Genomic DNA, 72,089 nt, shown 5'->3' with positions numbered 1-72,089 from the left:
ATGTTGTGCCAGGAGCCGCTCAGGAAAAACCGTACGCCGGATCGAAAAAGTCGAAACATGGAAAATGCTCGGAATATTGCAATTAGGTTAGGAAGGAGTTCTCGGAAGAGTTTCGAGTTCTAAAAACGTAAAAACAGATGACGTCGGTTGGTTCTCGTTTTTATAAATTAGATTTTGAATACCCAAAAAAAGATTTTATAAATTTCATATGATTCTTATAAATTCATAAATCAACATAAAAATAATTAGGAAGATATGACAATTACCTATATTTTATTTTGGACATATAAAAATTAAAATACTCAATTAATATTATTTTTAAATATCCAAACACATATAACGCTTAACAGTTAATTCACAGAATATATACTGATCACAAATAATAATTATTTTATTAGCAAAAATAATTACACGATATATCCCGGATATTATAGCTAGCTTGACCTGAATCTTCGAATAAAGTTATCGAAAGAACGGCGCGCACCACCTCGCGGTTCGCCGTATCATCATAGTAATGCTTCAACCTTTGACCATTTAGCTTGAACGCTTGGTCCGGATGTTTATCAAAAATCTCTACAGCTCCATGTGGAAACACAGTTTTGATAATGAACGGACCTGACCACCTTGACTTAAGCTTTCCTGGAAAAAGCCGGAGACGAGCGTTGAGCAATAGAACTTGTTGACCAGGCACAAATGACTTGCGCACCAACCTCCTATCATGCCATCTCTTAACCTTCTCCTTATATAACTTGTTATTCTCATAGGCCTGTAGTCGAAACTCATCGAGTTCATTAAGTTGAAGCATTCGTTTCTCTCCAGCAGCTGCCATGTCCAGATTCAGCTTCTTCAAAGCCCAATACACTCTATACTCTAGCTCCGTAGGCAAATGACACACCTTCCCATACACTAACTAGAACGATGACATTCCTAGAGGAGTCTTGTATGCTGTTCTATAGGCCCACACAGCTTCATCTAGCTTCAACGACCAATCCTTCCTTGATGGACCCACAACTTTCTCCAAGATTCGCTTGGTCTCTCGATTCGACACTTCAGCTTGCCCATTAGTTTGAGGATGGTAAGCTGTGGCAACACAATGATTCACATGATATCTTTCCATCAATGCAGTGAACTTATGATTGTAGAAATGGGATCCCTCATCACTGATTATAACCCTTGAAGTACCGAAACATGTGAATATCTGCTTACAAAGAAATCATCATTGGTTGGCAAGGCTTTAACCTCAACCCATTTAGACACATAATCCACTGCCAAAAAAATATACTGATTGTTGCATGATGAGGCAAATGGCCCCATGAAGTCGATTCCCCAAACATCAAAAATCTCAACTTCAAGAAGAATATTGAGAGGCATCTCATCTCTCTTGGACATATTTCCAACTCTTTGGCAGTGATCACATCTTGACACGAACTGATGAGCATCCTTAAATAAAGTAGGCCAGAAAAATCCTGCTTGGAGAATATGGGCAGCTGTCTTCTCTCCACTATAATGACCACCATACACAGTAGAATGACAATCTCGCAGAATACCCTTCGTCTCACTATACGGAATGCATCATCTGATAATTTGATCTGCTCCCTCTCTGAACAGGAACGGTTCATCCCATCGATACCACTTCACCTCATGTAGAAACTTCTTCCTTTGAGCATATGAGAGTTTTGGGGGAAAACATTACTCACAAGATAGTTCACAATCTCTGTAAACCATGGTTCTTCTTCCAGTCGTGAGAGATGATCTGCTACTTGGTTTTTATACCTTTTATATCCTTGATTTCTAGCTCGAATTCTTGAAGCAATAAAATCCATCGAATCAAATGAGGTTTTGAATCTTTCTTCAAGTTCAGATATCGAATAACAGCATGATCAGTGAGCACTATCACTTTTATCCCAAATAAGTAAGATCGAAATTTCTTGAAACCATAGACAATCGCCAAGAGCTCCTTTTCAGAAGTAGTGTAATTCAGCTGAGCATTATTAATGGTTTTACTAGCATAGTAAACCACATGGAATATGTTCTGCTTTCTCTGGCCAAGAACTGCTCCAACTGCATAGTCACTAGCATCACACATAATCTCGAATGGCTTATTCCAATCAAGTGCAGTAATAACATGTGTTGTAGTCAAACTCTTATTCAAGCTCTCAAAAGCAGTTAGACACTCATCATCAAACTTGAAAGGGACATCTTTCTCTAGCAGATTGCACACCGGCTTTGAAATTTTAGAGAAGTCCTTGATGAATCCCCGATAGAAACCCGCATGACCAAGAAAACTGCGGACTCCTTTAACTGAGATTGGTGGAGGGAGATTTTCAATAACCCCCACCTTGGTCTTATCTACTTCAAGACCCTTGCTAGATACATTGTCTCAAGAATGATACCCTCTTGCACCATGAAGTGACATTTTTCCCAGTTGAGCACCAGATTGGTCTCAACACATCTTTTCAACACCATGGAAAGATTATGCAAGCACTCGTCATACGAAGTCCCGAACACAGAGAAGTCATCCATGAACACCTCTATATTAGTGAAAATCATATCAGAGAAGATGGCCATCATGCATATCTGAAAAGTAGCAGGTGCACCACAAAGTCCGAATGAAACTCGACGGAAAGCGAAAGTGCCAAAAGGACCAGTAAAGGCGGTCTTCTCTTGATCTTTTGGGGCAATGCAAATCTGATTAAAACCCGAATACCCATCTAGAAGAAAATAATACTCATGACCAGCCAACCTATCAAGCATTTGATCAATGAATGGAAGAGGGAAGTCATCCTTCCTGGTGGCTTTATTCTGCTTTCGATAGTCTATACATACTCTCTACCCTGTGACTGTCCGAGTAGGAATGAGCTCGTTCTCCTCATTAGCGACAACTATAATGCCTCCTTTCTTAGGCACGCACTGCACCGGGCTCATCCATGAACTGTCAGAAATAGGACAGATGATCCCTGCATCCAGCCATTTAAGAATTTCCTTCTTCACAACTTCTTTCATGGTAGGATTGAGTCTTCGCTGTAGTTCAACTATTGGCTTACTTCCTTCCTCAAGTAGAATTTTATGCATGTAATAAGAAGGGTTGATTCCCTTGATATCTGCTATAGTCCATCCAATTGCTAATTTGAATTCTCTCAGAATTCTCAAGAGCTTTTCTTCGTCATTACCTGAAAGGTTAGATGCAATAATAACAGGCAAAGTAGATGCATCACCTAAAAAAGTATACCTCAAGTGATCAGGCAGTGGTTTTAGCTTAAGTATGGGAGCTTCCTCAATAGATGGCTTAAGATGCTCCTAAGAATTTTTCAGCTCTAATAAACCAAGAGACTCGAATGGCAAATCCAATATTCTTCTCCATGGAAAAGCATCCAAATATTGTAGTTGTTCTGCTTCTTCTTCATCTTTACTATCAGATTCCCCTATTAAGGCTCTCTCTAAGGCGTCAGTCCTTAGCATTTGATCAAGCTCCGCAGTCCCTACAGAGTCGACCAACTCTACTTTAAAGCATTCCTCTTCATCAGTAGGGAATTTCACTGCGTTGAAGATATTGAAAGTCACATCCTGACCCTGAACTCTCATTGTAAGCTCACCCTTCTGTAGATCGATCAGAGTTCAGCCTGTAGCTAAGAATGTTCTTCCCAAGATAATGGGAATCTTCTTATCTTCCTCGAAGTCCAGAATGACAAAATTAGCAGGGAAGATGAGTTTATCCACCTTAACCAAGACATCCTCCACTACACCTCGCGGATAAGTGATGGAACGGTCTGCCAACTGTAAAGACATGTTTACCGGTTTTGGATCAGGCAAACCAAGTTTCTTGAAGATAGACAAGGGCATGAGATTGATACTAGCTCTTAAGTCACTCAAACACTTGTCGAAAGACATATTTCCAATGGTACAAGGTATCGTGAAGCTTCCTAGATCTTTAAGTTTGGGAGGGAGTTTTTGTTGCAGCAAATCACTGCACTGTTCCGTTAGAGCAACGGTTTCTAACTCCTCAAGTTTTAGCTTTCGAGATAGAATACCCTTCATGAACTTAGCATAGCTCGGCATCTGTTCTAGAGCTTCCGCAAAAGGTATGTTAATCTGCAACTTCTTGAAAACCTCCAAAAACTTCACAAATTGCTTATAGAACTTCTGCTTCTGAAGTCTTTTAGGATATGAAGCTGGAGGATACACTTGCTGTCCCCTATTTTTCTGCTCAGGAGAAGTGTTTTCAACTTCTTTCTTCTTTGTTTCAGCTTCTCCATCCTTTTTCTCAGCAAAATCATCAAAAATCTCATTGTCTGAATTTTGAGAGGGCGCGGGCGCGCTGCTTATGGCCGCGGGCGCGCCTGCATTCTGGAATTCTTTTTTCAGAATTTTCTTTTTCTTGATTTTGAGGGCTCGCGACCTTTGTAGATCTCAGGGTGATTGCCTTAAGCTATTCCTTGACTTCTCTTGTAATATCCCATATTTTCAGATATTATTATTATTATTTGGAATTGTTTATGTGATTTTATGTGAATTTTAGTGAATTATATGATAATTGGAATTAATGTTTGGCTGTTTATATGTGATATTATTTGAGTATTTAAAATTTTATATGTCCAGAATAAAATATAGATATTTGTGATATTTTTCTGGTAATTTTTGGATTGTTACATAATTTATAATGATTTATAGATTTAATAATTATTTTCTGAATAATTACCAAAATTATTTTATAAAGCCGGGAATCGTTCAACCTCAACCGTTTTTACGTTTTTATAACCCGAAACTCTTCCGAAAACTCCTTCCTAACCTAATCTGGTAATTCCGGATATTTTCCGTGTTTTGACTTTTTCGATCCGGATTACGGTTTGACCCGTGCGCGGCCCGGCGCAAGATTTTCGGTACGATAACCATTTCGATAAATCAACAAAACCCGTATTCTCGAGAGACAGGATATTTTTACATTATTTTCGTATATGGTATTTTATGAAAAGCTCGGTTTTGATAATTATCCAAATCTGATATTAAATTGTATCATTTTTATAGATACTTAGCGGCTAAGTAATCTATTTTTGGATCGTTTTTGGCTAAACAACTAATTAATCGATCCAAAACGATCCAGAACGAACCAATAATCCATAAATATATATAGCCCTTTTCTTAGTTCATTTTATTCGTTTAATCATAAGCAGTCAGTAAAATCTAAAAAATACAGAGAAAACCCTAAAAACGTCACGTTCTTGATAATCAAACGCACAAATGAAGGCGTTATCGAACTCCGATTCGGGCGTGCAACATATCAAAACGAAGCTCTCGAAATCTTCTTTCTAAATCAATCACCAGTTTTTACCCAGAAATCAAGGTATTTTTCTTATTTAATTATTTTAATTCGAATTATTTAGGGAATAAAATATGAATTTTTGCAGATGTGATTATTTGAGTGTTTTGATGATTCCATGTTGTAGAGCATGTTTTTCTGGTCAATTTCATATATTATACTTCAAAAATAGAGTTCAATATCATGTAGTAATTAAAGTTTGATTTTCTGGAAATTCTGTAAAAAGCTGTTCTTGGTGTTTCTTGAAGAGTTCTGAGAATCAAACCCAAATTTGAAGGTGATATTGAACACCAAATCACAAGTATTTGTAACCGTTCTGAAACCCTTGATGAGAGCTATCTGTTCGTACCTATATCATCAACAGTGGTTGATTATTTCATAATTTCGATTTTTCAATTTTATAAGTTAAATTCTGTTTTTGAGTTTAAGGGATTGTTTGATGTTTGTGATCATTGATTGTTGTTCTTGAGGTCACGAGGATTATTTTGGTAGTTTAATCGTTAATTTTGGTTTGGAAACCCCTGAGTTCGTGTTTCGCCGGGGCGGAGGTCGGGTCTCCGGAAAACATGGCGACTCCGGCCGAATCGAATTATTTTCTGGTAGATTACTAGTGTTATGAGTCGTTGTTGTTGACTGTTGTGAGTAGGAAAAAAATCGGGTGGATTCAGGCCGGGAAAATGATCGAACGGAGCCGTTTTTGGGCTCGCCGGAATCCGGTAGAGGCCACCGGCATCTGGGTTCCCCCAGTTTCCGGTCGGCTTCGACCCGGATCCGGGGACGGTTCTTCGTGACCCGATTACTTCTGAAATTCGACCCGGTTTAAAACCCGGGTTCGATCCAAAAACCCCCTTTCCTGTTTGCAAAAATATGTTTCTGGATTTTCTTTTTACAAATAATTCAAAAATCCTATTTTTAATTTCTAAAAATTCATTTTTATTTTAAAAATCATTATTTTAATTCTGAAATTTATTTTTATTTCAAAAATAAATCCAAATTATTCAATTACTTAATTTTAGTTGATAATTAATTATTTAATTAGTCAATTAATTTAAATATTAATTGATTAATTAATTTAATTAGTTTTTAATTAATTTTAATTGATTATTCAATTAGATTTAATTATTTATTTTTGACTTAAAAATTCCGAAAAATAGTTTCGAGTTTTAAAATATTATTTTAAATTATTTTACATGCTCGATAATTCTTTTAAAAATATATTCGGGTGTTGGAGCCCTATTATTTAATTATAAAGTGATTCGGAGACCCGTTTTAATTCTGAAAAATGTTCAAAATTAAATCAACCGTTCGTCCGTTTAATACGACACGAACGCCTCTAGACTCAGAAAAATATTCCGCTTTTAATAAAAATACTTTCGAGACCCAAATCCTTTTGTTTCAAAAGGTCGCTTGTTTTACAAGTTATTCTGAGTCAATTATTGATCAATAAATCATATTTTTGACCCGATTTTAGTTTTAAACTTACCAAGTCGAACCTTTTGACTAACCGAGGCGTGTGTTATATGAATTATGTGATACGTGAGTTATGTGTTTATGTGTTATGTGAATTATGTGCATATGTAGATCAAGAGTCCTGTGTTTGTCTGTTATATTTATGTGTGGGCTATCGTATGTGTTAGGTCACACTTTCACTGTAGAGGGGGTGAATACCGTGTTTATTACAATCAAATCAAACTTCAAGAACTTATGTAACAGAAAACAAACTTTATTGAAATAATAAACTCTGTTACAATCTGGAACTGTTATCTCTCAGTGATGAACAAAATATCACGAGAGCTGCTAGGGTTACAGTAAATAATATTCTCGATAATGATAACACTTATAGTGTAAACCCTATGTCTGTGTTTATATATTACACAGTTACAAGATAATCGCTAATTGATATGGAATATAATTCTGCTTCCTAATATATATCAATCAGATATCTTTCCTTCCAAGTATTCCATTCTTTACGGAATTCCTTCTTCATGCATATCTCTTCTTATGTTTATCTTGATCTTCTTAACTTTAATCAGCTACTGTCCTTATCTGATCGTCCTTCAGCACTTAAGTTCTGATATCTATCTCCTGATGCTTATCTCCTGATAACATAAGTACTGATATCCCTTAAGTTCTGACGTCCAGTATAAGTACTGATCAGTTAAGTACTGATTTGTTCTGTTCAAATAAGATCTGAAATTTAAACATAAAACATATTAGCCATGACATTATCAAATATATCTAACAATCTCCCCCAACTTGTAAATTATCAAAATATACAAGTTTAACAGATATTTGATGATGTCAAAAACATTAAGTACAAATGCATGAGAAATAGACAAGATAACTACAACTTACAGTCCTTAAAGCTTTTACCAATTCAACTTCTGATAACAACTTTAGTCTGTATACACATCAGAATTTAAGTAGTTGTAGATCTTTGACTTGGCTTCATCATTTTCTGATCTCTCTGATGTCAGGAGTTGTTCTGAGATAATTCTTCAACAAACATTTCTCAGCATATCTGAGTTCATCAATCATTCTCCGTTTGACATCTTTAAGCTCTGCAGTATCTTCACCAGTTTGAAATATTGCAGCTCTGAGATCATTAATCTTTGCTCTTCTCAACTCCCGATCTAGTCTTATGACATAAGCTTTGTTAGACTCTAGATTGAATTCAAGCCCCTTAATACCAAGATATGTTCTGATCTGTGCAGTATTAGGCTTCATATCAACAATATCACCATTGTGATTTCTGTACTTTGGAACATATATGCTGTCAGACTTAACAGAATAAAGTCTTTTCTGTCTCTGAATCTGTTCTTTCAAATAATTTGCAGCAGTCCCTGTCAATCTGTCATCCACTTGAAGTAAGAATAATACATGCTCCAATTCTTCAAAATACTTCAATGGAATGGCATTTTGTCTTATATGATAAACCCTACCATCTGTCATGAAATACAACAAGATGTGTTCCTTCAAGTAGGTATGGTAAACCATTTGTACAGATTCCAATTGATTTAATCTTTCAGGAGTTGCTCCAATTCCTGGTTCACACAAGGAAGTTGGATCATTGGTAGTGTTGTGTACTCTTCTTTCATCAGCACTTCCCAATCCAGTTTTATCTCTTGCTTCCTTTCCAGTAACTACTCTAGCTTCAAAACGACTTGCAGTAGTCTTCAAAGGTTGAGTTTGTTTTGCTTTAGTGAATCCTGGTAGGAGTGTATTTGATCTTCCTTCTGATATCAAGTTAACTTGAGCTGTGTCAGAGGTTACTTGCTTCTTTTGAATATCAGAACTTTTAATTTCTTGACTCTGAACAACTTGAGCTGTGTCAGAGGTTGTTTTAAGAACTTTTCTTGAAGTCAGAGCAAGATTATCTCTGTCATCAGTAATTTCTTCATCTTCAGGAGGTACATAGACTTTAACAGGTTCACCAACCTTTTCTTTACCCTTGGATCTTGGGTCTATCTTTGGTTGTGATTTAGCAAATGTTGCTTCAGTTTGTGCCTTTTCTTTAATCACAATACCTTTCAGTTTTGGAAGTGACTTTTTACCAGAAGCTTCGGATTTAGATGTGACTTTCTCTGATTTAAGTCTAGCTTCTTCTTCCTTTAAACTTTCCAAGTCCATTCCTGGATTTTCTTGAAGAAATAACTGTCTTGACATTTCTTCATCAAGATCTAGAAGTTCATCAGAATTTATTCTTTTACCAGTATCAGAACTTAATCTCTTCCCAGTATCAGAACTTATCCTGTGACTTGTAATTTCAGCATTTCTTGATGAGAATCTTTTACTTTGACTATGACCTCCACCCATTCCAGAGTTTCCTTGGTCATCTTTTTCATCATCCTTTCCTTGCAGTGTCTTGTCATCCTTGCATTTGGACTTAATCACTTTCTCCCCCTTTTTGGCATCAGCAGGAAGTAGAAGAGAGATAAGCAATTCCACTGAAGATTGGATTTCTGTCAGTTGTGATTGCTGAGAAGCTTGATTTTGCAGAATTTTATCAATCTGTGCTTGTTGGCGATCTTGAGTCTTCTCAATATAAGCAATCCTGTCCATAGATGGTTGAAAGAACTTTTTCTTATCAAGTTTCCAAACTTGTTCTTGTTTGGTAAAGTTCTCCTGAATCTTGTGTATTTCGGCATGAGTAATTGAATGAAGACCTTGTAGATTTTTAGTACTCAATGCAGTGACACGAAGCTGAGCTTTGAAATCATCAGAATTTAACATTTCATCAGCTTTAGTAAAGTGCTCAGTAAGATGTAACGCAGATGGAATACATGAGACTGAGTTCCATTCCTTAGTCCACTCCTGTCCTGCAGGAGTTTCACTCCAAGGCACTGGTGGTTCCTCTGTAACATACTTCTTTACTAGTTCAGACTTTGAAAGAGGAATTTGTCCTGAAGAACCTGCTGCATCAGTATTTGCAGTTGGAGCAGCATCACCAGTATCCCCAGCATGTGCAGCATCAGAACTTATAGAATCAGTATCATCTGATATAATAGCAGTGTGAGTAGCAATGGAGGCGTCAGCATCCTCTAATTTCTAATCTGATGCTAAGTTCTGATCAACAGCCAAATCCTGATGCTCACCTAAAGTCTGATCATCAGTGTCTAGATGCAGAGAAGGTGACTTAGATAATTCCGGAGTTTTAATAGCATCAGTAACAGTTGTTGGCAAAAGATTTGTTGTTGTTGGAGCTTCTAAGAAAATTACTCCAGGCACAACTAAGTGTTGATCAGCATTATCAGCACTTGTGCCTTGATGACCAAGAGACACAGATGGGAAATTAGCCTTGTCAGATACAGTTTCCTGAGATTGAGTGGATGGAGAAGAAGTAACTGGAGCAAATTCTTTTTCTTGTGAGATCAGAGATTCCTGATCCCCTTCCTTAGCTACTTCCTCTTCATCATCTGAAACTGGCCTTTTTGCCCTCTGTTTCTGGTATGTCCTTGGTAATTTAGAGTCCTTGGAAGTGTCAGGAATTGTCATTTTTCTAAGCCTCTTGAAAAGCTTAGATCCTCCAAGTTCAGAATCCTTCTGAGAAATCTTTTTCTCAGCTGCAGTTACCACAGGTTCTGAAGAAAGAATCGGTTCCTCAGAATCTGAGTCATCTCTCAAGGTGATCCTCCTCTTCTTCTGAGGTGTGTGAGAAACAGTCTTTGTTCTCTTTGGCTTGGAAGATATAGGTTTCACATAGGACTTGAGATATGTTCTGAGAGATGGTTGAGAGGTTTGAGGTGGCTGAGTAGAGATGGTAGGTGCTGATGAACCAGGTTCTGATGTTTGAACATCAGGATAAAGTGCAGTGTACTTAACAGGATCATAGGTGATTAAGGCTTGTTTGACAGATAAAGGTATTAAGAGGGGTCTTAACACAGCCTTTTTATTATCAGAAGATAATAAATCAGTAAAAGCTCTCTTAGCTATTCTGAAAGATGGAATGAGATCACCAAAATTTTGGGGGGAATTATAACAAAAATTATAAATAAGCTGACAAAATCTTGCAAAATATACAGTATTGCGATCTTCTGTCATCCTATCCCCAATAGAACCCAAAACTGCACGTGCATAATCAAAATCAGTGTGATTTAGAAGTGCATACCCGATTTGTTGGCTGAATATGGGAATTGCATCAAAATTTGTACATTTGTTGGCGAAAGCTTTGGTAATGCAATCAAAGAAGAAACTCCATTCCCTCCGTATGAAGGATCTCTTCAACTGTCCAAGCTTGGTCAATGTCCCTTCATATCCCAGACTAACCATCATATTTTGAAGAACTGAGTCATCAACAGTAGAATAAACACAGTCCTCAGGAAGCTGTAATGCCTGTCTAACCGTAGACAGAGTCACAACATACTCATTTTCCCTTGATGAAAATATTAAACTTGGGGACCCGTGAGCACCACCATTGTCATATACTCCACTCCTCCAAAACTCCAGTACTTGAACCCCAGAAATTGATGTAGGCTCAGTTAGAGCAAACCCAATATCAGAACTTGTGAGAAAGTCTTGAATAAAATGAAATTCAGAGGGTGCCTCTGTAGTGTGTAGTATCGCAGAGAAGTTATTAGGAACAAACTTTGCTCCATCAAAGAAAATGTCCTTGGGTGCCATTATGTTTTGATAAGAAAACGGTAACCTGTAATGTGTTTGAGAAAATGCCTCTGAAAAGAAAATCGTCAGAAGATGAGAGAGTTTAAAAGTAAAGAGAGAGATAAAATATAATTGTAAATAAAAGATTTGACAATCTTTGCTCTCTTTTACTTATACACAAAAAGTAACCGTTGAGGACACATGGCAGACATGCATTTAAAAGTAGTGGGAAATACCTTGACACCTGTTTTACATAGATAAAGCAAAAAGTAATGGGCACGGTAAATAAGGAATAATTACCACCCACTTGCAGTTTTTCAAGGAAAAACAAACCGTTTCACTTACCTAGATTCCATTAATCAAGGTGAATCAGTTTTAATTTAAAATTGAAACTGTTCCCACTAATTCAAATATTTTACTCTGCAATATTAATATTCCGAGAAAAAAAAACTGTGTGTGAGAATGAGTAAAATCAATCAGTTAAGTAAGTACTGATAAAACAGTATCAGAACTTAAAATCAGACACAATTTATACGATCATCAGAATATTTATCAGGATTTATCAATGCATATCAAAATTTCTCAGAGACAAGATCATAAGACTTAAAACAAATTCCATTAATATATCAAAATAATACATTGATGAAATTGAAATTACATCAGAACTTTTACATTCTTGTCCTAAGCTTCTAAATCTAACATCAACAGCCTTAGTCCTAGCTAAGAAGCCTGACAAAGCTGAGGATGAAGAAGAACAGGAAGAAGACGAGATTAAGTCATCTTCCTCTTCCTATCTTCGACAAACAAGATAGCGAGTCGAATGATTCGCTCTTGCTGACGGATAGCTTCCCGCCGTTCCGCCTCCAATCGATCAAGATGAAGCTGGTAGTCCATCTCGAAGAACAGAAGTTGGTTCAGCACCGCCTGTGGGACAGAGCCCCATATCTCTTCAGGAATGGCAGTTACATGCCACTCCTGCTGCCAGTCGGCGCAGCTTAGCTCCATATGAAAATTTTGGTAATTCAAAAACATGTTGTATCGAACCATGATGCTTTTGAAAAAGAATATGAAGTTAAGATTGTGAGAAAAATTGATGAAAGGGCTAAAGTGAAGTGGCTGATTATATAGGCAAGAGAATGCCAGGAGACGCGAAGATATTTAATGCTGACATATAGAGTTAAGTCTACCTCGTCTCCCTAGACTTGAAAAAGAATAATAGTCATTGGAAAAGGAATGTGCACATGTAACAAGAGTGAACTGTTCAAGGACTAGTGCCATTATGTTTTAACCATAGACTATTAATCTTCCACTTCAACATTTCGAAATTAATCTGAGACTGTTACCAAATTTTACTCACAGATAAGTCAAGTAAAGGGTTAGACTGAAAAATCAGAACTTAGACCTATACCAGAACTTAACAGTCATCAGAACATAATGTCTTAACTCGAACAAGGAATATCTATCTTAGTAAGTTTTCATACATGTTCTGAGTTATAGTCTTCAGGACTTAATCATCAGACCATATAACTAGAACGTGTCCTCAGAATTTGTGCAAAGGGACACAGTGACTGTTTGTCTAAAAGAACATAGACCACCACAAAAATTTCATCATTCATATGGAGTGATTTGTGTGTGCATTAAGCTAAATAACTAATAAAGAGTAAAGTCTGATTTACTTCAGTACATCTTAGAAATAAGTCATAATTAAAATTTTGCTAAAGAGCTGTCATTATCCTGAAACCTACTGATAAATGAGTTCATGCATGAGTCCACCTCAACTGTTTTTGTGCTAATTTTATGCATCTTTAAAATTCTCTTTTACAGTGGCTTCTCAGTGTAAGTGAGTCACGACTGCTTATCAGAATTTATGCTATTATCAGAGTATTTCTCCAGTAATCATAGAGTGTGAACAGTCACCAAGAAAAATATTTTGCTTTTCTAATGCATATTTACTTAATACCAGCTATGCACTTGGGTCGTCCCATTCACATTTTTACTCTAGATCTCAAAGGAGTACCTGATATTATTCTTTGATTTTTTTTTTCTTTTGATAAGTGAGGTTTATCAGCACTTAGTACATTCAGCAGTTTTACTAGAATCAGAACTTAAACAGATGAGTAGCATTATTCTAATTTTGGACTTAGTAATAAGATGAATAAAGTAAACTAAACTAAGCTCAAGTATCAGAATTTGCTTGTGTCATAAGATTTCCACAGAAATAATTACTTCTTTCATGGGATCATTTGTTTATTGAAGACTAGTAGGTCAGTATCTAGCACAATTATCCTCATAGGATCGAATGATTACTTAAACAGATATATCACTTATTAGAGTTAAGAGATATGTATCAGACAACAGTCAGTACTTAAAAACATTTATCAATTAATGCACAGAATATACAAAGAGATTAATTCTGTAAATACTGATCATAAAGTCTGATAACATAGAACAAGTTTAAGCAGATTTAGAGAAAGAACCTGAAATCATTCCAAGTTCATTTACCAATTTTGTAAAGGTAGCTTCACATAGTGGTTTTGTGAAGATATCTGCTACTTGTTGATCTGTGGGAACAAAATGCAATTCCACTGTACCTTCATCCACATGTTCCCTGATGAAATGGTACCTGATGCTGATGTGCTTTGTCATAGAGTGTTGAACTGGATTACCTGTCATAGCAATAGCACTTTGATTATCACAGTAAATAGGGATTTTGAAATATGTTAACCCATAATCCAGTAACTGATTCTTCATCCAAAGAATCTGTGCACAGCAGCTTCCTGCAGCAATATACTCTGCTTCTGCAGTTGATGTGGAAATTGACTTTTGTTTCTTGCTATACCAAGAAACCAACCTGCCTCCAAGAAATTGGCAGCTACCACTTGTGCTTTTCCTGTCAATTTTGCAACCTGCAAAATCTGCATCTGAGTAACCTATTAATTTAAAATCTGATTCTCTAGGATACCATAATCCTAGATCAGCTGTTCCTTTAAGATACTTAAAGATTCTTTTTACAGCTGTTAAGTGAGGTTCTCTTGGATCTGCTTGAAATCTTGCACAAGGACAGGTAGCAAACATGATATCTGGTCTACTAGCAGTTAGATAGAGAAGTGAGCCAATCATACCTCTGTAATCAGTGATATCTACTGAATTACCAGTATCCTTATCCAGTTTTGTTGCAGTGGCCATGGGAGTGGATGCACTTGAACAGTCTTGCATTCCAAATTTCTTCAGCAAGTTTCTGGTATACTTAGATTGACAAATAAAAGTTCCTTCTTCACTCTGCTTGACTTGAAGGCCCAGAAAATAACTAAGTTCTCCCATCATACTCATCTGATATCTTGACTGCATTAGTTTGGCAAACTTTTTGCAAAGTTTGTCATTTGGAGACCCAAAAATAATATCATCAACATAAATCTGGATCAAAAGTAAGTCCTTGCCATGGTTGAGATAGAACAGTGTTTTATCAATAGTTCCTCTGTTGAATCCACTTTCCAGAAGAAACTGAGCTAAAGTCTCATACCATGCTCTAGGAGCTTGCTTAAGTCCATAAAGTGCTTTATCAAGCCTGTAGACATAATCTGGATGTTTGGAATCTACAAAGCCTGGAGGTTGTTCAACATATACTTCCTCTTCCAATTCTCCATTGAGAAAAGCACTTTTCACATCCATTTGAAAGACAGTAAACTTTTTGTGAGCAGCATAAGCCATGAATATCCTTATGGCTTCTAACCTAGCAACTGGCGCAAATGTTTCATCATAGTCAACTCCCTCCTGTTGAGAATATCCTTTTGCAACCAGCCTTGCCTTGTTCCTTACAATTATGCCATCACTGTCAGTTTTGTTTCTGAATACCCACTTTGTACCAACAACCGATCTATTCTTAGGTCTTGGCACTAAGGTCCAGACTTTGTTTCTTTCAAATTCATTCAACTCTTCCTGCATTGCTTGCACCCAATCAGCATCTTGAAGAGCTTCTTCCACTTTCTTTGGCTCAGACTGAGAGAGAAAAGAATTGTAAAGACATTCATTCGAAGTACCTGTTCTAGTTCTGACACCTGCCTCAGGATTTCCAATTATCAAATCAGGTGTATGTGATTTTGTCCACTTCCTTGCAGATGGAAGATTTTCTCTAGAACTGGATGCTCCCCCATGATTCATGCTGTCTTCGGTTTCATTTTTTGATGCTCCCCCTGAAACTATGCTCTCTGAGTTGGATCCTTCAGTATTTAGATTTTCAGTACTGTCAGTACTTGGCTTATCAGAACTTGACGAATCAGAATTTGAAGAGCCAGATGTATGTTCTGATGCTTCTTGAGATGTGATAATATCTTGAGTATGCTCCCCCTGCATTGGTGCATCTTCCTTTGACGTAGTCACCACAGTTTCAATAACATCAGAGTTTAATCCATCAGAATTTACAGTATCAGGACTTAGACTTTCAGGACTTGAGGTATCAGAATATGAATCTTCATTTTCAAATCTCAGCTGATCATGATCAATGCAATCTTCAAGTCCAGTGATCTTCTTGTCACCAAAAGAGACATTGATAGATTCCATGACCACTTTTGTTCTCAAATTATAGACTCTGAAGGCTTTTGTAGAAAGTGGATATCCAACAAAGATTCCCTCATCAGCTTTTAGATCAAACTTGGATAGCTGTTCAGGATGAGTCTTGAGAACAAAACACTTACATCCAAATACATGAAAGTATTTGAGATTTGGCTTCTTGTTCTTCACCATCTCATATGGTGTTTTTCCATGCTTGTTAATGAGTGTTGCATTTTGAGTAAAACAAGCAGTCTGCACAGCTTCAGCCCAGAAATAGGTTGGAAGCTTTGCTTCTTCAAGCATTGTTCGTGCAGCTTCAATGAGAGTTCTATTCTTCCTTTCAACAACTCCATTTTGCTGTGGAGTTCCAGGAGCAGAAAATTCCTGCTTTATTCCATGATTTTTGCATAACTCTTCCATTATCAGATTCTTGAATTCAGTGCCATTATCACTCCTCAAAATTTTCACAGAATCTTTGATCAATTTATCCAGATGTTTGACATGATCAATCAGGATAGATGCAGTTTCACTTTTTGTGTGCAAGAAATACACCCATGTGTATCTGGTGAACTCATCTACTATGACCAACGCATATTTCTTCTTTGCAATAGACATGACATTCACTGGACCAAATAGATCAACATGAAGTAGATAATAAGGCTCAAGAATTGATGATTCAGTCTTGCTCTTGAATGAAGATTTTCTTTGTTTAGCCTTCTGACATGAGTCACAAAGACCATCAGGAACAAACACTGATTTTGGCAGTCCTCTCACAAGATCTTTCTTGATCAGTTCATTTATCTTGTTGAAGTTTAAATGAGAGAGTTTCTTGTGCCAATTCCAGCTTTCTTCAGTTGAGGCTCTACTCACTAAACAGATTGCAGAACCATCAGAACTTGTTGAAAGCTTAGCTTCATAAATGTTACCACGCCTGAATCCCTTCAGAACAATTTTTTCTTTAGATTTACTAACTATTTCACAATGTTCTGCAAAGAAATCAACATGATAACCTCTGTCACAGATTTGACTTATACTCAGTAAGTTGTGTTTAAGTCCTGAGACCAGAGCTACATCTTTAATGATGACATTCCCAAGATTGATATTGCCATATCCCAAAGTTTTTCCAATGTTGCCATCTCCATAAGAAACACTTGGGCCAGCTTTCTCCACAAAGTCTGATAGCAGGGCCTTATTTCCAGTCATATGTCCTGAACATCCACTGTCCAGAACTAAAATATTTTTCCTGTTGCCCTGCAATCAAAAAGACCACTAATTATTAGTTTTAAGGACCCAGACTTGCTTGGATCCTTTGGCCTTTTTAGGTTTGTTAACATTTGCAGCGGATTTAGCATCAGATTTTATGTTAACAGTTTTCTTATCAGAACTTATACTACCAGACTTTGAATCAGAACTTACACTAGAAGGAACAACAGAAACTTTCTTTAAAGAAGGTTTTATTTGATAATAATCATAGTACAAACTATGATATTCCTTACAAGTATAAATGGAATGCCATAAACTACCACAATGAAAACAAGGATCTTGTGGTTTGTATCTAACAGACTGACTCTTAACTCCTGATTTTGTAGATAAGGAGTTAATATTCTTATTCTTCCTGCAAAAAGAAGCCAGATGGTTAGAACTTCCACAGTTATGACACGCTTTCCTAGGAGCATCAGGAACAGATTTATAGTTATTGCTTTTATTCACACCTTCCTTTCCATTCCTGTTTTTCCTAGGTGATTTTACCTTGTTTGCATTCTTAACATCTTTCAGCTTATGCTTAAGCTGCTTCTTCGTCATTAAGCCTATGTTAACTTCAGCTGTCTTTTCCTGTTTTAGTTTGTCAGAAGCTAATTCCTTTTTAACTTCTGATTTCTCATTTTCAGATTTTTCAGTTACAAACTTAACAGGTTTTAACTTCGGCTTTTGCTTATCAACAGGCTTAATTTCTACAGTTCCTTTTTCATTTTTATTTTCTCCATAACCTAAGTCCTCTTTCCAGTTTCCACTGCTTAGCAAATTTTGAGTTGTTTTGCCAGAGTTAGTCCAAGTTCTGATAATCTCTCTCTCCTTTTCTAACTCAGTTTTTAGAGATTCATTCATTTTTAGCACTTCATCCCTAACATAAAAAGCATCATCTCTATCCTTCTGAGTTTGATGGAACATGACTAACTCTTTTTCTAAGAAATCATTTCTTTTCCTAAAAGCAAGATTTTCAGAAGTTAATCTTTCACATGTTAAAGTTTGATCTCTATAACTAACAAACATGGTTTTAAGATATCTTCTCAACTCATTAATATCATCAGTATGAAAAGCATAAGTAGTCTGAGGTACCTTTGTTTCAGCAGCTTCAGAACTGCTCTCAGAACTTTGTTTATCAGCATTTGCCATCAATGCATAGTTCTCCTCACTTTCAGAGTCTGAGGTGTCTGTCCAGCTTTTCTGCTTTGTGACAAGAGCTTTGCCTTTGTCACTCTTGGTCTTCTTGCAATCAGGAGATATGTGGCCTTTTTCACCACAATTATAACATTTAACATTAGCGTAATCTCCTCTGTCAGACTTTCCTCCTCTTGCTTCAGATCTTCTGAAATTCTTCTCATCAGAACTTATGCCTTTCCTGGAAAACTTCTTTCCCTTCCTGAACTTCCTGTATGCAATCTTTGTGATTCCCTTCACCATAAGAGCACACAGCTTCATCATCTCCTCATCAGCATCAGTTTCAGGCAAGCTTTCAGAATCTGAGTCATCATCACTCTCAGAACTTGATGACTCAGTATCAGACTTTATGATAAGAGCTTTACCCTTGTCTTTCTTTGAGGAAGGTGGTTTGGGGGATTCCTCTTCAGCCTTGAGAGCAACCGTCCTTGACTTTCCTCCTTTCCTCTTGCTTCTTTGTTCCATCTCAAGTTCATGAGTCTTGAGCATTCCATAGATTTCATCAAGAGTTGTTTCATCAAGATTGTAGTTGTCTCTTATTGTTGTTGCCTTCAAATCCCAACATTCAGGAAGAGCTAACAGGAATTTAAGGTTTGTATCTTCAAGATCATACTCCTTATTAACCAATGACAAGTCATTCAAGAGTTTGACAAATCTATCATATACATCAGTCAATGACTCATTAGTCCTAGAGTCAAAGTGTTCATACTCTTGAGTGAGTATTGTCTTCCTGTTCTTCTTAACTGTTTCAGTTCCTTGACACCTTGTCTCCAGTGCATCCCATATCTCCTTAGCAGTCTTGCAGTTGATTACCCTGTTTGACATTACATTATCAATGGCACTATGCAATAAGTGTCGTACCTTGGCATCCTTAGCAATAGATGTTATATCTTCAGCAGTGTAATCACTCTTTTCCTTTGGTACGGTCTTTGCTGCTTCACCTGCAACTACAACAGCGAGCTTGGTAGGTTTGTGAGGCCCTTCCTTGATTCTATCAAGGTATTCTGGATCTGTTGCTTCCAGAAACATGGTCATCCTTACCTTCCATATGGGATATTCAGATGGTCTCAATATGGGAACTCTGATAGTCTCATATCGACTCTGAGTTGATGTCTTTGACGATTCCTCAGTTTTGGTAGGCTTAGTTGGAGTTTCTGTGTCAGACATGATTGTGTTTGGATCTTTAACTGTATGTGTGTTAACAGAAGGCTCTGATACCACTTGTTAGGTCACACTTTCACTGTAGAGGGGGTGAATACAGTGTTTATTACAATCAAATCAAACTTCAAGAACTTATGTAACAGAAAACAAACTTTATTGAAACAATAAACTCTGTTACAATCTGGAACTGTTATCTCTCAGTGATGAACAAAATATCACGAGAGCTGCTAGGGTTACAGTAAATAATATTCTCGATAATGATAACACTTATAGTGTAAACCCTATGTCTGTGTTTATATATTACACAGTTACAAGATAATCGCTAATTGATATGGAATATAATTCTGCTTCCTAATATATATCAATCAGATATCTTTCCTTCCAAGTATTCCATTCTTTACGGAATTCCTTCTTCATGCATATCTCTTCTTATGTTTATCTTGATCTTCTTAACTTTAATCAGCTACTGTCCTTATCTGATCGTCCTTCAGCACTTAAGTTCTGATATCTATCTCCTGATGCTTATCTCCTGATAACATAAGTACTGATATCCCTTAAGTTCTGACGTCCAGTATAAGTACTGATCAGTTAAGTACTGATTTGTTCTGTTCAAATAAGATCTGAAATCTAAACATAAAACATATTAGCCATGACATTATCAAATATATCTAACAGTATGGGTAAATGATAGGCTTTTGACGCGCAGTTCGTCGAGTGATTATCGTTTAGGCGATTAAAGTTATATCTTTTAATTATAGATGCGGATCGCTCGAGTTGATCGGGACTAGACATTGAAAAAAGTAAGATGGAATGGTATTGGGTATCTGGCTTTTAGCAATCGCAGGAGCAGCATATCAGTAAAATGTTGAAAAGCAAGACGGAGATTTTTTGAGATAGAATGTCAGAATAAATGCGTTTTTGCGAGTGTGACTAACTACTAAATCTCAAAGGCAAGTATCCTTATCATCACTTATTGTTCAAGTGATATTTATTTTGAATCTTATCATGCAAGTATTGCTTTCCCTATTCAGTTCATAATAGATAAATGTTTTACATATCGCTGAAATAAATGATTCTGTTTATGCAAGTACTTATCTGCTATTCTATGTTCAGAATAGTCAAGTGTTTTACTTATCCAACTATCGGATTTATAAATGTTTTGTATTTTGCGAAAGATGACGTTGTTTTGGGTTTTTTTTCTGCCCAAGTAAATGTGGCAATAAAAGTTTATAAGGGTGTCGAGTATTATGACCCCTTTCAATAAAATATTTTAAGATTGGATGGTTGCGTAAGAGGCCGTGGTGGCAGTCCAGCAGAGATTTCGGTATTATACAGGATATAATACCATTAGGCTGATATGTGCCTTGGATGCCCCATTTGTTTAGTTGGATATGCTTCGGCATACCGGTGTTGCTCCGCGGCTGATCACCGGCGGCAACACACCGTCGCTCGAGGATTCCAATCTAAATTATTATATTATTTTTGATAATCTTATAAGGAATGTTTTATCAACTATTTTGGTTTTGAATAAAGGTGGAATACAGTTTTGATTCAGTTACTGATTGATGTTAATATTTAAGTTGTTGTTAAATATCAAATGTGGTATTAATGTAGATGATTGATGTTGACTTCCATATTTTAGCGCGGGTAGGTTGTGAGCATCAAAGTTCGTATTGATATCTAATTTAATATGACATCAAAATGAATATTAATATCAAGAGTTGAGTTTTGAATAAAGTTTATGATTCAATCCATAGTCATTGCTTCTTGTTATTGTGGTTTACGATATTCCCGGAAATATTGTTTTACGAGTTTTATTTCCGTCAAGATTCAAATTATTGCTGAAGTATTTCGCTCAAAAATATCAAAATGGTTTTGAACACAATTAAGGAACCAATTCTGGGGTTCCTCAACTAAAATTTTATGATTCAACAATTATGATTTTAAATGTCCCGCTCTAATGCAGATGTCGGTTTTATATCAAAAGACCATATATATGTCATAATGATCTTGCTGAGCATTTCTTTCGCTCATACTTGCCTGTTTTCAAATTTAACCTCCAGTGAGGATTAACTTGCGTTGTTTAGCTGCGTAATTCGAGAAAGCAAAGAAGGAGCTTTTGGAAGGCGATTGGTCCAGGGTTTGCGGGCTAGTGTAAGTTTTATTGTGTAAGGTTGTTTATTATATTATAGTTGTGTATTTTATAGTTGGGCCTAGTATACTCTTTTTCGAAGTTATACAAGGGGGTTTAGCTTTGAGTTTGGAATTTGTTGAAAAGAGTTTTAAAAGAAAGTGAAAATTTATTTGTGGAATTTGGATTTCTTGTTTCTAGAACTGTAACCTTAAAAGATCTTGGATTAGTTTGGGGTCATAAATGATAAATATCTTCCGCTGGCATTTATTTATTGATTAAACAGATTAATTTGAATTGAGGTTTCATCGTGACGACCAAATCCTCTGACCCCGGATTTGGGGGCGTTACATCTCTCTTGCCTGGGTTAGCCTCTATATCACTCGGAAGAGTTCCTTGAGGTCGGTTCAATAAGGCATTAGAAATCTGCCCAATCTGATTCTTCAAAGTTTTGATAGAAACCGCTTGGCTTTTGCACATAAGCCTCAACTCCTCCAATTCAGATTTTTTATTAGAAGATTGATCGGCACCTCCATGAGATTGTTGTTGCATTCCCTGTGGCTGAAATTGTTGCCTTGGTGCATACTGTTGCTGAAAACCAGGAGGATTAAAAGGCTTATTTCCAAACTGCTGGTAAGGCTGTTGTATTGCATTCTGATTATGGCTCCAGCTGAAGTTAGGATGATTGCGGTTATTAGGATGATAAGTAGCGGGAACAGGTTGATACGGCCTCTGAAAGTTGCTCACGAAATGAGCTGATTCACTACATATAGCACATTGCTCCGTCGCATACGATCCTGCACAAAGCTCGCAAACACTCATTATGGGTTGAACTCCATAGTTGGTCAGAGAATCGACCTTCATAGTCAACGCCTTTAGCTGAGCAGCGATAGCTATAGATGTATCCACCTCCAGAATTCTTGCTACCTTGCCTTGTGGTAGCCTCTAAGTTGGATTCTGATATTCATTCACAGCCATCATCTCAATTAGCTCATAAGCTTACTCATAGCTCTTAGCCCATAAAGCTCCACATGAAGCTGCATCGAGCATAGGTCTTGACTGTGCTCCCAAACCATTATAAAAGCAATTGATCACCATCCAGTCAGGCATTCCATGATGAGGACACTTTCTAAACATCTCCTTTTAGTGCTCCCAAGCTTCACATAAAGATTCACCCGATTGCTATGCGGACTGAGTAAGAGCATTCCTGATTGCAGTTGTCTTTTCCATAGGGAAGAATTTAGGAAGAAATTTTTGAGCAAGATCCTCCCATGTCGAAATAGAACCTGGTGGTAGAGAGTGCAACCAGCTTTTAGCTTTATCCCTCAGAGAGAATGGGAAAAGTCTCAATAACACGACATCTTAAAAAACATTATTGAACTTGAAGGTGTCACAGATCTCAATGAAGTCCCTGATGTGCATGTTAGGATCTTCAGTTGGAGAACCCCCAAACTGGACTAAATTATGTACCATCTAAATCGTGTCAAGCTTGATTTCAAAGGTATTAGCTGCGATAGTTGGCCTGACAATGCTAGATTGAATGTCATTGATCTTTGGTTGAGAAAAGTCCATCAACGCTTTCATTGGAGCTGCTGGTTCTCCCATTGTAATGATCGCTTCTTCTTCAACTTTCTCAACTTCTTCAAAAAATTTCTTCTTCTACTTCTTCAACTACTTTATCTTCTTCAATTATTTCCCTACGAGATTGAGACCATGTTTGTATACACACTCTCTAGAATACCTGAAACACAATAATGTAACCTTATATGTAAAATAGTTCGAGTCAGTGAACTTTAACGACCACTGATATCAAGCACATAAACTAAAATTTAACACCGAGTCCCCGACAACGGCGCCAAAAACTTGTTCGCACTAAAACACATACGAAAATACATGCAAGCGCACGTGATCACAAGTAGTATAAGATATAAGTCAAGTTCGTTCCCACATGGATTGGTTTAGGTTAAGTTCAGATTATGCACTTATGCAACAATGTATGATTATGGTTCACAGCTAAGACAAGTAATAAGTTTGATTTGATTAACTACTTAAGAGATTATACTAGAAAACTTAAACTAAGAGACTAAAAGTGATTTACTTATATGAGAATAAAATATGGGATTCTAACTTCATTGAATACTTCATTCAAAGTTTATATCTTTATCAATAGTATACATTGGTGATGATAACTAATCAGATAACATGAAATTACTATACGCTATCTTTCGATATAAATATACCCTACTGCTAAACATCCACAATCAAGAAAGAAGTTGAGTAGACACCAATTATGCTTAGACCCTATATGTCTATAGAATTTGAAAACATAACAGTTGAAGAGCAGGTTATCAATTATGATTACATTGGGTGTGTAAGATGGTTAAAATTACAATACGAATTATGCATGGCAATTCACACATAAACCTATGCTAGCATGGCAGTTCTAAATCTCTATATTCACTTTTGCTTCACTAGAGATTAACAAACAATCTTAGATGTTAGTTACGCATCAAAGAGGAATAAGCACAACCAAACTAGGAAATCATAAATCACCACATACTAAAGATTTATAATAATCAACTATTGAAATCCATAAGTAAATCTGTTAGAACCCCATGAAAATGATTAGTTCATGATCGGACACTTCGTCACCATGGGTTCCTATGAAAACACGGTAATAAATAAGTCCAGAATACTACGATAGAATATAAAAGTAATAGGGTTTAGAACAAGAACAAAACAAGCATCCAAAAGTATTGCCTAAATCGAAGAATACAAAAGTATGAAAATAATTCTTCTTCTCATTAGTCGTCTCGTGTGCTCTAGGTCTTCTTAATGTTCTCCCTGGCTTCCTTATTGTTAAAAATGTCTTTTTATCTTTATATATAGATTCCTGGATGATCTGGACGCTTCAACTTTTCAAATCAGAATAGAATCAAGATTCTGGAAAAAAGTAGGCGCGGTTGCCCCGCTTCCAGCGCGGGCGAGCTGCCTTTCTGCCAAACTGGCGCGGGCCCCGTCTTGAGCGCGAGCGCGCAGAGGTTCTACTGAATTTCTATTTTTTGTTTTTTTGCTCTCCTTTCTTCGTGCGATCTCCCGAAACTCTAAACCTGACCTCTTATTAGCATAAAATCATTGAATAACTCCATTCCCCCTCTTGACTAGTGCCCTGCAATGCAATTACACAAAACACATCAAAAAGACCACTTACTTGAGTCCAAAACATCCAATTTAAGCCAAAATAAAGCGTTCCAAGTGGATATAAATTCCACTAATCAGTGATCATTCAACTGAATATCAAGATCAATTTGGTGAACAGTCCACAAATAGAAGTTCTTCTCAATCAGGAAATGACAGCACTGATACAAGGGGAGCTTCACACGAAAATGATGCATCCAATATAGGGGGCATCAGGAAACAGGACTGAACTGCCAAAAGCTTTAAAATGGACAAAAGATCACACATCTGATCTTAACATTGGAGATCCTGATGTTGATGTTGAAACAAGGAGTGCAACTAAACATGAATGCCTCTATCACAACTTTCCTTTTAAAGAGGAACCAAAGAAAGTAGAGGATGCACTCAAGGATGTTGACTGGATTCAAGCAATGCATGAAGAGTTGGATGAGTTTGAAAGGAATGACGTGTGGAAACTGGTTCCAAGGCCAAAGAACAAATCAGTAGTTGGCACTAAATGGGTTTTCAGGAATAAGACAAATTCAGATGTCAATATAATCAGGAACAAAGCTAGACTTGTTGGAAAGGGTTATTCATAACAAGAGGGCATTGGCTATAATGAAACATTTGATCTTATGGCAAGACTGGAAGCTATCAGGATTTTCTTGGCATATGATGTACATAAGAAATTCAAGGTCTTTCAGATGAATGTCAAGAGTGCTTTTCTGAATGGAGAGTTAGAAGAAGAGGTTTATGTTAAGCAACCACCTGGCTTCATTGATCCAAAATTTCTAAACCATGTATATAGACTTGACAAAGTTTTACATGGACTCAAACAAGCACCAAGAGCTTGGTATGAAATACTTGCCAAATTCCTGATTGAAAGTGTTTTCAAAAGAAGTACTATTGAAAAAACTTTGTTTTACATAAATAAGGTAGTGATCTGCTTTTGGTGCAAATTTATGTTGTTGGCATTATTTTTGGGTCTCCTAACAACAAGTTGTGCAAGAAATTTATTGATCTTATGAAGTAAGGTACCAAATGAGTATGATGGGAGAGTTGAGTTACTTTCTTGGACTACAAGTTACACAAACTGATGAATGATTTTTCATTAATCAGTCTAAGTACACAAAAAATCTATTAACTAGATTCAATATGCAGGAAAGTACAATTGCTCCAACTCCAATGACCACTGCTACAAAGTTAGATCCTGACCAAGGTAAAGAAATTGATGTCACTACCTATAGAGGTATGATTGGTTCATTATTCTATCTAAATGCTAGTAGACCAGATATTATGTATGCAACCAGTTTGTGTGCAAGAATTCAGGCCAAGCCTAGAGAACCTCATTTGGTTGCTGGGAAAAGAATTTTGAGATATTTAAAGGGGACTCAATCTCTTGGTTTGTGGTATACAAGAGAATCGTATTTCTGTCTAGTTGGCTATTCTGATGCAGATTTTGCAGGATGCAAAATTGATAGGAAGAGTACCTCAGGCGGCTTTCAGTATTTGGGTGGTAGATTGGTTACATGGAAAATCAAGAAACAGAAATCAATATCTATATCTACAACTGAAGCTGAATATATTACAGCTGGTAGTTATTGTGCTCAGATTCTTTGGATGAGAAATCAGCTATTGGACTATGGATTGTCTTACTCAAAAATTCATATCTACTCTAACAATCAAAGTGTAATTGCTATAACAGGTAATCCATTGCAACACTCACTCATAAAACATATTAGTATCAAATATTATTTTATCAGGGAGCATGTCATGCAAGGAACAATTGAGCTTCACTTTGTTCCAACTGACCAACAAGTAGCTGATATCGTCACCAAGCCTTTACCAGAAGCAACCTTTGGAAAGTTAATACATGAGCTTGGAATGATCAACTATGAGAAGGAATGATTTGCCAGATCCTGACTGTATTAGTCAAATCCTGATGTATCAAATCCTAATGAGGTGATCAAATCCTGATAATATCAAATACTGACTCTGAGTATTTTATGATTTTGTTCAATTATTTTTCTTGATTAATACTTGATTTAATTAAGTATATTTGAGAGTAATTTTTATGTATAATTATTGAGCCGTTTGTAATTTGGATAAATGTAGCAGATTAATTGCTAGTTATTAGGCACAGTAACACATATTTGCTCTTTAAAAGTTATGCATTATTAACTATATTTGCACATTATCTGTTCCACTAATAATGTTATCCAATTAAAATAGGCCATGTTTATTATTGTCTTACTGTCTTTTACTGATACTATCAGTAACTGATAAACTATTCACATTCATATTACGCACAATACACACAAAGTGCTCATCTTCTCTTTGAAAATTTTTGAACTCAAGCTTTTTCACCACAAAACCTCAATGTTTAAATGGCCACCACTAATTTTGTCTCCATCTTCACTGCTACCAAGTATGTGTTTAATCACAAGACTTTTTCTGCTACAAATTTCAAAGCCCCTTTGCATGAAACTGATATTCCTCATGATTTTAAGATGATTCAAGACTTCTTAGCTAGTAGTGATATTAGGTATGCTCTTACTGCTCCGTCTAGAGTCTGGTTTAAACAGGTAATGCATATCTAGGAGAACTCTATAATTGATGCTAAAAAAGGAATGATTTTGTTTACTTATGACCACAAAGAGTATGATATAAATGCTACAGTGATTGAGAAAGCCTTGAAATTTCCTGCATTAAATGGAAGAAATCATGTTGTGACTCCTACTACTACCTTATTTGAATGGGTCAGAGAAATTAGCCACAATACTGAATTTACTAAGGCAAGGGAGCTATTCAGGACCAAGCTCGGGAAGGAGTGGAACTTTTACTTTGATTGTATAAGCAAAACATTTATTAATAAGGTATCCAACTTTAATGTTGATGTTCTACCTTTATCTTCACTACAGTTAAGGTATTCACTGTTATATGGTGTTAGAAGCAATTGATGATATCAGCGGAAACTATCAGAAGTTCACATCAGAACTTATATCAACGGATGATGATATCAACGGATGATGATGTCAACGGATGATGTAATCAGTATTTGTCACATCAGTTGATCTTCGATAAGGAAAAGAAAACAGAAACTCAAGGCGGTGAAGAACTTTATCTCAAAAGCATTGTATTAGGTTTCCTTGTTGTAAATAGAATAGGATTCCTTATACATTGTATAGTTGTGCTCTATATAAAGCACAAATTAGTTTCATGCTATAAGCATTGCGAACATTGTTATATCTTACGCATAACCTAGAAGCTCTCAAGGATATTTGTTCATCCTTTCGAGAGAGTACATCTGTAATCAGTTTTTATCTGTTAATATAAAAACTATTAATTTTGTTGAAGCTTTGTCAAATTGATTATATTAACTGTATTCACCCCCTCTATAGTTGATTAAAGGCCTAACAATTGGCATCAGAGCTAGTTGTTAATGTACAAATAGTTGAAGATTTGAAAATCAATCAACAATATCAGACAAAGAAGAAGAAACACAGAATCACAGATTAGCAGCAACATGAGTAGGTATGAAGCAATCAAGGTTCCAAATCTGAAGATACATGAACATCCAATCTGGAAAGTTGGGATGGCCATATCTTTGGAAGCCACATATCCTGAATATCTAAACAGGATTTATGATGGTCCTTATAAACCCAATGAAGGTAGCTGTTTTGTTGCAGGAGAACCAGAGAAGATGATTGACAAAGACAGGAAGGACTATATGACGGCCTCAACCCCGGGGTCAGAAGTTGACGTCATCCACAACACAACAAGTAACATAATAAGATTCATTTCACTGATGAAACATAATCACGACCCCTCTTACCAACATCTTTTCCAGGTTTAAGTATGACTTAGGTTATAATTCACCATAAAACTAATTCATCACAACCATCTTGACAATACTATCTTAACACAGCAACTCAATAGACCACTTCTGGTCTAACACAACTACCTCAGAGGAGCCTGATACGGAAGGAACTGGAACTCTACTCGACTACCACGGGAGAATCTTCTAGGTATCTGTAATACATATATAAAATATTTTGCAAGGGTGAACAATCAATTGCTCAGCAGTACCACTATATGAATAATAATCAAAAACAATTTATGAAAAAAAACAATTGTAGGAACAGAAATCATAACTCGTTTATAAAACAAGTAAGCATGTGAAAACCGACGAAACTGATAAAAACTGGATTATCAATAGCTAGCATGCTCTATAAAACATTTCATTAATTGTGCTGTGTAAATACCAGAGTTCAATTTTAGCATGCTACTTTCATATTCAAATATTCTGTCCCATCACAGGACCCATAAAACCATTTGTCCCGTTACGGGGACCCAAAATCGTTTGTTTCGTTACGGGAACCATAAAACCCGTCCCATCACAGGACCTATAAAATCACTTGTTCCTCCCCGGGAACCTCAAAATCACTTGCTCAGATATAAAAGTATTGGATGATCCCTGATGAGACAGCTGATCAGACTATCTCCATAGGATAACTCTATCTTGACTATCCTATGAAAACTTGTTCCGGAACTCAGAGACAAGCTAGGTTCCTGTCACGCTGGGCTGGTGGTTATAATAGGGTGCACTACCACTTCTCCTCTTACGCTATCTTCCAGGCTGTTACGGGCCTCCTGTGCACACTCATCCAATTATCTGATCATTTTTATCCAGTTTTCCAAATCACTTACCTATCTCTTTTCAAAACCATTCTATCACAACACACTTTCCGAAACATTATCATTTTATTCAAAGTTTAGAGATAGGTATTTGCATATGTTACTTTTCCCCCAAAACACAAGTTAACAAAATAATTTGAAACCCAGGGGATACGTAACTTAAATCGTTCTATTCTAGTACGTAAATTTAAATCAACAATTATTCATATATTACTGAATTATAAAAGATTTGTTCAGGGGTACTTGCCTTGCAGAGCTTTAAAAATATTATCGATTGATCTTGAGCCGACACGTAGGCTCAGGCTTTAACGTCTAACCACTAGATTACCCTGGATTCGACTTCAACACTCAAGTCCTTCGATTGAAACCTTACTGAGCTCGTCGACTGTCCACTAGGCTATCATAGACCAACGCCCACTCTTGGGCCTTCCGACTAGAACCTACAGAGTCGAAATATACTAATTTAGACATTCGATTATGCTTGACATATCCTCGCTACAATCTACCCGTACGTTAACAAAACCTGACTCACAACATACTCAATATTATAATACACGTATCAAATTAGGGTTCACATTCTCGAAAGTCATTTCGGTGTTCATTTCCAAAAACATACATATACTCGTCATTTTACGAAATTAGGGTTATTAGGTTTGGAAAAATAGTTCACCACAACATACAATCAGGTTTCGTATAAAACATATGTATATATTTATATATACTCGCTCGACATCCCGATAAATACCGGATACGCTCCCGTATTTCCGTAGTTTGATTTCCCGGAAATCGGGTAGCACTTCCTTTATTTATCGGACTATCCCGTTGAAGCAATTCGACGTCAAACAAGTCAATTACAACCAATCACAATCAAATTCCCAACCATCGATTTAACTCAACAATTACAATCAATTCAATTGTCCCATTACAAAATCTACTAATTAACTGATTCAATCCAGAATAAAATGTACAACTAATATTATTTATTTTAAAACTTTAGGACTCAGAAATAATCATCACGGTTCACCGTCCGCTCGTAAAAATTCATCGCGGACGGCGGTAAAAAAATTCGCGGGTGCCCGCATAAATTGAGTTTCCATAGCGAATTTTCACCGATTAATTGTAACTTTCGAAATATAACTCGGGTAATTACGGGAATTTATTTAAAGTATTATACCAAATAATTTGAGTAAATACTTTACATATCTACTTCAAATCTTTAGAAATTAATTGAATAAATCACCAAAATAACCCTCGAATTTCATCACTGCAATTCATCATAAAATCAGAAAATAATAAAAAATTTATGTCATCACAAACGACACACGTACATGCGTGTATCAATAACACAGGAAACCCGAACAGGGACATAAAGGAAATCAATCAGCCGGCTGGAGGACAATCACAACCGGAAACATAGAACATCAGTACCCAGCTGTACATACACACATATATACAACACAAAAACACACTGAAACCATACACACCTAGTCGTAGACCATACCACATCAATCACCCCGCCGAAAAACGGGGGAAAGCAGCGGCGGAAAAAGACACAGGCGGCACAGAGGAATTACCAATAAAAAGCGGCAAAACCTTAGCTGATAGGAGAAATAATCTGAGAGAATAAATTCAGGAGAGAGGAGAAAGATGAGGGTAAGGAATTAGAGAGAGTCGAGAGGTAACAGAGGGTGGGTGCATCTGCGCGTGTGTTTTTGTTAATATATATATATATATATATATTTAATTTTACCCAAACAACAACAGCCACGTATCACTTGATTAACAGGGAAGCAACACGTGTACTAAAGTCTCAATTGCAGGCTTTATTTGACCCAAAATTTGCATTTAACGATATGATTGTGCGAAAAAAATAATCTTGAACATTCCAAATAAATTCTTAAAATGTTACAAATATCCCGAAGTTTATAAAAATATAAATTTCGTAATTTTAAAATAATTTCTGAAACGTAACTTATACTCGCTTTTATCAAATAAACGAATCAACGCGTGGGTGAAATTAATCCCAAAAATTTCCAGAATAATTTTAAAATTCTCGGAATATTCCAAACTTTAATAAATATGAGTTTCATAATTTTAGAAGAATTCTGAAATTAAATACAGATTTTATAAATAAATGCAATCAGAAAATCATACAGGGCTAAATAATTGATGAAGTATTGGTTTCTAAATTTTATAAAATCCCAAAAATAATTATTGTAATTATAAAACCATAAAAACAATTTTAGAGAAATTCCAAATATTTATGCAAATAAATTTGCATTATATTCACTTTTAAAAGTGAAAACAATCCAATACAACTCTATAATTAATTATACGAACAACCCGGTACCCCATAAATCACACCTACACAATAATAAAATAATACCAAGCTGACAAAAACTATACACATATTTATTTATTTAATAATTTCATAATTACACATTTAAATATAATAATAATAAAAATATACGAGTCGTTACATCTTTCCCCTTAAAAAGATTATGTCCTCAGAATCTGATCCAACTAAATAAGTGAGGATAATTGTCAAGCATATCTGAATCTAACTTCCAGATAAACTCTTCTACTCGAGAATCTATTCAAAGCATACTCACTATAGATATAAACTCATTCCTAAGGACTCGCTCATAACGATCTAGGATCTGGGTCGATCATTCCACGCAGAACAATTTGGATGAGAGCCCATTGGCTCCTACTCAATGACTTGGTTCGAATCAAGAACATATCGCTTTAACAATGACATGCGAAACACACTATAAATTGCTGCAACTGTAGCGACAATACTAACTCATGAGCAACTTCATCTATCTTCCTCGATACCTCGAATAGTTCCACATCCTAAGGACTCAACTCGCCCCTTATGATCAAACCTAACCAATCTCTTTCAAGGTGAAACTTTTATCAATACCAACGATCCTATTTCTATATACATACTCTTTCGATGCAAGTCCGCCTTCTTTCTTTGTCTAACCCGAGTTACTTCAATTTCTTTCCAAATCAACACCACTGCATCTTTGGTGAGCTGAATTAACTCAGGACCTAACAACATCTCTACTCCCACTTTCTCTCGATAAAGTGAGGATCCACGCTTATGTCCATACAGGGCTTCGCAAGGTGGCATTCCCCTACTAACATGATAACTATTAAGATAGAAAAACTCAATCAATGGTAGGTGATTACCACAGTTTCCTTTTAGATCCAAAATATATACTCTCAACATATCTTATATTGTCTGAATTGTCTTTTCACTTTGACCCTTCGTCTACGGATAATAGGCGATGTTCATTTTCAACTTAATTTTTAAACATTCGAACACCTCTTACTCCTTTCCATTAGTTAAGACTGGAAAGTAATATCATATATTTACTTCCTTTACCTTCAGGCATGTGAACTTCAACTTTCATTATTTCCACTTTTTTTATTAACTCCTTAGCGATCTTAATCATATTTAATCCTTTCTTTCTGCACAGGGCATCTATTACTACACCGGCTTTGCTTAAATGGTCGTTAATGGAATAATCAGAATCGTTTGTTAATCTCAGCCAAAATTCATACTTGAAAACTTAAGATATAGTTGCTTCTAATCTTCGTAGGAAAATCCTTGAGCGTTCCACACAGACTTTCTTAATCTTTGAATAGCTGAGGATGTTAACAATAAATACAATTTGCTTATCCCAATATTCCTTATACACTATGTTCCTTAAATCCTTATAGACAACTGATACACTTGTTACTCCACATAATATCACCAGAACTTGCATTGCTCATAACTCATTCTAATCGCAATATTCGATATGTCCTCAGGCTAGATCTTAAGTCAATCCCCGAGAAATAACACACTCCTTGAATTAGGTCACAGAAATAATCAATTCTTAGTAGGGTTACTTATTCTTATTCGTCATCTTGTTAAACTTCTGATAATCAGTACACAATCTCAAAATTTTCTCTCTCTTCTTCAACAACATCACTGGTGTATCCCAGAGGACTATATCTAGTATACTCACTCTCATTTCCAATAACTTTTACAATTATCGAACTAACTATTTCGTTCTACTGGCCTCTAGAGAGACTCCAGGGCATTTATTTATTACTCAAACTTCCTCCAGCTTAAGTATTTCCATCTTCGTATCTTTACTCATGGTGGATCTACCTTATATCCTTAGCTTATTAATTTCTTTCTTCGCACGATTGGAAGAGCTTCTTATCTTGCTCCTTCCTTTAGCAACTCACCCTACTACTGGCTTCCATACACTTTACTATTCGCTTCTCCTGAATTAATCTTTGCTTTATGACAGGACAACCATTTTGATACTAAAATCATATCAAACTCCTCTAGCTCGAAGGGTGTCAGATCAGCTGCACTACGTCCGAATTCTAAACGCTCGATCTTTTGGTCACTATGGAAGTTTTGCCTCTAACTGTGCTGGATGTTGGCCCTTGGGATGTGGTACCTTGAGTAACCGTTACACAACTCCTTACAATATGCCCAACCTTCCCATAATGGTAACGAATAACTCATGGATTTTCTGGGTTGCATTCTGGCGCATAATGACGCTTATGACCACATTTGAAATATTGAACATTCTTTGTTTTCGCATCTGAAAATCACATCAGAATTTAACTTAACCTAATTGGAACCAACTTCTATCTAACTGACCATTAGCTGGTAAAATTAACCAACTCTTCCTTTTAATTGATCAATTGGAACACACAAAAGTATACGTTATATCTTTAAAGTAGGGTATTTTTCCAAAAATTTGGGCAGCATCTCCTCTGTATTATTGACTACCAGTCGGACTCAAGCCGACATCAACAATCCACCAACAACCATATCAATCCATCATCATTAACCAAACCACCAACAAGTGTACTAACCAATTACCACCACTCAACTCCACGATTCACAATACTGTGACACATAACATGCTAATAAACATATGTATCACTAACCACCATAAAAAAACGGGGTTGGCTATTTCAGTCACAACTACCAAAAAGTAACCTCGCAAACCAGGTCAACTTCAGGAACTCTAAACTTTACTAGGCGTACTATTCCAAGTTTCAACCCACCAATCTTCTAAATGGGGTTTCCTATCATTTGCCATAAACTCGTCTACCACTGAATTAACGTTTCTAAGATGAAAACCTTCTCCAATGGATCACCAATCCTTTCTGCTGTCGTTATTCTAAAATAACAACCGGATACAGAACTTTTACTTTTCCTGACGGTCAACTCTTCGTTTACTTTCCATAACTAGGATGGTCTGACTATAGAGGTTACCGAAGGAAATTCATTGCCATAAAATGCAAAATAAAATTTTGAAATCAAGGCAATCCATTCTGGAAGAAAAGTGAAGGGTGTGGATATGACTGGGAGCAACCATACAAGTATATAAGATGGCCAGTCTTAGTACCATACAGTTTACAACACATAATTCGGTGGTGTCCCACCAGACCCTTTTCCACACAGACAAATAGTCACATCATATGTATTGTTTTCCCCAATCAACCGATAGAACCTCCGAGGGAAAAATATAAGGGTTTAAGGTATAAACCATAGTACTGATCCACATTCACTATGAGATTCGGCTGTCATGGCAGCCACTGACTATTACCATTCCATCTGAACTTTCACGGTCAGACTCGCTTCCTCGAGAAGGAAACTAGAAACCTCTACCAGACACTGCTAGTGATACCTAGATACAAGGCATACTTACTAAAAGCTAGGGCAGTTCCAGCCAATCCTCAGTAGGCGTCAGGGTTACACCTCTGAAACCCTTGACTGAACTCTTAGACTCGCTCCTCTAACTGATTTTCTGATTCACATCTATAAATATATAAGTTGACGTCATCCACAACCCAACAAGTAACATAATAAGATTTATTTCACTGATGAAACATAATCACGACCCCTCTTACCAAGATCTTTTCCAGGTTTAAGTATGACTTAGGTTATAATTCACCACAAAACTAATTCATTACAACCATCTTGACAATACTATCTTAACACAGCAACTCAATAGACCACTTCTGGTCTGACACAACTACTTCAGAGGAGCCTGACACGGAAGGAACTGGAACTCTGCCCGACTACCACGGGAGAATCTACTAGGTATCTGCAATATATATATATAAAACATTTTACAAGGGTGAGCAATCAATTGCTCAGCAGTACCACTATATGAATAATAATCAAAAACAATTTATGAAAAAAAAACAATTGTAGGAACAAAAATCATAACTCGTTTATAAAATAAGTATACATGTGAAAACCGATGATACTGATGAAAACTGGATTATCAATAGCTAGCATGCTCTATAAAACATTTCATTCATTGTGTTGTGTAAATACCAGAGTTTAATTTTAGCATGCTACTTTCATTTTCAAATATTTCGTCCCATCACAGGACCCATAAAACCATTTATCCCGTTACGGGGACCCAAAATCATTTGTTCCGTTACGGGAACCATAAAACCCGTCCCATCACAGGACCTATGAAATAACTTGTTCCTCCCCGGGAACCTCAAAATCACTTGCTCGGATATAAAAGTATTGGATGATCCCTGGTGAGACAGCTAATCAGGCTATCTCCATTGGATAACTCTATCTTGGCTATTCTATGAAAACTTGTTCCGGAACTCAGAGACTAGCTAGGTCCCTGTCACGCTGGGCTGGTGGTTATAATAGGGTGCACAACCAGTTCGCCTCCTACGCTATCTTACAGGCCGTTACGGGCCTCCTACGCACATTCATCCAATTATATGATCATTTTTATCCAGTTTTCCAAATCACTTACCTATCTCTTTTCAAAATCATTCTATCACAGCATACTTTCCGAAACATTATCATTTTATTCAAAGTTTAGAGATAGGTATTTTCAGAAGTTATTTTTCCCCCAAAATACAAGTTAACAAAACAATTTGAAACTCAGGGGATACGTAACTTAAATCGTTCTGTTCCAGTACGTAAATTTAAATCAACAATTATTCATATATTACTGAATTGTATAAGATTTGTTCAGGGGTACTTGCCTTGTAGAGCTTCACAAATATTATCGATTGACCTTGAGCTGACACGGACGCTCAGGCTTTAATGTCTAACAACTAGATTACCCTGGATTCGACTTCAACACTCAGGTCCTTTGATTGGAACCTTACTGAGCTCGTCGACTGTCCACTAGGCTATCATTAGACCAACGCCAACTCTTGGGCCTTCCGACTAAAACTTACAGAGTCGAAATATCCTAATTTAGACATTCGATTATGCTTGACATATCCTCGCTACAATCTACCCATACGTTAACAAAACCCAACTCGCAACATACTTAATATTATAATACACGTATCAATTAGGGTTCACGTTCTCCAAAGTCGGTTCGGTGTTCGTTTCCAAAAAAATACATATACTCGTCATTTTATGAAATTAGGTTTATTAGGTTTGGCAAAATAGTTCACCACAACATACAATCAGGTTTCGTATAAAACATATGTATATATTTATATCTACTCGCTCAACATCCCGATAATTACCGGATACGCTCCCGTATTTCCGTAGTTTGATTTCCCGGAAATCGGGCAGCACTTCCTTTATTTATCGGACTATCCCGTCGAAGCAATTCGACGTCAAACAATTCAATTACAACCAATCACAATCCAATTCCCAACCACCGATTTAACTCAACAATTACAATCAATTCAATTGTCCCATTACAATATCTACAAATTAACTGATTCAATCCAGAATAAAATGTGCAACTAATTTTATTTATTTTAAAATTTAGGACTCAGAAATAATCATCACGGTCCACCGTTCGCTCATAAAAATTCATAGCGGACGGCGGCAAAAAAATTCGCGGGTGCCCGCATAAATTAGGTTTCCATCGCGATTTTTTACCTATTAATTGTAACTTTCGAAATCTAACTTGAGTAATTACGGGAATTTATTCAAAGTATTATACCAAATAATTTGAGTAAATACTTTTCATATCTACTTCAAATATTTAGAAATTAATTGAATAAATCACCAAAATAACCCTCGAATTTCATCACTGCAATTCATCATAAAATCAGAAAATAATAAAAAAAAATTGTCATCACAAACGACACACGCACACCCGTGTATCAATAACACAGGAAACCTGAACAGGGACATAAACGAAATGAAGCAGCTGACTGGAGGACAATCACAACCGGAAAAATAGAACATCAGTACCCATCTATATATACACACATATATATACAACGCAAAAACTTATTGAAATCATACACACCTAGTCGTAGACCATACCACATCAATCACCCCGCCGGAAAACGGGGGAAAGCAGTGGCAGAAAAAGACACAGGCGGCACGGAGGAATTACCAGGCCGAAGCGGAAAAACTTAGTTGATAGGAGAAATAATCTAAGAGAATAGATTCAGGAGAGAGGAGAAAGATGAGGGTAAGGAATTAGAGAGAGGAGAAAGATGAGGGTAAGGAATTAGAGAGAGTCGAGAGGTAACAGGGGGGTGGGTGCATCTGCGCGTGTGTTTTTGTTAATATATATTTTTTATTTTTTTTGTTTTTTTTCCTTTTACCCAAACAACAACAACCGCGTATCACTTGATTAACAGGGAAGCAACTTGTGTACTAAAGTCTCAATTGCAGGCTTTATTCGACCCGAAATTTGCATTTAACGATATGATTGTGCGAATAAAATAATCCTGAAAATTCCAAATAAGTTCTTAAAATATTAAAAATATCCCGAAGGTTATAAAAATATAAATTTCGTAATTTTAAAATAATTTCTGAAATATAATCAATTAAACGAATCAACGCGCGGGTGAAATTTATCCCAAAAATTTCCAGAATAATTTTAAAATTCTCGGAATATTCCAAACTTCAATAAATATGAGTTTCATAATTTTTGAAGAATTCTGAAATTAAATACGGATTTTATAAATAAATGCAATCAGAAAATTATACAGGGCTAAATAATTGATGAAATATTGGTTTCTAAATTTTATAAAATCCCAAAAATAATTATTGTAATTATAAAACCACAAAAATAATTTTAGAGACATTCCAAATATTTATGCAAATAAATTTACATTATATTCACTTTTAAAAGTGAAAACAATTTAATACAACTCCATAATTAATTATACGAACAACCCTGTACCCCATAAATCACACCTACATAATAATAAAACAATACCAAACTGACAAAAGCTATACACATATTTTATTTATTTAATAATTCCATAATTATACATTTAAATATAATAATAATGAAAATATACGAGTCGTTACAGACTATCATCCTGGAGATCTCTCATCTATTTTGAAGGATGCTAAAGTCAGACACATTTTCACAACAGTCTTGATAGTGTTATGTCCAATAGATTTATTGGATGTAAGACAACAAAAGAGACACTACGTGCAAAACTGGAATAGACATCACACTTTTTACATCAGTTATAAAAAAACCGATGTAAAAATTTTTTTTGACATCAGTTGCTCTCAAACAGATGTGAAATAGCATTATTCACATCAGTTTCATGGCCGACCGTTGTATATAACTGCTTTTTAAAAAATTAAAAAAACACGGAACAAATTGTTCCCCCTTTATAACTAAAAAAACACGGGGGAAATTTTTACTTAAACAAAATTCATTTCCCCCCTTCTCTCTCACTGCTCTCCCTCCCCGACCTCTCTCTCTCTCGGTACACTCTCCCTCCCCGACTTCTCTCTCTTTCTCTCTCTCTCCATCTTTGTCTCCGTCTCTCACCTCTCAACTATCACTCTCCCCTCTCTTTCACCTCTACCCGTTACAAGCCCTTAAACAAAGTTAAACCCTCTAATTACAGATCGAGCGAGAAGGTTGACATGTAGCCCTGAGAAGTGTTCATACAACCCGAATCAAGCAAGTTTTACACAAATCGAGCTTTGTTTCACCGAAATCGAACCCTAATTTGTAAGTGTATTTTCAATTAAATTTAATTTTTTGGGACTTTTGATTGGTGTGTGTGTGTTTTACAGTCAGATTATTACTGAATTTGTGTATCTTTGTGAATTGATGTGTATGCATTGTTTTTACTTGTGTGAAATGGGGCTTTGTTGATATATTTGTTCTAATGTTATTTAAATTTATTGTAATCCTCTTTCTTTTTTGATTGTATGTTTTAAAATGTGTATGTATTTTAGTAATCCTCTTTCTGTTTTGATTGTCTGTTTGTGTTGATATGGGGCTTTACAATTTTTTTATTTATATAAATTGTGCAATTTACGGAAGGCAGTTGTGTTGTGTATGAGCTTGTGAACAAGTTCACAAGCTAAATTAGATATTTGTTAAAAAAGGTATAAAATTAGTGATATACAGAAGAGATGTTAATGATTTTGAGGAAAACTAGTCGTAATTGTAATTTAGGTATTCGTTAAAAAAAGGTATAAAATTAGTGAAACGCAATGTAATTGTATATGGTATGATAGGTTTATCATAATTTTTTAAATGGGTAACCATGATAATTTAATAACTGCCATTATCTGAATAAAATTATGCGTAGTTATTATATACTCAAGAAAATGATTAGGTGTTAGTAAATTATGAATTTTTATTTAATATTTGAAATTATGATCAGGTAGATTATATGGATAAGTCATGGATATCTGCAGATAGGGATTCACTAGACTATGAAATTGGGGTTGAAAAGTTTTTGATATTTGCTGAAGAAAACTGTAAGGATCCTAAGATGATACCCTGTCCATGTGCACGTTGCTGCAATTTTAAGAAATTCTCGGTAAAAATCATTAGGGGGCATCTATGTGAAAAGGGTTTTAGTTTAGGGTACATCGATTGGATTTGGCATGGAGCTAAAGCTAGTTGTAGGTCATCTTCTGGTAGCACAATGCCACCTCCGTGTTCGGAAAATATTGAATAGAACGTTGAAGAAAATTTTGCTGCATCACAGGTAGGTGATATCTGTGAAGCAGCATATAATAACTGGGGTAATTTGGGTGATGATTGTGATAAGGATTCAGAGGAGTTTAAGAGGTTTTTGGCCGATGCCGAGCCACCTTTGTTTGAAGGCAGCGATTCTAGTAAATTAGATTCGATGCTCAAGTTACATAACTGGAAAGCAAGATTTGGTATTAGTGATAGTATGTTTACGGATTTACTTTCTTCCGTTGTCTCCTTACTTCCTAAAGATCACGTCTTGCCAAGTAATGCATACACAGCTAAGAAAACCCTATGCGATTTAGGTCTTGAATATATTAAGGTCCCTGCATGTCCGAACGAATGCATTCTATATAGAGGTGTAAATTCTGATTTTGTCGAGTGTCCCAAGTGCCACATATCTCACTGGAAGTTAGGCAAGGATGGTAAAGTGAGAGTTAACGTCCCGGCTAAAGTTATGTGGTATTTTCCAATCATTCCAATATGTAAACGGATGTTTAAGTCGAATTCTACCGCTGAGCTTCTGACTTGGCATGCTAACCAAAGAAGTCAAGATGGGCAGATGCGTCATCCAGCCGACTTTCCTTCATGGCGGACTATCGATTATAAATGGCCAGAATTCGGTACTGAGCCGAGAAATCTTCGATTAGCCATGGCGGCAGATGGTATAAACCCCCATAACAATGGCATGAACAATAGGTATAGCTGCTGGCCAGTAGTGTTGACAACATATAACCTTCCTCCGTGGTTGTGCATGAAAAGAAAGTTCTTGATGTTAACAATATTAGTGTCTGGTCCGCAAGAGCCAGGTAATAACATTGACGTCTTTTTGCAACCACTTATTGATGATCTCAAAAAGCTCTGGAAAGAAGGTGAACCAGATGTGTACGACGCTCATACTAAATCTTCTTTCACTTTGAGGGCAATATTAATGTGGATAATAAATGATTTTCCCGCTTATGGGAACTTGTCCGGTTGTGTCAACAAGGGTTATATGTGTTATCCAGTTTGTGGCGACGATACCGTAGCCAAGTATTTACCTCATACCAAGAAAATGTGTTTTCAAGGCCATCGTTCATATTTACCTAGGAATCATCCGTATAGGAGGAAAAAGACGGCTTTTAATGGTGAGCAATAGTTAAAAAGTGCTCGTCAAATCCTTTCTGGAGAAGAGCTGTTAAGGCAGCATGAGCGGATTAAATTTGCTTTCGGGAATGCAGTAAAGAAGTCCAAAAAGGTCGACTGTCCATGGAAGAAAAAATCAGTTTTCTTTGAGTTAGAATATTAGAAGTTTCATCATGTTCGTCACTGTCTCGATATTATGCACGTCGAGAAGAATGTGTGCGACAATCTTATTGGGAGACTCCTAAATATGAAATTTAAAACTAAAGACAGCGAGGCCTCTCGACTTGATATGGTTGAAATGGGTATTAGGACATATTTGGCTCCACAAAAAGTAGGAGCACGGAGAATGTACCTGCCCCCTGCTGCTTATACTCTTTCAAAGGAAGAAAAAAAAATTGTTAAAGTCATTGTCATCAATGAAACTTCCCTATGGACATTCATCAAACATAAAAAATTGTGTCTCGATGGCTGATATGAAGTTATTTGGGCTGAAGTCTCACGACTGTCACATACTACTTCAACAGCTGCTCCCAATTGCAATTCGTGGAATTCTCCCAAAAAATATCTGGGTTAGCATTATTAGGTTGTGTTTCTTTTTCAATTCTTTGTGCACTAAAGTTGTCGAGGTATCAAAATTGGATAAATTATAGTCAGATATAATATTAACCTTATGCGAGCTGGAGAAAATATTCCCTCCCTCTTTTTTCGATGTAATGATACATCTTACGGTTCACTTGATTCGAGAATGGCGTTTGTGTGGTCCGGTTTTTTACAAATGGATGTATCCATTTGAACGGTTCAATAAGGTGCTGAAAAGTTATGTGCGAAACCGTTTATATCCGGAAGGTTGTATAGCTGAAAGCTATCTCGGAGAAGAATCGGTAGAATTTTGCAGCAAGTTTGTTCGGCAGAGTTGCAAAACTACAGGTCTTCCGAAGGACAAAGCCAAACTTGATGGTCTGTTATCTCCTGCAATAATAAAGTCAGTCGAAGAAAAAGTGCGAGATGAGGCACACCTACATGTTCTTCAAAACAACTCGGAAGTGTATCCATACATCACGTAAGTTAAATTAATTAACCCTTGTCTCAATCTTCTTTTAGCGAGTATTTATGGTATTTCCATATCAATACTTTTATTTCTAGGATGCACAAGGAATTATTAGAAGAAACCTATCGAGGGAAAAAAAAGACCGTGCAATGGATAATCGGAGAGCACAATCGGTTATTTTCTAGTTGGTTTGAAAAAAAGGTCAGTGAAATAATAAGGAATGGAGAAGATGTTCCTGAAACGATAAGATGGCTTGCAGGCAAACCGTCTTTTTCCGTATTGACTTATGAAGGCTTTCTCGTTGATGGGGTTCGATATTTCACAAAAGACCGAGATAATGCGCGGGTGGTCCAAAACAGCTGTGTGTCTTTAGTTGCTAAGACTGTCCAAGTGAGTAGTGCCAAGGATTTAAATCCCGTGGAGAGCGATATGACATTTTATGGCGTTATTGAAGAAATTTAGGAGTTGGATTACCGTGCATTTAAGGCTCCGTTGTTCTTGTACAGATGGGCAGATAGCGATAGAGGTGTCAAGGTCGACGATCTCGGCTTCACACTTGTGGACCTTAGTCGACAAGGTCACAAAAATGATAAGTACGTATCGGTTGACCAGGTCAAGCAAGTTTTCTATGTCGACGATCCAGTCGATATTACCTGGTCAGTTGTATTAACTTCCACGAATCGAGATTACCATGAGGTGTATAATGACGACGATTTAGGGGACACAACACTGGAAAATCCTCCATTCTGCTCTCAAATCCCTAAAGTAGATGTCCCAGTAGATGTAGATGATGATGCAGATGAGCCTAGTCTTGGAAATCAACGAGAGGATGTCGAGGGAATTTGGATTAGAAAATGATTACATTTTGAATTTGGATGTCGATGTATTTTTAATTAATTTCGATATTTGTATTATTGTCAGAGACAGAAGTATGCTTTTGGGACATGTTTAAATTGTACTTTTGCTAAACCCTGGATAATTTGTCTTTGATTTTCAGTTGTTTCATAGTTACAATGCATTTTACATTTGTTACATTCGCGTTATTTCTATATAATTGTCTGCTCTTTATTTTATTTAATTTTTTATGTTTTACTATAATGCATTTAGAACGCTTATTCCCACTGTTGATTATTATATATAGCTAATTATGTACACCATGTATTTAAGGAATTGCAAGCACAAGAATGGGGAAGAAGCAACCCAGAACACTGATATCTAAAAAAGCAGTGACAGAGGAGGGCGGTGAGAAAAATGAAGAAAAACAACTGGAAGTGAAGCAATTGACACCTGAAAAGCAAACTGATGTGAAGCAATTGACACCAGAAAAGCAACTGGATGCTGCACAGCCTACATATGACCCTGGAGAAGATGGAAAAAAGGCAGACTCTGAATTCCACAAGAGACGGTTACAAGTACAGAATCTAGGAAAAAAAAAACTGGAGCAGCACGTGGTGTTTGTGCTATGCACAAGGTCGTGACGAAGAAAGCTCAAGGGCAAAATTTCAAAAATCAGATACAACAGAATCAGAATTCCCATTGGTGACACAAGGCACACCTTGTAGTCTTATATTGGCATGCTGGCGAGGACGATGGTGCCAATTGATCTTGAAAATTGGCTAACAGTGGATGAGGAGTTAAAAGCGAAGATATGGAGTGATGTGCAGGTAAAATACATCATGTTTATTACCTAAATATTGTAACTTGTTTAGTATATGAGTTTTTACCTTGTACATGGTTATTTTTTCCTCTCAGGATACTTTCAAAGTAGTTCTGGAAAGTGAGGGGTTGGTCTTAAAGTCAGCGGGTACGAAGTGGAGACAATTCAAGTCTGTATTAACCATAAAATTTGTGAAGCCGTATATTGGAAAGAAGAAGAAGCTAAGCAAGCCCCTCCAAAATATGTGTATGTTGGCAAGGACTGTTGGAGAAGATTTGTGGCTGTGATGACCGGTAAAAGCTGGGAGGTATATCTTTCATATTTATATCTTTAACATTTATCGTGGTATATTAGAATTAGTGTTGAATTTAATATATCTTGTGTGCAGGAGATTAGTAAAGTGCAAAGCGAGCGAGTTAGCGAGCGAAAATATCCGCACAGAACCTCAAGGAAAGGATATATTGGTTTGGAGGAAGATGAAGTACGGGTTTCTTGTTATATCTGAAATTTAGTATAGTATTGCACTTATTTTTTTAAACATTTTTATTTCTTCATTTTTTAACAGATCAAAGCAGGGCGGCTGGCCCCTGAAGAATTACCTGATTGAGCAATTTTCTGGAAAAAAGCTCGTACGCCACCAGACGGAGTTATTGATGAAGAGTTGGCTAAGACATTTGAAAAAATTCTAAGTTCCAGATTTAATTGAACTTCTTTTAATTTTAGTTGCACCGTTTTTCAATTTAATTACATTTTTAAATTCATATACAGTTTTAAATTTAATCGTACTACCTTTCAATTTAATTGCATTTTTAATTGCATCTGTTTTCAATTTAATTGTATTTAAAAATTTAGTTGCAGTTTTAATTTTAATTGCACATCTTTTTAATTTTATGTGCATTTATTTTTAATTTTAATTGCACTTCTTTTTAATTTACTTGCACTGCTTTTTAATTTACTTGCTTTAATTTTAATTGTACATGTTTCCAATTTAATTGCATTTTTAAATTTAGTTTTAATTGCACTCCTGTTTAATTTGTTTAATTTTAACAGGATGAACTACTTGAAAAGAAACGCAAGGGTGAGTTTGTACCGTCTGGAAGCGAGGATGTGTTTTCTGTTGTACTGGAAACTCCTGAACATTCTGGTAGAGTTCGAGGAGTTGGAAGCTTTGTAAATCCATCGACGTACTTTAATTTACTGAAAGAGAAAGACAAGAAGAGCAGAGTGAGCAAAGCAGAGTTTGAACAAACAAAGAATGACTTTGAAAAAAGAAATTAGGATCTTATGTTGCAGATTGCTGAGCTAAAGAATGAGATGAAGAAAATGGCTAGTGCAGCCAAACTCCACTCGCCGATGTTGTCTGATAAGGCAAGTTGTCGAGTAGAAGAAAAAGAAGGAGTTGCTGAAATAAAGAAAAAGTGTGGTCTTACTGCTGTACGTGAATTGATGGTTGAAAACAATAATGGTAATGGTGATGACTGTGTGGACATTAATCATTTTGACCCTCCGCCTGGGAAAAAGGTAAAAAAGTATTATACGTATATCTCTCAATATTTTTGCAATTGTTTCCAGACTTATTATTTGACAATGCTTATAAATGTAATTTAGGATCTGCGAAAGTGCGAGCTGGCAGTGGATGTAATTAAAAACAAGGTAGCTTTTGGTATGGTATACTCCGAGGATGGAATGTCTACGTTAGTACATGGAGTGCCTCTTGAGCCCGGATATGCTCGTGTCCAGTTAGATGGAACCATCAAGGAAGACGCCTTAGTTTCGGTACCAATAGCTGGTGAAATAGAGACAGTCCGCCAAGCGGTTGGCTCCCTTATAGCATGGCCTAAAAATTTGATCATCTTCAGTCCCCCCACTGCTGAGGTATTTTCTTAAAAATCAGAGAATTATAAATGCATTTTCTAAAAACTATTAAGGTTTATGGAATACTTGTTTATTTGTTTATTTGTTTGTAGAAAAAGAAGGAAGTGAAGCCAAGGAAAACAAAGATTGTCAATGCGTATCAGAAACTGTCGGCTGAGATGAAGAGTGTGAAACCTACTGACAATGTTCCTCGAAGGTTTATGTTGTTGTATAGACATGACATGGTCATATTGAAAGAAAGTGGAGACTCGATACAAATACCGTGTGGTACCGAGGTGTTTGGAGTCGAAAAAGTCATTTTTTTTATTGCACGAGAATGTTATGGCCTTGTTGGAGTTTAAAATGATTGGTCAGGGCATAATATCCACATATATGGCGTATGTATTTTTTCCTTTTTATTTTTCCTTTTCAATTCATTAATATTGTTTTATTTTATTTTTTCATGAGAATAAATTATGGAAAATGTTTTATTTTTATTTGTAGGTATTTGTATACCGAGGTTCGTAAGAGAAAACTATCCGACATGTATGCATTTCTTGATCCAGCGGCCACTTTTAAGCTCAATGACGATTTTGAAGCTTATATTGCCGAATGAATGAATACAGGAGATTCTCGCATATTCCTCATGCCTCATAATGAGAAGTAAGTTTTAGCGTTTGCAAAATTATAAAAAATTATAAACTGTCTCTATATTTTATAATTTCTTGTTGATTTATTTAACATTAAACAGTTATCACTGGATTTTGATTATGATTTGGGAATCGGAAATCTTCATTCTCAACCCCTTGGCCCATCCGATAAATTTTCCAAATTTGGAAGCAGCATTAACGCGGTAGTGTTAATTGAACTTTTTTTTATATATGTTTGCTGTCTATTTTTTTTATAATTTTTTATTTATGTATACTGCATGTTTACTCTGTACAGAGCGGTGAGATCTTATAATGCTCAAAAAGGATTGGTTAACAAAAACCCCAAGATTAAGAACCTTAGCGTAGGTATTCATTTATGTACATTTGACTGTAGTAGGGTTTTTTTGTAAATTCTTTCTTTTTGGGGATTGATTGATTGTTAATTTTTTGTTGGATTAGGGATCCCTGAAACAACCGGGTGGATACGAGTGTGGGTAGGTTGTCATGCGTTACATGAAAGACATATTTGAAGATAAAGAAATGAAATTCATTACCAAGGTAATAAATGTACATTTAGCGCAATCTGCAAACACCTAGAATAAATATACATTTATCAGGGCATATTTATATTTATAGTATAGTATGCTAATTCGTTGTTTTTGCACTCTGTAAATTTCACAGTGGGCAGCTAAGACTCGAAAGTGCTATGCAAGGGAGGAACTTGATGAAGTGCGATTCGAGACTCTTCAATATATCCAAGTGTTTGTTTAGTTTTCATGTTACTAGGGAACAATATTTAGTTTGATCAGTACACTGTCATCTAGTTGGTCGTTCGTTCGTTTGGATGGTCTTGTAATCTGCTTAAGTAGTCTGCTACCACGCTAGTACTACGCTTGGCTGGAAATGACTTGCGTAATTAGACTAGTTATGGAAGATCATGAATTATGGATATTCAGTCTGACTTGTTTAAATGATTGTTATAACTTTTGTTGGATGATTTGCAAGTTATTATATAACTTTTGTTGCATTTCCGTGCTTGTTTGGTGCTTGATATATAGCTAAAAAGCTTTTAGTATTTCAGTTTTGGTTTGCGATTAGTCAATTTCAGTTTTGATAGTTTTGGTTTGCGATTGGTTTGGTTTGTGATTGGTTTGCGATTGGTAATTTTTGGCTAGTTGAATATGTGAATAATACACACCACTGAAAATGTAAAAACCGATGTCTATGCTAATAAAAAACAACAGGCATATTGTGTTCTTTTGTACCCAAAACTGATGTATATACAACTCAATAACATCAGGCAAAGCAATTCCAAACTGATGTTAAATCAAATAAACAACGGTTTTGAACCGATGTCTTTGATTTTAACATAAATTATATACCTTAGACAACGGTTCAAAACCGATATCTTTGACCTTAAGAAAAAATATATACTTTTTACTTCGGTTACTAACTGATGTGTAAAATGTGTTTTAACATCGGTTGAATGAATAACCATTGTAAAGTATAGACATCGGCTAAAAACTGATGTCTATATTAATCTTTAACATCAGTTTTTAAACGGGGGTGATGTTAATAGTCTTAATAAACATCATTTTTTAGAAAAAACTGATGTAACAGGTTATAATCACACTGTGTGTGATATCTTTAAATTGATTATAATCTCTTAGTTTGCAAAATTAAAATGTTGTTAGGTACTTATATAAGATAAAGGACATCAGTTTATTGCCAAAAAACAATATGGAAAGCTATGTTTTACATCGGCTAAAAACCGATGTCAAAGGGGGGGGACCTTTCTCTACACCGGCTAAGACATCGGTCAGGATTTTTTTTTACATCGGCTAATAACCGATATCTATTCCAGTTTTTCACGTAGTGAGATATGGGATGCTTTATAGGTAAAGTGTCAAGGTACAACTTCTATCAAGAAGAACAGGAGGACAGTACTTACTCAAGAATATGAGCACTTTGACTCAAGAGATAATGAGTCTTTAACTGAGATATATGACAGATTTCAGAAGTTGTTGAATGACTTATCCCTTGTCAACAAAGAATATGATTTGGAGGACTCAAACTTGAAGTTCCTACTTGCTCTCCATGAATAGTGGGACTTTAAAGTCACATCAATAAGGGATAACTATCAACTTGATAACACACCTTTAGAGGAGATCTATGGAGTTCTGAAAACTCATGAACTAGAGATGGATCAAAGAAGTAAGAGGAAAGGATCTAAATCTAGACCAGTTGCACTCAATGTTGCAGAAAAGCCAAAGGAGAAAGCTAGGAGGAAAAGTTACTCCAAAGGGAAAGCCATGATTGCAAAGTCAGATACTGAATCATCAAATTCTGATGATGACTCAAATACTGATAACGAATCAACTACTAACAGTGATCATAACAACAATGAAGATATGGATCAAATGGCTGCCCTACTGGTTAAAAACTTCAAGAAGATGGTCTACAAGAACTTCAAGAAGGGGAGAAGATTTTCCAGAAAAGGTTCCAGTTCCTCAACACTTATAAGAGGAACAACAGAAGAAATATTGATTGGAAGGAATCAAGATCTGGAAAACTTGACAAGTCAAAAGAGAGATGTTTCAACTACGATGGAATTGGACACTTTGCAGCTGACTGCAGAAAAGCCAGAGCTGAGAAGAAACAAGCCTTGATTTCAAAGAAAAGAAACTGGGATGATTCATCAGATTCAGATGATGGAGTCAATTATGCTCTCATGGAAAAAACTGATGTTAAGGCTGATAATGCTGAATTAAAGGTACCTCAGACTATTCTTTCTTTTGATACCGATGATATCTATGAATTAAGATTATTTCTTAAGAATTTGCATGTTAGTTATAGGGATCAAATTTTAGAGAATAATAGAATCAAGAGTGAAAACTCTGAGTTAAAGAAAATAAATGATCACCTAGAAATTGAGTTGCTTTCCATGCTAGAAATTCAAAAAGAAAGAGATAATGTTGTTTATGTTAAAAAATGTTAGAAAAACATTCTCATCTAGAGAAGGAGTTAGCTAAAGAAAGAGAAGTTATTAAACTTTGGACTAACTCAGGAAAAATAACTTAGGAAATTTTAGAGAATGGTTGTTGGGGATCAGGATTAGGATATTCTGCTAGATCTAATTTTGCTAGGTCAAACTGAACAAGGTTCAAATAAATACCATTAAGTTTAATCCAAGTGCTAATACTGTGAAGTCAATCCATGAGGAAGGTACAACCTCAGCACCTAGATCAAATTTAATTACTGATAAGAGTGAACAGGTTTACACAAAATCAATATATGTTCAATGACTCAGAAACAACTTAAGAAAAAGCTGAAGGATGTATACATGAAAGACAAGAGGAAAAGGCTTGGGAAAAATAGGAATGGCAAAGTAGGTATTAATAAAAATGGTAATTATGTAACTCCTCCTAATGCACCTAGAAAGGCATGTTTGAACTATGGTAGCACTAATCATCTTGCTAATTCTTGTAAGAAGAATAAAGAGATAAATATTGTTCCTTCCAAATCAGAGTTTAGGAAAAGAACAGTTAGATATAAACCACAGAGTCCTTATTTTCATTGTGGTAGTGTTTGGCACTCTATTTATACATGTAAAGAGTATCACAGTCTGTATTATGATTATTATAAATTGAAACCCACTTTTATTTAAGCAAAATCTGTTTCTGCATGTATAAATACTGACAGTAAGGATGTTAACATAAACTCTGATAAAAAGTCTTCTGCTGCATATGTTAACAAACTTAAAAAGGCCAAAGGATCCAAGCAACTCTTGGTCCTTAAAAACACTAACTGATTCAAATTACTAATTGCATGGTGATAGGAGGAATGAACTAGTCTTGGACAGTGGATGCTCAGAACACATGACTGGTTATAAATCCCTTCTATCAGAATTTGAGGAGAAAGTTGGCCCAAGTGTTTCTTATGGAGATGGCAACTTAGGAAAAATCTTGGGATATGACAAAATCAAAATAAGAAATATCATCATTGAAAATGTAGCTCTAGTTGCAGGACTCAAGCATAATTTGATTAGTGTGAGTCAAATCTGTGATAGAGGTTACCATGTCAACTTTTTATAAGGAGCATTGTGAAATTGTCAGTAAGTCTGATGGAAAGATTGCAATGACTGGTGTAAGATATGGTAGTTTATATGATGTCAGGGTCTCCACAAGTACTGATAAATCAGAAGTTTGTCTACTGAGTAGAGCATCTGTGGAAGACAGCTGGAACTGGCATAAAATACTTTCTCACCTCAACTTCAACAATATCAATGAACTTGTGAGGAAATATCTTTTGAGAGGATTGCCCAATGCAATGTTTACTCCTGATGGCTTATGTGACTCATGACAGAAAGTCAAGCAAAGGTAAACATCTTTTAAGAGTAAAATTGAATCCTCCATTCTTGAACCATATCATCTACTTCATATTGATCTCTTTGGTCTAGTGAATGTTATGTCAATTGCCAAGAAGAGGTATGTACTCGTAATTAATGATGAATATACAAGAAACACATGTTTGTATTTTCTGCACACCAAAGATGAATATCCATCCATTCTTCTTGGTCATGTGAGGAAGTTGTAAAAAGGATCAACATATAAATTAAAGATCATCAGAATTGATAATAGAACTAAATTTAAGAATATCTCTATGGAAGAGTTCTGCAAACTCAAGGGGATAAAACAAGAGTTTTTTGCTCTTGGAACTCCACAACAAAATGGAGTTGTTGAAAGAAAAAATATATCACTCAAAGCTCTGATGATCCACATGGCAGTGGAAATTCTTCTAACACTGAAGTATATGTTGAGGGGGAGCAACATGATTCAAATCCAGAGACTAATGCAAGTGATTCAACTCAAGAAATATCAGTAGAAAGATCATCAGACTCATTTTTCTCAAACTCTGATGAGTAAAATACTGATAACAATGGGAACACTAATTCAGGGGGTGCATCAGGAAATAACAGTGGTACTAATCAAAAATATAATGGAGAGTTCATAAATCAATGGGGGAGGTTCGTCTTCAAGGAGTCAACTTCCATCTGCAAGAAAATGGTCTAAGTCACATACACCTGACTTAATTATTGGAAACCCTGAGAGTGGTGTAAGAACTAGAAAAGCCACTCAGAATGAATGTCTCTTCCATTCTTTTCTATCTCAAACTGAACCCAGGAAGGTTGAAGAAGCTCTGCAAGATGCTGACCGGGTTACAGTAATGCAAGAGGAGCTAAATGAATTTGAAAGGAACAAAGTATGGACTCTTGTGCCAAGACCAAAGAACATATCTGTAGTTGGCACAAAGTGGGTGTCCAGATTCAAAACTGACAGTGAGGGTATTATCACAAGGAATAAAGCAAGACTGGTTGTAAAAGGTTATTTATAACAAGAAGGCATTGATTATGATGAGACATTTGCTCCAGTTGCAAGGCTTGAGGCAATTAGAATCTTTCTTGCCTATGATACTCACAAGAAGTTTAAGATGGATGTGAAGAATGCATTTCAAAATGGAGAACTTGAAGAGGAAGTTTATGTTGAACAACCTCCAGGGTTCATTGATCCAAAGTATCCAGATCATGTCTACTTACTGGATAAAGCACTCTATGGACTGAAGCAGGCTCTAAGGGCCTGGTATGATACATATATGTTGATGATATCATTTTTGGATCTACTAATGATAAACTTTGTGAGAGATTTGCAAAGCTAATGCAGTCCAGGTATCAAATGAGTATGATGGAGAATTGAGTTACTTTCTAGGGTTACAAGTTAAACATACTGATGAAGGGATCTTCATAAATCAATCCAAATACACCAGGAATTTGCTCAAAAGATTTGGAATGCAAGACTGCTCAACTACATCAAATCCCATGGCCACTGCAACCAATTTAGATTTAAATACTAGTTCTTCAGTAGATATAACTAACTACAGAGATGTTGATTTTACAGGATGTAAAATAGACAGGAAAAGCACTTCTGGAAGCTGCCAATTTCTTGGTGGTAGATTGGTTTCTTGGTATAGCAAGAAACAAAAGTCAATTTCCATATCGACTACAGAAGCAGAATATATTGATTCAGGAAGCTGTTGTCTCAGATTCTATGGATGAAGAATCAGTTGTTGGATTACGGGTTAGACTATTTTGCTATTCTTATATATTGTGATAATCAAAGTGCTATTGCAATGAAAGGAAATCCAGTGCAGCATTCAATGACTAAACACATTAGCATCAGGTACCATTTCATAAGGGAACATGTGGAAGCAGGTACAGTGGAATTGGTCTTTGTTCCAACATATCAGCAAGTAACAGATATATTCACAAAGCCTCTATATAAAGCTACTTTCACAAGATTGGTGAATGAATTGGGAATGATATCAGGATAATTCTCAAACTCTGGTAATTAAGACTGTTGATATTTTGAAGCATTGTATTTTATTATGCGTCAGTACTTGTTAGATACTGATTAGTGTGCTAAATGTTGATGCCATGATAACATGCAATTATCTTCTATGAATCCTATGTGAAAATTACATGATGAACTATTGATTATACGTACATGCTTTGTTATTAGTTAAACTTGCTTTGACTAATAGATCCTATTAGTAGTTGATAAATTCTGATATTGGTCAAACCAGGGTTGACTAATAAATCCTGATAGTTGTAATTAAAGTACTGATAATGGTTAAATCTTGATTGACTGTTATATTTCATTGATTATTTTAAATTTATTCGAAATATCTTTTTATTGCTTAAATGGGTTAGCTACTGATGTAAGTATCTAGTATTACTTGAGTACTTACACTGGGAATAGGAATCTGAAGAGAGAGATTACTTTTTGTTTACCTAGATACGCGGAATCGTGTATATGTATTATGATTAATTATTACATGGTTAATCAAAGAGTCTTTTCAATTTCTATCACCTCTGCTATAAATACAAACCCTCCACTCTCAAAACTTTTCACTACCTTTTCACTTCAAACACTCAAATTTCAAGTCTTCTTAAACACAACTCCTCATCTTCTCATATGTTCATGGCTCAACGCCTGTTTTGCCCTCATACTATTGCTGGAACTTACTATCCTGCTTTCAAGCTCGATAAGGGTCGTGTCTATTATGACCCCTGGGGACGTAGAGTCAAGATTAATTATAAAATCTTTAGTCCTCATGACATTCCATCATCAGTCTATGAGGAGTTTCCTGGTGACAAACAAATGGATCTCTAGTTCTTTTAGATAGAAACCATTCTTGAGGAAGAGCGCTTAGCCAAAGAGGCTGAGCAGTAGAGACTTGAAGCTCTTGAGCTGCAAGAGAATATTATTTCTCTTGCAAAGACTATCTCGGGGATTTATAACCGTTGAGCCATGAAGAAGCAAGAACAATTGAAAAAGTTGAAGATGGGATAGTTTCTAGGAATAGTTTCTAACTTGTGTTAGGACTATTTTATGATTCTGCTATGTATTCATTTTCGTCTTAATTAATGAAAATATTTTTGCCTTCTTTGACTTTTTAGGTGAATGAATGTTTACTTTCTTGATTGTGCTTGAATGCTTTTGACTATTAATATTCAAATCAGTACTGCATGCATAATTTCAGATGTTTTTAATATTGCATGTGAAGAAACTAATCTCTGTTTGAGTTCATATGTTCACTACAGTACAGATTGAGTATATTACAAGAAGTAACTGAAATAACAGAAGGAATTTATGAAAGATTTAATTCTGAGATCATAAGAATTATAATCTTTGAGTGTTTCATTCTATCCAAACTCTTTGAAACTTTCTTTTTCTATTCAAGAAAGTTGTCCACGCTCAATCTCAATATCATAAATCTTATATCTTAAATTTCTTCTTTACAACTGAAACACTTGAATCCTTTTCTCAAATATTGCGAAAAATCAAGTGACATGATTCTTGAATTATGCTCACCACTCAGAAACAACATTTAGTTAGTTAGAGACTACTTGTTGAGGTAGATCTTAATGATACTAAAAGAGACACAGAGGTTTCATCAGTTTTTACTGAAGACTCTGTGAGAGCTTTCAATAAACACATTCAAGTGTTAGTTCTTTGCAAAAAGAATAAGGTTTGAGATCATGGTACATGACAGTAACCTGATCAAGTCCTCTCTAATTCAAATGGAGGTTCCCATAATTAGTGAACAACAACTGTCATAACCACAGTGTTAACTGTGATTTTAATTGTGACTTCAGATTCACAAGGTATAAATATTGTTATTACTTTATGAGCATTTATTCTAAATACTGATTTAGTCTTTTCAGCATTTATTTTTCATGATATAAATCATATTGGTATGATTATTTCTAGACCGTTTAAGGACTACCTCTAGTTATATGACCACAGATCACCCTTCTGTAGCCACCTCTTATTTCTGTAGGACAATCTTTCTGAGCTTTTTCTGTGAGATGTGTGAAAAGATTGAGAGAAAAACAGAATTAAAGAGAGGCAGGATCCTTACTGGTAAAAGGAGAGGTAGATGAGAGATAGGATTTAGCAATCCTTGTGAGGAAGCTCTGACTATTAAAGTTTCCATTTTCAAATCATCAAAGCATTCTACAGGAACTGATGTCCTAGAAGTAAATTTTGAAGCTCCGGTTCATTTATCTATAATTCTTGAAGATGTAGAGTTAACTGATGATGGTGCTGAAGCTTCTGAAGCTACAGGATCGCATACTGCACCAATTTCTAATTCTATTCTACATGCTGAAGTTGGTGATGAAGTTTAGCAATTAGTGCAAAATTTGATTGCTATTGAAGAATCTAAGGATAATGAAGAAGCTAATATTTCTAAGGCTATTATAGATCCTGAGGATGATCTTTTCTTCCCTGAAGATATGCATATGCATGTGAGACAACATAAAATGAAAGAGTTAGATGCTAAGAAAGAAAAGGATTATTTTAATAATCTCTGGAATGCTCATTAGAAAGATGATACATATACTATTTCTAGAACAAAGGATGTTACACATCTGGAAATAGCATAACAGAAGATTAAGAATCCTGATATGCTGAATCATCTGAAAGCATCAACTTTAGTTGTCAGATCCTTACATACAGCTCAAGAAGCAACCACTTCTCAAATAAATGAAATCAAAGAATCATTGATTGCTTCAAGGCTGACTACTCATCAGGAAATTCAAAAATAAATTGCACCAATAGTTTCCAGACAAACTGCAATTTAAGCCAGTGAAGCTAGATTGAAAGCTAAACAAGTTCAAATGTCTGATCAACTTACAGAAGTACATAATTCAATGGAGCTGATTCTTTCTCTACTGCTTGGTGATTATGCCAAAAAGGGGGAGAAATTGTTAAATCTAAATGCAAACAGCGGATATTGACAAAAACTGATGATGAAAATCCTAATGGAGGTAATAAGGGGGGGACATAAGGATAGTGAAAGGAGAAAAGGTAAAGAGCTAGTTAGAGTTAGTGTTTCATCAAAAGCAATCACTAGATCTCAATCTAGACAAGGTGGAGAGAGTAAGAGAAATGAAAGAAGATTTAAAGAATTGATTGTGACTATAAAAATGCAACAATCTTTACAAGTCACAACTGCTGCTAATGAAGACCAAGGTATTTAGGAGATAGAAGTTGGTGCTGAAGTAAGTCAATATCTTCAAACTCTGAAAGTAAAAGGAAGGAAGATAACTAAATCTCAAATACTGATAAATCCAATCTACGTAGTTGCTCAATCTTTTGATAGCCTGCTGCATGTGGCATCAGTTATCAGTTTCTGGTGGTGTATTCTCATACCAACTCTCACTGTTATAGTAAAAAGTATTTTGAGTCGGTTTTATATGTTTATGCTTGTTACTCCCCCCCTTTTCAACCTCAATACTTTTGTATTAATTGTTTAAAAATTCTAACAGCGTGCAAAAGTAAGCACCACTACTCCGATCACTACCGAGCTCTTCTTTCAGTGGAAAAAGAAAAAGGTGGATGCAAAAGATGATGGATTGGCTGCTTAGCAAGCAGTGAGAGCAAAGAACGACCGTATGAAGTAACCATTTCCTTCAAATCCATTCTTAAATTTAAAGGATAACTTCAGTTTCTAATTTGATTTTTTTTAACCAGTGGTCGGGAGTTGTTTCTTGCACATGCTAACTTGTTTGTGGATGATGATGATGCTGGTGAATATGAGAAATTTGACAGAGAAGAACCTAATGTTCCCGAACATAAGGTAGTTTTTTTTGCTATAGTGAATGCTAATTTTCTTATACATCTGAGCTGAAGGAGCTCATGAATTATTTCTAGTGTTAGCCTCTCTTCTTTCTAGAAATGTTATATTTCTTTGAATTGGTAGGTGCTATAATGAAATTAATTTGATTGTTTTCCTTTTAAGCCTAGTTCTAAATAAATTATTCCTAAAGTAGATGGTATAGTTTTTTACTTTCACTTGAAAAAATTTATAATTTGTTTAGAACTGACCACTGAGCCAGAATTAATTGATAAGACACGACTCGACACGACTCTCCCCCCCATCTCTACTGATGTATCTTGGTAAATCTTACATGTTAACCATATAATATATACTTACTTTCTCACTAAACTGTATGACTGAGGCAAGATTGCATTTGTCACTCAAAATAGACCTGTTAGGCCGCAACACATAAAACAATATACAAAACCATATCATTATTATATTTTAGCATGTAAAAAATGAACTGAGAAATATTCATCTGATATATTAGTATTGGTGTTTCTACTTGCTACTAGTATATTTATAGTCATCGACAGAAGTTTGTTTTCTTCTCACCTCCTTTTTACTTTTCAAAATTAATAATAGCAGCAAACCCCAGTTGTTAGGTAGATTGAGAGTGATCATGAGGTTTGTTAGTGAGAATGTACCAACCATCAAGTTAATTGATTCTTGTCTTAGGTTGTTAGTCATTCCTCTGAGTTTGGCTACCATTTGTTTGGTTGTAAAGAATCACCAAGACAACAACATTTATGGGAAGCTCGAGTTCAACAAGTTTAAGGGATTCAAGTAACAATCTCTTTTATAAAAATCTTTATTTATTTAAAGTGTTGAGTGAATAAAATATTGGCCCTTATTAACCTTCAATCATAAATCAAAATAAACGAACAGTTCACTGATTCATCTCCTCAATCAATTCTTTGATCTCAGAGCTGCAATCTTTCAAATTGGTGAAGATACTGCAGAGCTTAAAGATGCCAAAAGGAGAATGATTGATGAACTTAGATATGCTGAGAGATGTTTGTTGAAGAACTATCTCAGAACAACTCCTGACATCAGAGAGATCAGATAATGAAGCCAAGTCAAAGATCTACAACTGCTTAAATTCTGATATTTGTACAGACTGAAGTTGTTATCAGAAGTTAAATATTGGTAAAGCTTTAAGGACTGTAAGTTGTAGTTATCTAGTCTAATTCTCATGCATTTGTACTTAATGTTTTTGACATCATCAAATATCTGTTAAACTTGTATATTATGCTAATTTACAAGTTGAGGGAGATTGTTAGATATATTTCTACTAATGATAATCTCTGTAAGAGATTTGCTAAGTTAATGCACAGCAAATTTGAAATTCTCCGCATCTCTTAGCACTTGGCTCACATAATAAACTGGTTTCTATTTGCCATTCTCTTCCCTGATCAAGGCTGCTCCAACTTCCAGGGCCCCTGCTGATAGGTAAAGGGATAGGGGCTCCCCGGGTTAGGCTTTGGTTAATACAGGGGGTTGAGAAAGGTACCTTTTAATTTCTTCAAATGCGCTTTGGCATTCTGGGCTCCAATTAACTTATTTCTTGTTGGTTGGTCATTTTATTTTTTACGAGGTCATTTTATGATAGACATGTCACATATGTATGAATGTTTGATACTGATTGGTTGATTAACACAGATACTTAATCTGCGTTACTGCTTTCTCTGGTGGATATGCTCTTGTCGCAGCTGTTTGCGCTTGGATCAGAGTCTTAGCTAACAAAGCCTGGCTCTTCTTCATATCTGATCAGGTCAATTTTATTAATTTTAAAAGCATTAGTCATTAAAATTCCATACAATCACAAGATATACATATGCATTAGGCTAGAGTCAAGTGTCTGTTATCTAGCTATTAAACAGATATGACCCTACTAATATGAGAGCCTTGTGCACAGTAAGCAAAAATCTTAGACATATAAACCCACAATCTGACGGTGAAATAAGCTTTAAAACTTGGTTGGTCTATGCAGGTGATATCTTACTTGTTGATCACATCCGTTAGTGTAGTGGCAGAAACGACATACTTATTGTATAATGGTGCTAGAGATGTGTCATTGAGTGAAGCATGTTTCTGTTATGGAAAATTCTGCAACAAACTCATTCTCATTTTGGGTGTCAATGCACTTGCCTTCTTATTTTTTATGATGTTAGCTCTCATCTAAGCTTACAGATTTTTCAGCTTATATGAGCCACATTGTATGCCTTCTAAATTATAAGTCTTATTATTCATATCAATTATAAAGCATGTTGTAAACTACTAAAAACACATGAGTCACTAATGTACTTTCCTATAGTAGCTTGTTGTGCTAGGGGCAGTGGTTTTGTTGGTTTAGCTATATGCAAGGCTGCAGTGGGTAAAGGTATCGAGGTCATAAGCTTGAGCAGGTACCGAGATCTATAAGGTTGCACATACAATTGTTCATTTTACATGGTTACTTCATCCCAATATGGTCAATACATTCAACATTAGTGTATATTTCAATCGAGGTATTGCAGCTGCATATGATCACCCATTTCAATAGGCTAGTTTTTATTTGGAAGGGTTAAATAATTTTAATTTCTGCATGTATTAGTAATTAATTAGGACTCCATTACTTTATATGTGCATATTAATACTAACAACAAAATTCTAGAATAAATTATTTGGTACCATTTAATTAGGATTTTACATTTCCATATAAGAAATCACTGTTGTTATCTTTGGATCATTTGCATTGCATAACTGTTTTATGTTGCATCATATTGTCTTGAGAAATAATGCATTTCAGTAGTTAAACTTGAAATATTATTATGCCACAGGTAGCTATTGAGGTTGTTTACATTTTTATCCATACATTCATCTACAGCATTATCCTATTTACCTTTTCAGGGAGGGAGAGAAGGCAATTATAGAAGAGCCTATTATATTTGCTGAGATGTACAAGAGAAAAATGAGCAAAGATCTTGAGGTGGCTAAGCTCAAGAAACTGGATAAAGAAAAACTGTTGCAAGACCAACACAAGCTGCAGATGACACCCAAGAGCGCACATGAAATTTTCACTTAAACTATGTCCATTTATTCATGTAGTTTTTGAATTAATACAAAAACTAATCATTCTCATTTTTGTTTATTTTATTGACTTGTATGAAAAACAGGTTTATGACATGTTCAATTTACAAACAAATCTTGTCAAATTTTTTTTGAGAAATATCCTACAGTAGGTACTTCAATGTTACAAACAAATTGGTATAATATAATACAAATCATTATAAAACTGCTACGGTTGGAAAAAAAATATTACAGTGATTTTGCGGCCCATATGTGGTCCCACATGTGTGGAGCCCACATGTGGGCCCGTTTTTTATAAATTTTAAGTACAAAGGTAACATGTATAGTGTGATACTATAGACATACTTTGATGTTATCTTTGAAGCCTATTGTAACACAAAATTCAATGTTACAGCAGGGCAAAAGGAATGTTACCTTAGGGGCCAAAGGTAACTCGAAAAAAAACAACTTAATTTTTATGTTACCTTAGGGATTTGGCTGGCTGTGGTAATATTTCTTTGGGCCTATTGTAACATTTTCTTGCTGATGCTATAGGCCATCTATGGCGTAGTGTGTGCAGAGAAAGTTAAAGATGGGTTACAAGACAAAATTGAGATGAATGATCTTAAGCTTAAGTCATTCAAAAATGCATCTCAATTGGTCGGTCAATACCATGAACAGAACAAGCTTTGTGCTAATATAGCTATTGGATTGGACTATGAGGATGGTGCATCTCAAAAGAAAATTCAAATTGACAAGGGAAAGGAACTCTGAACAAAGAAGTTCCTAAATTGCTTAAAAAGGTGAATGCACCCTTGTTCAAAGTCTGTGAGGTGAACTTCAGTGAATATAAGCTTATCATCAAGCAAGAAATTATAAATAAAGATGAAGAGAAGAAAAATGCCAAACCTACTCATAACACTGCATGTGAGAAAAAGTTTGAAGCTAGTCCAATCATGAAGACACCAGTAATTGAAATAAAAATGAGAGAAAGGGAAATAAGAAGAAAAACATAAATGGAAAAATAGGTGTCAACAAAAGAAAAACTATGCCTATGTTGCAGATGCTCCCAGAAAGCAATGTCAAAGATGTGGCTCAATAAATCACCTAACTCATCCTTGTAAGCAGATTGTTGGTGAGCCAAAGTATAGAGCCTGCAAGTATAATGAAGCTCATTCTGTGACAAGTTTGATTATATTCCATATAATATGAAGTTATGACTAGCTGTCATAAGTTGAGACAAGATCTAAAAAAAGTTAACCTTAGACATGTAATCAAAGAAGAAAATGTTAATCAAAGATAACGTGCCCAACACTGCTTGGGTAGCTAAACACACTTAAACCTCATTGTGTAAGAATAAAGTCATGTGGGTCATTGATAGTGGATGCTCCAGACACATGATAGGTTATAAAGCCCTATTATTACAGTTTGAGGAGATGGCTGGCCTTTTGGTGACCTTCGGAGACAACAATAAAAAATTCATAATAGGATATGGCAGTTTGATTTATGGAAATATTGTCATTAAGGATGTAGCACTGATTGCAGGTCTTGAAGTGAATCTTCTAAGTGCCGGTCAATTTGCAGACAAAAGTTTCAAGGTTATTTTTGACAAAGAAGATTGCTCAATTACAAGCAAGAAGACTAGTGAAGTTGCTCTGAAAGGAGGGAGAAAAGGAAGACTATATATTGCAGACATAAACTCAGCAAACAAGGATAGGATATGTTGCATCTACACCAAGGCATCAAGTGATCAAAGAAAACTCTGGTGCAAGAAGCTCTCTCACTTAAACTGTAAAGCAATCAATACTTTTATGAAAATAGAATTGGTGAGAGATATGCCAGCTTTAGAATTTACTCAAAATGGAGTTTGTGAAGCTTGTCAAAAAGTAAAAATAAAGAGATCAAGTCATAAAAGCAAAGCTACAAACTCCATTAATGCTCCACTACAACTCATTCATATGGATTTGTTTGGTCCTATAAATGTAATGTCCATATCTAAGAAGAAGTATGCACTAGTGATGGTGGATGACTACTCAAGGTACACTTGAGTGGAATTTATGCATTCAAAAGATGAAACTCCACACATTATCATTAAATACATAAAGAAGATTGAGAAGCAGGCTGAAGATCAAAATTATGTCAAAAAAGGAGTGATAATGGTACTGAATTCATAAATGTAATACTAATTGAATTCTGTAGAGACAAAGGCATTACTCAAGAGTTTTATGCTCTAAGAACACCTCAACAAAATGGCGTGGTTGAAAGAAAAAACAAAACTCTAGTTGAAGCTGTAAGGACAATGCTGCAGGATGCAAAGTTGCCAACCAGTTTTTAGAAAGAAGCTTAACACAACATGTTATACTCATAATAGATATTTGGTGAACAAAAACATTAGCAAATCACCCCACACAATCATGTCAAAAAGAAATCCTACAGTTAAGCATCTTCATGTGTTTGAAAGTAAGTGCTTTGTGTTAAAAGACAATTATGAGTATGTTGGAAAATTTGACTCGAAAGTATTTGAAGTTATTTTTCTTGGATATTCATCGGAAAGGGATGCTTATAGAGTCTATGTGCTAAAGTAAAAGAAGATAATGAAGAGCACATATATGACATTTGATGATGACAAGTATCAAGATTTGGAATGTCTTGATAAAAATGAAGCTGAAGCTTTAAAATTTGAAAATCTCAACCTTGATAGTGATTCTGAAAAAGAAGAAGTTGGAAAAAATGCAGAAAATAAAGTTGAAGATGAAACAAGTGAACTAGTGAATTTTGAAAATGAGAATTCATCTCAAGAAAGAAGCTCACCTAAATTTGACAACACAAACTCAAGGGGAGAAGGAGATGATAGTTTTGCAAGTCAGGCCAATAATTAAGAAAATGAAGACAATTCTAGTCATCAGAATTATCACACTAAAAAATGGGATAGGAGTCACACAAATGATATAATAATTGGTGATCCTAATTCTGGTGTGAGGACTAGAAGTGGTACTGCAAATGAATGCCTACATGCATGCTTTCTGTCTCAAATTGAGCCTAAAACAATTGAAGAAGCTTTTCTTGATCCTTATTGGATAACTACTATGCAAGTAGAGATAAATCAATTTGAAAGAAATAAAGTTTGGGAATTGGTTCTTGCACCAAGAAATAGAAGCATCATTTGAACAAAATGGGTGTACAGGAACAAAATGGATGAAAATAGTATTGTTACAAGAAACAAAGCAAGAATGGTTACCAAAGGCTATTCACAAGAAGAAGGGATTGACTATGATGAAACCTTTGCTCCAGTTACAAGACTTGAAGTAATAAGGATTTTCCTTGCATTTGCCGCACATTCCAATTTCAAGGTGTATCAAATGGATGTGAAAAGTGCATTCCTTAATGGTGAACTGCAAGAAGAAGTCTATTTGCAACAGCCTCCTGGCGTTGAAGATCCGAAATTTCTAAATTTTGCTTACAGACTTTTAAAGGCTCTCTATGGATTGAAGCAAGCACTTAGAGCATGATATGACCCATTGTCAGAATTTCTAATCAAGAATGGATTCACTATCATAACCCAAATTTTTGTAAATATTTGAAACCCTGATGAATAGTAAACTATGCTGATTTTTACTAATTGTGAAATATTATCGGACGACCATATGTAAAAGTTATGTTATGAAAATTCTGTGTACATAGTAGTATTCCGTAGTGAATTTAAGTGATTGTAAAGGTATTAGATCTCAAAAATGAGCACTTTGATTTTTCCTGAAAATCCACCAGACACTAAAAGAATTAAGTATAAAGTGTTAAGATCAAAGTATATGAATCCAAGGATTTTATAAGAGGGTCGCTAAATGAATAAAAGATATTGAGAAGGGATTAGGGAAACCCTAATTATAAAAGCACAAATATGTTCCTTCAAACGATCAACGAGAATGATAGTTAAGTGAATCGTAAAACAAATAAGCGATCAAGGAACAAGCTTATGCAAGTAAAAAGGGAGATTAACCAAGAAATTAGCAATAATCAAGGGGATTAGAACAAAATGACATCATCACACCATAGGGTTGTGACAAGTGGCATGGGAGTGATGTAATCAAATGATGTAATCACTTTTTAAAAGCTAAACGAAGATATTTTTCCAAAAAAAAACCCTTGAATTAATCTCCACCAAACACACTATTTCATTTCCCAAGTCAAGCAACAAGCAACCATCTTCTCCCCCCATTTCTCCCAAGCAAACTCTCGGCCTTTCTTTAGGAAATATTAAGTCCAAGCTCCATTTTTTGTTATTTATCAGGGTAATTATTCTAGCTTCTTGATGGTTAAATACATACACCCTAGGATTTTGAGCTTCCGATTCCATGCCTAGCCTATTTCAAACAACTCATCAAAGAAGATGATGGATAGTAACTTTCAAGAACTAACTTTGATTTCTTGATTTTGTTTGTAAGATCAAGGTCGTTTAAGCTTATATCAAGCCTCCTATAGGCATTTAAAGGCTTTTATATTGTGTAGAAGATCCAAGAAGGTATAACCAAGATTTTCCCATTTTGATTAAGTTATAAGCTTGTATGATTTTAGATGTAAATGGATGTTTTGATGATTGTAAGTGAATGAGAGGGTTAATTATGTATAGTTGTTTGTATGTTAAGTTATGGATGATTGATTGTTGGAGCCATGGATAGTACTTGTTGGATTTGAAGTTCTTGATAATATTTTGACTTAGTTTAGTTTTAAAAGTTGAGATCTTGAGTTATGGTTGGATTGGTAATGTATTGATGTTGAGTTGTTATGAAATGGGTTGATTGAATGGTCCGTAAAAATTGGAAATTGTTAGTTTATAGCCGTCATATGCCCGGTTTTCCAATGAGTATTTTTATGTATAACTTTTAGGCTTGAAACCTCTACTGTCAAAACTCATCACTGCCATTATTATCTAGATTATGTTTTAAGCTTCTTTTTGATATGTAGATCGCGTTAATCACATATACGGTTTAGGAGAAATGATCGTTTTAAGTAACGACATTTTGCTAACCCACCCCGACATTTCGAGTAACTTGGAAACTATTTTTAAGACCCTTAAAAGGCTTGTCGGATCATGAAACTTTTATGTAAAGTGTCTAAGTAAGTTAGTAAGGCCATCGCAAAGGGTTCACATTAAAATGTTTAAGTGTCAATTTTATAAAAATATTGGAGCCGAGGGTGCGCAAGCGAGTAATGTTAAGTAACAACTTAAAAACGAGCATTCGTGTTTGTGAGAGTAAGCTTAGTTTCATAAGAGACCGAGGACTAATCCCGAGTCATGTTATTTTTTTATAGGTTATCGTACCGATCCTAGAAACGCTACCACCCCCGGACATTCAGGCAAGTCTTCGAACCCTATTATTGTTGTTGTGATGATAACATGCTATATCTTGAGATAAAATGCATGAATATTTGAAACATAATTTTGCGATATAAATGCATGTATGATTTTGGATTAAATTTTATTACATATATGCATGCATATTTTAAAAGCATGATATTTTGATAGTGATATACAGTTGTTTAAAGTAGAGCTTGTGAGCTACATGATACATATGCTAGAGATAAGCTATATTTTGTGCATACCTTTAGTATAGAGGATTCGATTTGAACTTTGTACTTTAAACAAGGAGGCGATGTTCCCGAGTATATTACGTATAGTTTTGATAGCGAATAGTCGAATAAGGTTTATTCGATAGTTTTAAATAGTAAATGAATATTATTTCGAATGTTCTATTTATATTTTAATTATGATTAAATATTATTTTAATTATTCAAATAAAGGTTTTACTTTGAATATTTTTATTATTTATTAAATAAATATTATTTTTGAATATTCATTTAAGGAATTTTAACTTCGTTTATTTTATTTAAAATTATTTTAAATCATTAATATTTAAATAATATTATTTAAAGATTTATTCAATATTTTTTTGAAAGTGATTTATATAATTTAAATCCTTTTTCCTTAAAAGTTTTTGAAAAATGTTTTCGAACCTTATAAGTGGTTTTAAAAGTAAATAGCGGATCCCAAACCTGTTTTCAAATTTGAATCTTCCTTCTAAGGGGATTTAAATATCACTCAAAATATAAGGGATCCAGCTCAATATTATATTTTATATTCGCAATAAAGTTGCTAAATAGATATAGAAAGTTTTGATTACCCGCCCAACATTCGGGAAGTAAGCCATGAACAAGATTAATCCATTAACAAGCATCGCTTGGGAAATATTGGTGAGTTTCCCCTTTCCAACTAGATAGGACTTCTTGGTGGACTCACGTCAACAAGTGTCTACTTGGGGAAAAGGAAGACAAGATTTACGTTTCAGGGTCATGGATTTTATCTAAACTAGGAGTGGCGTAAGTGGCCGAGTGGCGCAGGTCCAGCATTTATTTATTATCGGCCTAATACGCCCGGAAGCTCCGCAATAGCGGTTCATTCCTTAGAAGTTCAGTGATCGGTGGACAAGTTAATTCGACTGTTCTCCCCTACATGTAGGTATTTAGTGGAGTTATACAACTACAAATGATCAGCGTAAGTTGCACTTCTCGCGCTTCAATGCTCCAGAATTAATTTATCATCCAAATTGGATATTTTCTACAATATTATCGAGAGCACCCCGATCGAAAAGCTATGGCTGGGTGATCGATGATAGTTGGCAGGGTCAAGCGTTCAAAATGATGTTTTGAAAATGAAGTATCTTATAACTTCATCTTTTAAATGATATTTCAAGGATTGATTTTACTTGAAGGGACAGGGGCCCTCAAAAGTTTTACAAAAATAATTTATACAAGATTCACCTTGTAACTTCATCAATGTGATGAACTTTTGAAAACTGGTTATACTTTGAACAATAGTGGTTTTCAAAGAGTTATAAAGCAGTTATATAAATATAGTAAAGTATTTAGTAACTTCACCTTTTAAACATATATCAAGATATTGATACCTTATGCATAAAAAAGATTTTCATAAAGATATCGATAAAGATACTTTGCATTGTTGATCAAATTATACATATTATTTTTTGAGATGTATTGCTCACCCTTTTTTTATTTATGCATCACACAACAACAGCTAGGAAAGATGGCCAGACACAAGCATACAACCGCAAGACCGTGGGAAACGTCCTGCGACTACCCGCTGAGATCTTAGCTACTATCGCTGCAGAGGTAGATCTATTTGTAGTCTAGGCGTTCAGCTTTTGGGAACCAACTTGTGTATAATTATGACTTGTAGCAGATAATGGCAAAGAACTTGTAAACTTATTAATTAACCATTTTGGGTTTATAATGACTTATAATTTGTGGATCTTGTGACTAATACTTATCCCAATTTCATATTTGGGACTATAACGTGTTTTGGATTATGTATTATTGTGGGGTCACAATATGCAGTTATTTATTTTGATTTAAGTTAAGTGTTACTAATGGAAAGAAAGACCGTGCCAACCCGGATCCCCGACCCCAGATTTGGAGGTGCTACATATATGATATCAGAGCTAAGCGTTATAAACCTCGGAGATGATGCGACGTAATAATAATAAATTCACTAAGATAATAAGAACTCTTACCAAGTTCATAGTCGGGCTACTTAACATAGTACTGCAAATTAAAATCTTTACGGGAACCCTTATAAATATCATGGTAGTAACATAGCTCGTGTTATGTGTGGGAGCACGAGGACGCGGATCTTGAGATGTATAAGCAGGAGCATGATGAGGCGTTGCTACGTGCTGAAGATCAGGTTGAGCCTGTTGAGGACCCAGATGAGGATGTTATTGAGGAGGAGGACCCCTCGAAGGATACTGGGCCACTTGCTGCTGTGGATTCTGAGGAGGAGGACTCCCTCGGAGGATACTGAGCAGCTCTATGATACCGATGATGAGGTCCATGCTGAAGAGGCTATTGCTGATGTTGTTGGGTATACTGACACCCACCTACCTCTACTCCCTATTGTTAGAGCCCCTACCCTCCACCACTACCACTGAGCCCTTTTGATGATGACTTTAAAGATCTAATTTCTGAGGCTCAGGAGATTGAGGATGCCCCACCAACTGACCCGGATACCCCACCCCATGCCCCTACTAAGAGAGTATCTTTGCTCCTACATGCCTATATAGTGGACAGGTCAGTTCACAGTTGGCCACTGCTGAGGCCAGATTGGATGAGGCAAGGAGAGAGTTGGGTGCTGAGAGGGCTAGCAGACTTGCAATTGTTCGAGAGACAAGGGCTCCCATCCCTCGAGCTTCTAGGAGGGAGCTGACTGGGATTGAGCTCAGGGCTCGAGTGAGCTTCTGGTCAATTCGTGGAGATAGGCATGGCAGGGTGTCCTGAACGGAGGCTAAGTATGTCGTCAGGCGTATGATGGAGAAGATGTGTAACACCCCCAAATCCGGGGTCGGGAATCCGGGTTGTCACGAGTTCCATTTCCCTTAATAACACCCAATCTTAATAAACAATCAACTACTCTGTACTGTGACCCCACAATAAACACACACCACAAGTTATAGTCTCAGAGATGAATATCCAAAAGTAACACGAATCATTTTATTCCAAAATTATATGCCATTACACCTTAAAAGGGTTTATGAATAGATTTACATTTCTTTGCCATTATTATAATTGATAAAGATACATAAGTCTGGTACATCAAAAGTTGAAAGTCTAGCCTATTGGTAGTTCCTACCTCAGCTACAGCGACATCAACGCCTATAGGAAACTGCGGAACATTTCCTATCCGCTCGCGAATTGGGAGCTTGGTCCTGTTCATCTTTTCTATCTGTTGTTGTGTGATGAAAGAAGAAAGCAAGGGTGAGCAGCAAGCCCACCAAAATAATATGTATAATGATTAACTATATATGAGCCTTCTCATAGTACTCATGAAAGTCTTGGTCAAAAGAAATGGACCAACTTTGATATCTTAATGCGATAAAGTCATAAAATATTCAGTATATATAAATATATACTTTTCAAAATCTTGAAAGTCCTCTTCCATGCATAATATACACAGAGTTCCAGTTTATAACTATATAAAACTATCGTTGTAAGGTGATCTCATATATCTAACCTTGTCTCAACGTTTTTCTGAAAATCTTTGACATGCATAAGATAATCATTAGCTAGATATAAGTTTAAAAGATGAAGTTACAAGATACTCCAATATACTTATATCTTTTCCAAATACTACTTGAACTACCACCGTTCAAGTTATAATTAGTTTCAAAAGTTCATCACATAGATGAGACTACAAGACAAGATTTGAATAGATTCAATCTTTGAACATCATTATAAATAATAAAGTTAGGAGATTCTTCATTAAGTCCCGATATATATATACACCTATATATATATATATTTCATACACTCCTTGAAAACCTCTGTTATGAAAATTATAAACAGAGTTGCAATATCCAATGAATTTGGAAAGGAGAAAACCTTAGCATAAACCTGATATCTTGCTGATCAGGCAAAGATACCAATAAGTAACCTTTTCTACTAGTAGATGGACGAATTCCCCACTAGTCATCACCCTGGCCGCAATAGGACCTTATGCTGGACTACCACTTAGCCAATTACGCATTTGATGGACTCCCACTGAGCCACTTACACTTTCATGGACGCCCACTGAGCCCATGTTGCTTATGCCGACTCAATAGATGGACTTACTTCCCGAACCTTGGGTAAGTAATCAATTCATTTATCAAAATAGCAACCTCATTGCGAATATAAAATACATCACAGAGTCGGATCCCTCTGGTTTTGAGCGAGTATTTAAATCCCCTTTAAAAGGAAGATCTTAAATATATAAAAATGAGTTTTGGGATCCGCTCTAACTTTTAAAAATCATTTTAAAGACTCGAAAACACTTTAAAGAGTGTTTGGAGTAATGCTGATTTAATAAAGTAAATCAGTCCCAATATATTAGAAAATATCTGAATATTATTATTCAAATAATATTCCCATAAAGAATAATCTTTATACAAATAATTGAGGTAGAAGTTGTAAAATTTATACTTGAAATGAGTATTAAATAACCAAAGATATACTTATACGAAAGTACTATCTTTATTTGAATAATCAAGATAAGTTTGATTATCGACACCTTATTCTTTAATAAAATAAAGAATATATCTCAGCAAATAATCAGAGTCATAGATCCTCAAATGAATATTCAAATAATATTCATTAAATAATATAAACTGAGTCATAAGCCCTCGAATTAATATTCAAATAATATTCAATAAATAAAATAAAAGGAGTCATAAGCCCTCGAATGAATATTCGTAATAATATTCATTAAATAAAATAACAGGAGTCATAAGCCCTCGAATGAATATTCGTAATAATATTCATTAAATAAAATAAAAGTTATCGAATAAACCTTATTCGATTAATAGTTTTGAAAACTATATCAATATATATATATATATATTTAAATATATATATATATATTGTTAGGTCACACTTTCACTGTAGAGGGGTGAATACAGTGTTTATTACAATCAAATCAAACTTCAAGAACTTATGTAACAGAAAACAAACTTTATTTAATCAATAAACTCTGTTACAATCTGGAACTGTTATCTCTCAGTGATGAACAAAATATCACGAGAGCTGCTAGGGTTATAGTAAATAATATTCTCGATAATGATAACACTTTTAGTGTAAACCCTATGTCTGTGTTTATATACTACACAGTTACAAGATAATCGCTAATTGATATGGAATATAATTCTGCTTCCTAAAATATATCAATCAGATATCTTCTATTCCAAGTATTCCATTCTTCACGGAATTCCTTCTTCATGCATATCTCTTCTTATGTTTATCTTGATCTTCTTAACTTTAATCAGCTACTATCCTTATCTGATCGTCCTTCAGCACTTAAGTTCTGATATCTATCTCCTGATAACATAAGTACTGATATCCCTTAAGTTCTGACTTCCAATATAAGTACTGATCAGTTAAGTACTGATTTGTTCTGTTCAAATAAGATCTAAACATAAAACATATTAGCCATGACATTATCAAATATATCTAACAATCTCCCCCAACTTGTAAATTAGCAAAATATACAAGTTTAACAGATATTTGATGATGTCAAAAACATTAAGTACAAATGCATGAGAAATAGACAAGATAACTACAACTTACAGTCCTTAAAGTTTTTATCAATTCAACTTCTGATAACAACTTCAATCTGTATAAATGTCAGAATTTAAGCAGTTGTAGATCTTCGACTTGGCTTCATCATTTTCTGATCTCTCTGATGTCAGGAGTTGTTCTGAGATAATTCTTCAATAAACATTTCTCAGCATATCTGAGTTCATCAATCATTCTCCGTTTGACATCTTTAAGCTCTGCAGTATCTTCACCAGTTTGAAATATTGCAGCTCTGAGATCATTAATCTTTGCTTTTCTCAACTCCCGATCTAGTCTTATGACATAAGCTTTGTTAGACTCTAGATTGAATTCAAGCCCCTTAATACCAAGATATGTTCTGATCTGTGCAGTATTAGGCTTCATATCAACAATATCACCATTGTGATTTCTGTACTTTGGAACATATCTGCTGTCAGACTTAACAGAATAAAGTCTTTTCTGTCTCTGAATCTGTTCTTTTAAGTAGTTTGCAGCAGTCTCTGTTATTCTGTCATCCACTTGAAGTAAGAAAAGTACATGCTCCAATTCTTCAAAATACTTCAAAGGAATAGCATTTTGTCTTATATGATAAACCCTACCATCTGTCATGAAATACAACATAATGTATTCTTTCAAGTAGGTATGGCAAACCATCTGTACAGATTCTAGTTGATTCAATCTCTCAGGAGTTGCTCCAATACCCGGTTCACTCAAGGAAGTTGGATCATCGGTAGTGTTGTGTACTCTTCTTTCATCAGCACTTCCCAATCCAGTTTTATCTCTAGCTTCCTTTCCAGTAACTACTCT

At 35.5% G+C, this 72,089-nt stretch overlaps 1 protein-coding gene and 1 non-coding gene across 2 annotated transcripts; both read left to right on the top strand.

Annotated features, from left to right (window-relative positions):
* Window positions 1–22,800: 22,800 nt before the first annotated feature.
* Window positions 22,801–22,907, top strand: LOC141681154 (small nucleolar RNA R71). The gene has a single exon (XR_012558596.1). It is a non-coding gene; the product is annotated as a small nucleolar RNA R71 (small nucleolar RNA).
* Window positions 22,908–27,256: 4,349 nt separating this feature from the next.
* On the top strand, window positions 27,257–41,657 carry LOC141680344 (uncharacterized). Its single transcript, XM_074486597.1, has 3 exons — window positions 27,257–27,454; window positions 40,203–40,361; window positions 40,533–41,657. The coding sequence occupies exons 1-3, from the start codon at window positions 27,257–27,259 to the stop codon at window positions 41,655–41,657; spliced, it is 1,482 nt and encodes a 493-aa protein (XP_074342698.1).
* The last annotated feature ends 30,432 nt before the right edge of the window (window positions 41,658–72,089 follow it).

The sequence above is a fragment of the Apium graveolens genome, chromosome 8 (assembly GCF_009905375.1).
Source record: "Apium graveolens cultivar Ventura chromosome 8, ASM990537v1, whole genome shotgun sequence".
Classification (NCBI taxonomy): domain Eukaryota; kingdom Viridiplantae; phylum Streptophyta; class Magnoliopsida; order Apiales; family Apiaceae; genus Apium; species Apium graveolens.
Note: the sequence above shows the minus strand (reverse complement) of the source record. Positions and strands in the feature narration are given on the sequence as shown.

Bases quoted from the DNA above. Each gene is read 5' to 3' on its own strand.
- LOC141680344 (XM_074486597.1), top strand. From the start codon at position 27,257: ATGGCCACCACTAATTTTGTCTCCATCTTCACTGCTACCAAGTATGTG. The intron at 27,455-40,202 runs GTAATGCATATC...AATTATGATCAG, and splicing joins CTAGAGTCTGGTTTAAACAG to GTAGATTATATGGATAAGTC. The intron at 40,362-40,532 runs GTAAAAATCATT...GCTGCATCACAG, and splicing joins GCAATTTTAAGAAATTCTCG to GTAGGTGATATCTGTGAAGC.